This window comes from Anabrus simplex, chromosome 1 (genome assembly GCF_040414725.1).
Source record: "Anabrus simplex isolate iqAnaSimp1 chromosome 1, ASM4041472v1, whole genome shotgun sequence".
NCBI classification, from domain to species: Eukaryota; Metazoa; Arthropoda; class Insecta; order Orthoptera; family Tettigoniidae; genus Anabrus; species Anabrus simplex.
The window spans coordinates 121,801,712-121,873,800 of NC_090265.1; positions in this window are offsets into that span (position 1 = coordinate 121,801,712).

Below are 72,089 nucleotides of genomic sequence, written 5' to 3' on the forward strand. Positions count from 1 at the left end.
CCTTGTAAATTCTTGCTGTTTCTTAACACAGAATCTGCCATTAGGGTTGAGAACAATGTAACCCTAATTGGCCTCCGACCTTTGATTCTACCAACTCTCTCTACATCATCAATGTCTACCTCACTAAAGTTTACCTTCATAACATCACGTATAGCTTCCACCACCTTAAATATCAGCTCAATCTTGCTCTCTCTCGCCCCTTCCTCAATTCCATATAAAAATATGGCTTTTTTCAATCTCTCCTGCCTGTACCCCTCCGCTTCTTTCTTCATCTTCATCACCTCGTCTTTCAGATGCTTCACTTCCCCTCTCAATAACTCGATTTCTTTCTCGTTATTGACCACTCTCCTGCTCGATTCCTCTGTCTTCGTTTCAAGCCATTTCTTCATGTTCCCTATCTCCCTTCTCTGCTCCTCCATCATGTCCTTTATTTCCTGCACCTTATCCCATTGACACTTTTCCTGCATCACTTCACTTACAACCACCCTGAGTGCGGCCAAATCCTCTGCGCTAAATTTTCCACTGGTATTTGGGCCTGGGTTCACTTCCACCCCCCCAATAACCAGTAACACTGCTATCACTGTCACCACCAGCACCGCTTCACTCATTTTCAATCCGTCCGTCACCAATCCATTCCCGACCTCCTTCTTCTGCCTTGCCTGCCATTTCCCAATAGCGGCCCGGTACTGTTCAATGCCAACCATGTTTACAGCACGCACTTCGCTACGCAACCTCTCTCCTCGACTGCTCGAGCTAGACTGAACCATCTTGAGGGCTGCCGACAGTGGGGTTCGAATCCTTTATATCCCGAATACTCCATACTGGCAGCACTTAAGCGACTGCAGCTATCGAGCTCGGTGATGAAAGATTAGCGTTACGAAAATGTTATAAACTTTGTGCAGGGAAGACTTGGGAGAAAGGAGACGAGCTGCTCGACTAAGTGGGATGTTCAGAGCTGTCTTGGAGGGATGAGGTTGAATGACTCTCGTAGACGAACAAGTTTGTGCGGTGTTTTTAAAAGTAGGGAAGATAACAATAAGAGTGGAATTCAAAGGACGAATTTGGGCAAATATTTCTTTATAGAAAGATCAGTTAAGGACTGGAATAATTTACCAATGGAGATGTTCAATGAATTTCCAAATTCTTCGCAATTGTTTTGAGGAAAGACTAGGTAAACAGCAGATAGTACATCTGCCTCCTGGGCGACTGCCCTAAATGCAGATCAGTATTGACTGATTGATTAATGGTTTCATTCACGATGAGTCGTAATCTTAACTTGTTACACCTTGGAATTTGGCAACTTTTTAGCATTTTATGCACGGATACATTCATTGTGCCTTAGTTAATGTCCCTTCAGTATCGGACACACTTCGTTCTCTGGCCTGTTTGAATGGTCGACGATATATGCTGGTAAGGGCAATGACTGGTATATATCTGTGACTGCTCACGAGGAAGCTTCCCGATAGGAGAGAAATACCTTGATCATAGTCTGTAAGACGGGCTAGTTCTACATCGAACATAGTTACAAGACTGTCTTAAAGGGAAATGGGTGCTAATATAAGCTACGGGAAAATAACTACAATTGCAGGGGATCTTAATCTACCGTCAGTAAACTGGGCTGGGGCAACTACTGGGGGGTTGGGGGGACTATCGCAGGAAGCAGTTAACTTATTAGTGCAGAATAATGGCTTTTCCCAAGTCGTTACAAAGAACACGCGTAAACGAGCACTTTAAGGTGCTTTTCTAGTCAGACTGGACGACATAGTTTTATCTTGTGACGTAATTCAGGGGATTAGTGACTACAGAGCAGTGGTACTCGATCACTTTTGGGGAACTTGTAATACGAGGCATGTGGGAATTTCTCTAAGACTATTTGGTGTTCTGCGAGGGGAGACTCCGTAGTTTTTCAAAAATATTTGAGGTTGTGCTATACTAATTGGTTAAAGGAGGGCAAGAGAATAGACGAAATTTGGAAGAATGTCAACACAATTTTAAATACAGGACTGATTAAATTCGTTCCGAAAGAGGTGATCAGGGAAAATTCAGATCCACTGTACTACACCGCGACTATTAGGAAGCTTAAACGTAAGACTAGGATAGAGTTCAACAAAGGAAACAATAATGATGCTTGTAAAGCAGAGTATAGAAGTTTGGTGGAGCATTTACTAGCAGAAAAGAAAGTGGCGGAAGAGAAATATGTTGAAAATATCCTAAATGAAAATAGGAATTTCGTGAACCCTCTTCTGAATATATATGAAGATTGAAGGGAGAGAACAAATCAGTTCCTTCTCTTTATATAGGAGGGGATTTACTGGCGACAACAGATATAGATAAAGCGGATGCATTAAATAAACACTACGGAAAGTTTTAATCCGGCGGCAAAGTTATTCAGGGACAATTTTCTGAAAACTAATAATGATGTAAAAGAGCATTATTGTGTAAAGGTATTTCCGGACTCAAAAGAAAATGTCTTTTGGGCTGGATTCTATTTCCGGAGAGGCAGTTAAACTCGGGAGTGAAGCGGTCCTACCGTACTTAATAAGAATCATTAATATGTCACTGAACAATACAAGGTTTCAATTGGAACCAAGGTTCCGATTGGAAATCGGCCATTATAGTTCCTATTCGCAAAGGGGGTGACTAGAGCGACTTGAATAACCACAGACCGGGAAGTTTGACGACTATAATATGCAAACATACGGAACAGTTAATAGTACATTATTCGAGGTTAAAATGGGACTCTTGTGGAGTGATATTTACGGGGCAGCATTGTTTTAGACAAGGCTTCTCCTGCGAATATCAAGATACAGTATATCGGATAAGTTCGACAAAGGGTCAAGGATTGATGCAGTAATAATTGGTTTTGCTAAGATATTCGATCTTCTGCCACATGACATCCTCCTTAACAAAGAAGCATGTACAGACATTGACATCAGAGTGGTGAAATGGATACGAGAACACGTCAATGGATGATCTCAGATGATGCGCGTGGGAGAAATGCTATCTTCTCCAGTAAACGTTACGTATGCTGTAGCTCAGGGTAGCGTTGTTGGGCAAATTCTCTTCATACTTTCCATGAATCATATGCCTGATTCGATAAAATTAGAAGTGCGCCTCTTTGCAGATTATTGCGTCATATACTGGGAGGTAAAGACAGAGGACGAAGAACTATTGGTTCAGCAGGATTTAGATAGATCGAAAAAATGGGAGCATGAAAATCGAATGAAAAGCACAGCGGAAAAAAGAAAGAAATTGTGTTTAAGTAAAGGAAAAATGGCAGGAATAGGGATTACGAACTCGGGGGGGGGGGGGAAGTTTTGTTGAAGTTTATAGTTGTAAGTACTTAGGTGTTACTATTAGAGACGACTTAAACTGGTAAGAGCAACTGGAAAATGTAGTTAAGCAATCCTGGAGATTGTTACATTTTATTATGCGGAATCTCAAGAAAGATAATTCTGGTGCCAAAAGTAAAACTTATAAATGTTTGGTAAGACCGATTCTCGAATATGGGTCTGAGTGCTGGGGTCCGTACAGGATAGGTTTAATAAATTCCCTAGACAAATTTCAAAACGAGAGATGTTTTTCGTAACCGAGAATAGGATAAATAACATTAATGTGGAAAGTTTTGAATCTAGAAAATCTACAGCACATCTGTGTGGTCTTTATTAGTGATAGACGGGCAGGGGCTTCCTGGAGTAGTATTAGGAATAGGTTGGAACCTCCCTCGTACTTACCGAGAAATGATCACAAGCATAAAATTAGTACAAGAAACCAGCATACTGATGTATGCAGGACCATAAGGGATTGGAATAAATTGGTTTCTTTTTTTTCTTTTTTTGCTATTTGCTTTACGTCGCACCGACACAGATATGTCTTATGGCGACGATTTGATAGGAAAGGCCTAGAAATTGGAAGGAACCGGCCGTGGCCTTAATTAAGGTACAGCCCCAGCATTTGCCTGGTGTGAAAATGGGAAACCACGGAAAACCATCTTCAGGGCTGCCGACAATGGGGCTCGAACCCACTATCTCCCGATTACTGGATACTGGCCGCACTTAAGCGACTGCAGCTATCGAGCTCGGTTGGAATGAATTATCTGCAGCAGACTTTGATAGACTCTCTTCCGGTATCAAATCGTTTAAGAAGATGATTAGTGCTAGTGTAAAGTGAAAAGTAAGAGCTGTAAACGACGGACGCTGAATTTGTGATTTTTCTGCTAGATTTAGAATGTTAAACTAGTAGTATTTCTTGTAATATTTTATTTCCATGGAACTGCTTGTTGTACTCTTGTTGTTGTTTTTGTTGTTATTGTTGTTGGATAATTACGTTAGCATTTCATTATTATTACACTACTATAGGTGACCATTGCCACCGTGAAATTTCCCATTTGCGATGTAATTTTTAATAATAATAATAATAATAATAATAATAATAATAATAATAATAATAATAATAATAATAATAATACAGAACGTAATAACACAAAATGTAAGTGAGTTTACGCTATAATTTTTCTTCAGTGATTTCCCTTGATTGTTTTATTACGTCCTTGAAAATGTTAATTCTATAGATTTTGTATCCTGTGGACAAATGTACATATTACATTGAATATGTCAACTATCAGAAATTGAGGTCAAAATAACTCAGCTTGAAGTCACGCACACACAACTAAACCCTGAATGACAAATCAATTTTCAAAATCTAGGCAGCCATATTATCTACAGCAATACCACCGAAGTTATAACTATACATATAAGTGTAAACTGAAGTCTTTTACGCCAGGTAGTTTTGGAAATATGCAGTTCTTAAAACAAATATGTCAGAAACAGAAGATTGTTAATTTTGGAAACGTAAATAAAAGGAATCTGTGTTTATATAACGAGGCTCTTAATAATGTATCGATTTATTTAGGGAATTCCTGAATTATTTTTTGTAGTGGAAAAATAGTATCTCACTACTTTATTATTTTCTTCTGCCTTTAAAAATTTTTCTATTACATTCCTCAACTTTCCAACAATTATTAAATTAAACAATATGGAATGTACTTCCACTGTACAGGCCAAACGATGCGGAGGGGGGATATCCTAGCATATGAGCCAGGGGGATTGGATGGACAAATGGTGAAAGGAATAGTGATTTCGTTTCGGGTGCTTGATGTAAAAGAGAGAGAGTGTGGTAAACTAACGCCCATTTACCACCAGCCTCGTGTGTGCGGGATGGAAAGAAAGAGCTTTATGTGGTCAGCCAACGTGCAAGAGAAGGAGAGAGGGAAGCTCGATACCGCACATGTCCATTAACCACGAGAGAGAAAGAGACATGTTCTGTGGCTTATGAAGGAGCGACGAATTGAGAGGAACGAACGGTTCTGTCACTTTATCAAAATGTCCGACTCGTTGGCTGAATGGTCAGCGTACTGGCCTTCGGTTCAGAGGGTCCCGGGTTCGATTCCCGGCCGGGTCGGGGATTTTAACCTTCATTGGTTAATTCGAATGGCCCTGGGGCTGGGTGTTTGTGCTGTCCCCAACATCTCTGCAACTCACCACACATAACACTATCCTCCACTACAATAACACGCAGTTACCTACACATGGCAGATGCCGCCCACCCTCATCGGAGGGTTTTCCTTACAAGGGCTGCACTCGGCTAGTAATAGCCACACGAAATTATATACTTTATCAAAATGAGAAAGCACTGATATAAATAAAGACAAAGCAAGAAGAGTCTATTCCAGCTGTACTGTCAGCAGAAACTATTGCTTTATAATAATAACAAAAATAATATTGTAAATTTGGCACGACACTGACTACTCTAGGGGATTATGGATACACCAAGTTGCGGAAAAATCTCGAAGAAGTCTTTTATTACGTGCCGGTAAATTTAACGACACGAAGCCGACGTATTTCAGCCAATTCAAATACCACTAGACTGCCCTGGTATCGAGCCAATCTCCTCGAGCTCAGAATGCCATCGCTGTACAATCTGAACAATACAACCCGCCGATTATTGCTTTAAGGGAAAGTACAACAAGATAATCATCCACTGTTATCTCTAATCATAATAGAAGAATGAGAAGAGGTGTAGTGGCATCAGGGACTGAAGGAAATATCGTTGTTGCGCCTAAAAATATCCTTGTGTTAACATCGAGAGGATAAATACTTACCGACAGCACATATATCACTAGAATTGAAATGCGTTGACATAGGTTAGTTCATCCAATACTGAACCTTAAATGACAGAACCTTGTTCTAAGCTAAAATATTATCACAAAGCGGATTTGCTAGGAGCAACGACGACATTCTTGGCCACACAACACTTCTATTTTAGTTTCTTGTCAACTTCCTATGCAATTACCTTCAAAATTTCTTTTATTTCTAACGGATGATTTTATCACTATTAATTATTTATTTATTCCGTATGGTAAGAGTATACTCTGTTACAATAAATACGACAAAAATGTTGTTTAGAATTTCCCTGCTGCAGATTAGGGGTCAGCCAGTAGTGTCTTTTGAAACAAAACTAATTAGGGTTATGCTTATTCCATCTGGCAGAGTGGAAGAAGCTCTTTTCTTTGCTATCGGACACTAAAGAAAGGTCTTCTGTATCCACCCAACCTGTCACATCTTGGCCCTCTTTATTGGTTTTGTTATAGCCCCACTTAGTATTCTGACTGTTAAAATCACCACGCATTACAGCTGCTGGAAGTTTTGAATGGTATTGTTCGCGCTCCAAGGTTGAAAAGGTGGTTTATAAATTCGCATATTGGAGTATCCCATGATTGCTGGGATATTTATAAAGCAAAGCTTTCGGTCCAGCAGCCAATGCAGTTGCTAATTTGCACCACACTACAAGAGAACTTAAAACTTCTTAATTACTATTCTATATTACTTTTGGCGTAATGGTGTTCAGTGTCTCCTTTTGTTGCAAATTTCAGAAAAGGTCTCGTTTTGAAAGAGATATTTAGGGGAATGTACTGCAAAATGGAAATCATTTCTGCCCATTATCATTCCGTTAAATAGCTCACACACTCTTATCTCAAGTGAATCATCATTTATTGATGATACTGAAGCAACGCTATAGATTGGTTAGTGTCAGTGCAAATACAGCTTTTTCACTTTTAATTTAATATTTTCAATAAATGAACTATCGATTACCTCTTCAAGAGATTTGGATGACAAAAAATGCTGGGTTTTATATACTTACTGCAGTTATTTTGTAGATACTGTATACGGTCTTATGTAATAATTTTCAAATTACGACGAGGACCGTGATCCGTCACTTCGCCACATAAAAATGCATAAAATGAAATAAATGTTAGGGCAGTTTAAACTTCTGCCATCGTGATTTCCATCAGTTGCCAAAATCTACATGCAGCTTCTCAGTAGGAAGTGAAAAGTGCTAATAAATACGTACACGTGACGCAGAAATACAACCAAAATTATTTTTCTTGTGTAGACATACTATTTAGATATATTACATAGATTTTCCTGAGTTAAGTGAAGTCGGCAATGAGCATGGATTTACCAATGTTTTACAGCCGGATGCCCTTCCTGAAGCCAACCCTATATGGAGAGATACATTCACTAGAGTGCGTCCCTGTGGTGGATGGCCGTGTTCATGATAAGAAGCTATTTATATAGACATAAGTACACAATCCCAGTGTCAGAGAGCTTAAGCAGACACGTCTGAAATCCCCAATACGGCCAAGAACTAACCGCAGAATCCGTTGATCATTCAGTGAAGTAGTCATACTAACATTCATAGATATTAACGAATTTCAGAGTATTCTGCTCCATTATAAACCAAGCGACGTCGCCTCTTCTGCTTTTATGACCCTTGGCTTGAAAGAAATAAAGCTGAGTATTATCATACTTACCTAAATCTTCCTTTGTTGTTGTGGTATTCCATGACCGAGTTCTTCAGTTTTCTAATCAATCCTTCCATCCCCATTATTCTCAAAGACGTTACCGTATACGCATAGTTTCGTAACATACACTTTCAATACGTGCGCTATTTTTCTATCTGTTCATTCTATGGGCAATCATTCTCCTCATTTGGCCTTCCAATAGACAATAATATTCCGTGTGTAACACAGTTTCAATTGTTTTTATTTTAAGACATCAGATGACCGGAGAGCTGTAATTGATCTCATACCCTTATTTTAAAATACCGTTGATTGTAATTGAAGCAATATTTCATTACAACGTTTAATTTAACGCACAATGAGAATCGACCTATGAGGTTACGCAAATTGAGATCATTTTCTGGGTAACAGGAGTCTTACGAACAGGTCATGTAGGGTAAATGGGTCTCAAGATCTCCCTTTCTTGCCAATAACGAGAATACTCTTTTCTGCTCCATGAGCCAGTGAAATTCTACCGTAAGGTTGAAGCATTAAGTGAATATCTCAAGCGAGAAACAAAGAACAGGAAGGGTGGCTGGTATGTATATTAAGTCTAGCCTCCCGTGCAGACAAACGTGCCCCGAGATAACCCATGACGGCAGACTTAACCTCTCGTCTCAACTCGAGCCTGAACCAATCGAGACAGGTAGTTCTAGAGGAAGAAGAAAACGAGCGGCTAGGAGATGGGGGAATGGCTGGAAATTTGCTGTAAATGACGTAGTAAATTGGAAATCGATAAAAAGTCATCAAGTAACATTTAACGTCGAACTCTTCAAGTTCCAGGGCCGGCTTAATCTTTCTCTAAGGCCAGCGGGCAGTGAATCGCCTCTCTTTCCCAAAGAGCAATGGCCAGTGAACTCGATGCCTGTTCTCCCTTTTGCCCACAGTCCATCAGCAGCACGATTCTCTCTGCCAAACTGAAACATGCCATTGATACAAGGAACCTCAAACACAGTGTAACTGAATTACGACTTCTGAAGGCATTGCAATTCTAACAAATGTATTTATATTATTTATTTTATTTATTTTATTATTTATTTACTAGATGATGTAAGGTTTCCTTGCTACAGAATTCTACATTCTATACAGTAATTCTACGTGAAGCAGTAAATATGTTGCGAGTATGATTTTGTTACAGTACCTGTGTCTTAGCGTTACCTGAGAAACACGGTGAGGAGTTTGCCATAGGTCATTTGCCATGTGAAGTTCGAGTTGGGGAGTTTTGATTATAATGACAGGACCCCTTGACTAATCCCGATCATAATCGAGCTGGGGAGTTTTCGTTATAATAGAAGATCCCTTGCCTACTGCCAGTCACTCGCTGACTCCATTATATATCAGGACCAACCCTTTAGTCAGGATATTCACTTGTAAGGACCCCAGCCACTCGTTTTCCTATGACTTTATTTACATTTTATATCCCTGCACTGTCATATTAAGATACAGTAGCCTATACGTTAACCAATGGTTCCTGATACATGCTTGCCAAATTTGAGCATTGTCCGTCAAGGAGTTTTAACGTGGAAGAAAGCAAAACAAATGGACCCAGGATAAAGCGTGCGTCAAAACATTTTTTTCTCGAGAACATGCGGAGAAAATTCTTTTCTGGGAAAAAGAATTTACGTATACTTACTGCGCTCCATTGCTCAATAGAACTAACTGTGCAGATGCGTATTCAATTTTAAGGTGCCCAGGCGTGTATTTTCCTCCGACTTGCTTCATATTTTCTATATTTGGGATGAGCTAGAGCACCGGTTGCATGCTGGATCAATTCAACAACAAACCGACACCACCACCATGCTTCAGAAGGAGTGGGAAAAAATTCCACTTTCAATATATCATAACTTAGAGGAAAATCTTCACCGAAGATTGAACACCATAGTAGTAGTAAGTGGTGGGCATACACGCTGTTAACTGCATGGTTGGCGTCTTTGGAATGAACATCAAGGGTTATTCGGTGACGTGTGGCAACATAGTGTACATAGAGATGAAAATTGTACCAGATGTCTCGAAGCTCATTGTATGTTCCGAAGAGGTCTCTCTTAGTTAAACATTCTTATAAAATACCCGTCGCCAAAAGCCCTTCGAGTGTCAGAGCAGGCCAGCTCAAACGCCCAAAATCTCATGCTTGCAAATTGAGGTGCAGAATTCCTGTGCACAGTGCATCGGTCCCGTTCGGCTCGGCTCGGGCCAACGCTACGTCTCTGGGCTACTCAGCTAAGCTCGGCTCAACTCGGCCCAACTCGGCTCGGATTTGGAGCGCCACGGAGCAAGTAAGGAAGTGGAAGACAGGCGGAGCGAGCGAGACAGGCGTGGGGAAAGAGAGAGACAGCGTTATTGCTCCAAATCGAGGTCTGCACTCTGGTCAACCAAGCGAAGTCGTCGTTTGCGCCATGTTAGAGCAACGTTAAATCCGCTAGCAAAAAAAAAAAAAAAAGATAAAATATAGAAGAAAGGTGTTTGATCTTAAAGAGGGATCATCCGAGAGTACGCACCTATGAAGTGTAGCCACTTTCGGAGCCACTGACATATGTGAACGTGTATTTAGAATTTTTAAAATGAAATGGCGTATTGCTTTTAGTGCCGGGAGTGTCCGAGGATAGGTTCAGCTCGCCAGGTGCAGGTCTTTATATCTGATTCCCGTAGGTGACCAGCGCGTCATGATGAGAATGAAATGATGCTGAAGATGACATATACACCCATCCCCCGTGCCAGATATTTTTTTTTGCTAGGGGCTTTACGTCGCACCGACACAGATAGGTCTTATGGCGACAATGGGAAAGGAAAGGCCTAGGAGTTGGAAGGAAGCGGCCGTGGCCTTAATTAAGGTACAGCCCCAGCATTTGCCTGCTGTGAAAATGGGAAACCACGGAAAACCATTTTCAGGGCTGCCGATAGTGGGATTCGAACCTACTATCTCCCAGATGCAAGCTGACAGCCGCCAGATAAATTAACCAATGGTGGTTAAAATTCCCGATCCTGCCGGGAATCTAACCCGGGACCCCTGTGACCAGAGGCCAACGCGCTAGCAAATTTAGCCATGGAGGCGGACTATTTAGAATTGAGGCGACTAAATGAAAGGGAAAGACAATCGAAATCTGCAACATTACTAACCGAGTGACAGAAAGAATTTAGTGTATTTCAGCGCAGACCATGTGCTTTCTTTACTTGCACTCCCTACTGACTTCAGAGGTAAATGTCCTCATGTAGCGGAATAGGCACATGTGGCCTTTCAACTTGTTTGCTTGTTTATGTTTTGATGCGTGAGGCGGTATCGCGCTGATGACAGACAGTGACCTTTCCTCGCGTGCTACTGAACATCGTCCATTATTCACAGCACTCAGGGGGCCATGTTCACCCCTACTTATCGTCAACCTCCTCCCTTCATATACATAACGTGTACAACAAACACTCGGTCCTCCTGTCAGAGTGTTTTATTCATTTCCGAAACCGTTACCTATTGAGTAGATTCTGAATCACGGTGATTGTGATTTTCACTTTCACGCCCTTCGTGGCCCTAGCAAAGTTCCAATATTTTCGATATGAGTAAATATCGATAATTTTTATCACTATTTCATATCTCCGCTGCTGTGCCAAAACCACGAATGTGGCAATGCTCTTCCTATCCATTAATTACCTTAAGACTGCTCCCGCCTCCCAGCCACATATTGATTTGCAGTCCATCAACAATTTTCGTTGAGTTCATTTTCCTATGCGCGTGTGTAAAGGAAAATTAACCATACTGTACCGTATTGTGGGAATGTATGTTGGCATGACGAATTTACCCACTACTGCAGTATAATGTATTTAAGGTTAATTATCCTTTTTTCTTAGGACTTAAAAATTCGTAACCAGATCGTTGTTAATGCCTCTTACGTTTATTTTAATTTAAACCGTATGAAGCAGCTGAAGATGTCTCCTATGTAATACATATTTTTAAAATATAACAAATCACCATGATTGATTAAAATTGTATTGGTTGGATGAAAATCCTCAAATCTCTGTACATTCTGCCAAAATCTCGGAGATGAGCAAAGTAAGGGCCTAAAATCGCAAAACTGCACTTTAAAAGATCACGACCAATTTTACCGAGGTTCATATTTATACATATAACGTTTGAACGTTTAGACATATACTTTTGAACGTACTGTCTTTCTTTCCGGAAAGCGCAGTCTTTACGTTTGTAACCATGATATCACAATTTCATTGATTATTTTTATAAAAGGGTGATGGATGTCGTGGTAGTAATTTTAGGTCACGATATTTTGATTTTGTATTCCTTTAGTTTAATTTATCTCACTTATGTGTTTACTTGTACTTCGGGGCCATTTTTAGGGGAAACATGTTATGCTATTACTGTCTTACACCGCACCGACATGGATAGCTCTTATGGCAACGATGGGATAGGAGAGGATTAGAAAGGATGTGTCCGTCGCCTAATTAAGGTACTCGCCCAGCATTTGCCTGGTTTGAAAATGGAAACGGAGGATCATCATCTGGAATGCCGATAGAGGATTTCAAACCCACCGTCTTCCGAATGTAAGCTCACAACCACATTGTTAACTCATTTAGTAAACTTGTAATGCTAGTCCAGTGAAACTTAATCTGTACTTCAACATTGAAATAGTGAGTAAAGAATGGATCTTTCCATATATTTTGGGGGACAGTATCTCTTTAAAAATCACCTTAAGAAAATTTCCTCAAAATAATAATTATGATAGGTAAATAAGTGGGGGGTGTATTCTGCCGGAAGGCAGGTCCGAACCTCCGCAGAGGTGTTCCTGACCCGGAGTTTACGTACGGTAGGGTGGCCAGTTCCTTTCTGCTCCTCCATTCCCTTACCCTACCAATAGCGCGTGGCAACGCATCCAACACCTGACCACGTCCAATGTTGCTTAACTTCGGAGATCTCACGCGATCCAGTGTTTCAACACGGCTACGGCCGTTGGCTATACGTAAAGTGTAAATAAATATCTTTGAAAATTTGAAGCGTCTAATTCAAGACTGAGTGAAAATGAAAATCTACAGCCTTTTTTCCAGTCATTCGACCGGGTCGGGAATGGAATGAATGGACCCTACATCTAGCGGCGAGGAGAGGAATTGTGCCGGCTGCCGAAGCCTGTCGCACTTTTCTGGGGCAATTATTAATGACTGAGAGATGAAATGAAATGGTATTGAAGACTGTCGCTGGAATGAAAGATGACAGGAAAACCGGAATACCAGGAGAAAAACCTGGCCCACCTCCGCTTTGTCCAGCACAAACCTCACACGGAGTGACAGGATTTCTACCACGGAACTCAGCGGTTAGAGGCTGGCGCGCTGCCGCCTGAGTCACGCAGGCTTCAATCAAGAGTGAGTAACGTGTATCAAAAATGCAAAGATGTAGTGTGGGCGAGTACCTCACCTTAGATAGAAATGAAATTGGAATAACCGGAAAATCATTAACGTTATCAGATCCTCTACTGTCTCTCCTGTTTTAACATTTATGATTACTCATTAGGAGAATTATTCGTGGTAGCATCTATAACTTTTACTGTGAACTCGACCTGCAGCTATAGACCGAGGAAATCTCATCCGAAAAATACAACAAAGAGCCAGTTTTTTCCTCTATCACCACGACACATTTGCCAGGCCGCAATCAACACCCCCTCACTGTTTACTCTACTATCTGCCGCCAGCACCCTCTCACCGGCTTAAATGCCAATTCCACGATATCTTGTGTCGGACACTCGCAAACTGAATGACGTTCCTAATCTACACGATATCACCCCAAGTCCATTACCCCGTGTTGGGTGGCATTACCCCTCGGAGACAGCCTGCGATCAACATTATATACTAAAAGTTTCTTTCCACCCTCGGGGACTTTTACTCCTAAACCCCAAAAGTTATTATTAATACGCTGTTTACGGCTGAATGAGTCATTTATGATCCCCTACAGCACACTCAATTCCAACTAGGGATGATATTTCTTTCGTTTTTGCATTTTGATGGGCTCCGTTAATATCCTAACTCGGGTTTCGTCTCATATCGACTGTGCTATTTCAAAATACGTAGCAAATGTCCTAAAAGACAGTTATAAGTAATTACCGTCGAAGTTGGCCACGAGGTTAGGGTCGTGCAGCTGTGAGTTTGCATTCGGAAGGTAGTGTGTTCGAACCCAACTGTCGACAGCCCTGAAGATGGTTTTCCGTGATTTCCCATTTTCACACCTGGAAATGGCGAGGCTGTACCTTAGTTGATACCACGACCGATTTCTTCCCACTCCTAGCCTTTCCTCTCGCATCGTCTCCATAAAAACCTATCTGTGTCGGTGCCAGAGCGAATTGTAAAAGAAAAAAAGAGGTTATCCTCCTGTTTCCAGGAAATATCCCTCTTCAGTTCAGTGTAAGCGTATCAGCCTTCGTATCCAACGATCATAGGTTCAATCTCAGTAGTGAAAGGCGGCATTTGACAGGCAGAATTACAAGTCTTATGATGTCGCGTGTAAAAGAACTCTGGTGGCATATTTGCAATTTATCAGACTTAGTTCGTTAAACTTTGAAATTGACACTCACGCAACTTAAGTATTGTGAAATCAAAATGCTTGCTCACGACAGCTAAAGACGTATTATTGTTTGAAACAGCTCTCTGTTGAGAGTTCTTTTCTGTTTTTGTAAATAATCCTCACGGGTAAACACTAAGGTGTTACCGGCGATCTTTTACATGCCGATATTGGGTGCCGGACGACTTTCTGCTGCATTCCAAAAATCTTTGATATCCGGCGGCTGACCCTACTACTGACCCACAGAGAGCTATTTAGAAGTTTCTCTTTAATTGCGTATTGACTCCGAAGAGATCTAGCTTAGATCTTTGGAGTTGTCGCCCACGGATGATCTGTGAGGTACCCTACGGGCGAATTCTAATGTTGACGAGGGCACACACACACACAAACACACCGCCCCCGAGAGAAAGTAATTAATCAAACCGAACCATATCCCTTGGCGCAAGCCTTGGCCTATGAAGCTACCGCTGCTTAGCCTGAAGGCCTAGAGGTACCGAGCCTTCGACTTTCCCAGAGGTCATGGGCTCAATTCTCATCTAGGTTAGGTATTTTTGACTAGCTGCTTCTAGGTCAACTCAGCCTTCGTGATTATAAGCTTTCTGACGTTAAGGTGGTGTTCCCGGTGTAGAAACCGAAGAATAAGAACTGAGAGGATTCGTTACGCTGACCATGCGTCAACTTCGTAATCTGCTGATCATTAGGCTGAGGAATTAATCAATGAATGAAGAAATCCACATGTCATACATCTCAAATTCTCAATATTGCAGAGGTTGTTATAATGTCTTAGCGCGTGCACAAAAGCGCACGCATACACACGCACGGGCGCAGACACGCACGTGAGCCAAAATGTGGAGCTCCCTGATATGACGTACAAGATACTTGGTTACAAAAGTCAAGAAATTCATATGAGGACGTTATATCGCTGACGACATAGTACTCCAATAATTGCAAACTATCAATCTGTGCATCAGACGTCAAACCCTTTCAGACCTGAAAGAAAACTGGAGGTGTGAATTTTTGTTTGTATGTCAAAAACTTACTAAAATGCTCCTCAGTACACATATTGATAGTTTATTTTACAAAATAAAAACTAACATCCGAAAAGCAGGACCCACACAATTGTGCGTATCAAAATTCATACCTCGTTGTATCACATACGATGATGTATCTGCAAAATTTACGTTCGCTAACCAATGTACACACTTCATTGAATATATTCCGGTATTCAGTAAAGCTTCTAGATTAATATACATGCAATAAATAAATACTTAATTTTGGCACTACTGCTTCCCGTCATCTCGTCGATCAACTGTGCTTTTTAAACTCTTCTTCCTTCGCCCTGGCGTTCAAGCGCATATTAAAAGCAATTGAAATATACGCCACGAGTCCCGCACAATCACTGCAGTCCGGTCTAGCGCCGAAAAAACATCAAATACGGCCAGGGATAACTAAAATACGAACCCGCACAATTGTGCGTACTCGGTCTGAAAGGGTTAGTATGGCGAAGACCTTAACGGACTGCACGTGCCACTGACCTTTTCCTGTTTGTTTAAAAGAGTTACAGTCCAGGAAAGAAATGCAGTAGTAGGCTAAGCCACACTGGCACCTTTCATGAAGGAGGCTAATCAGCTTCTTTTCAACCTACGATAATATAAGCATTTCTACATCTCATTCACCATTAAACAATAAATGGGTATCCCCAAGGAAATTTTAGAAACGAAGTTTAAACGAGAGTAATTGTAAAGTTGCGCGATTTGCCCCAATTCGTCCCCTTTAACCCTAATTTTATCTCCATATTATGGTTATTCCAACTTTTAAAACCTCGAATAAAGCTTATTCATCTACTAAGGTCATTCCACACCATATCTCCCTTGACATATTGAAACATACCGCTTAGCCGAACAGTTCGTCTCTTTACTCCCAAGTCTTCCTTACCCGAACACTGCAACATTTTCGTGTCGGAAAACACCCAGGAGAAATCGTGCGTGACTTATATGCCCTCTGCATTATATCCTTATCACAACCTCTAAATCCTTTCGTAACCTTACAAAGTGATTTGTAATTTTCACATACAATCCCTTATATGTGTTTACCCAAATGGGGATATTTCCTTATATTAATCCCTAATTACTGTCACCCCATCAACACATACCTTGGTCTACCCCTTCTGTTTTTAGCGCCCTAACTTCCTTAAAAAACCAACTTAACAAATCCTAATAGAAAACAGAACTAGTGATATATTTCTACATTGCATACGTCATCAGCCAACTGCTCAGAGCTACTTTCAGTTATTAATTATGGCACTTTCTTTTTATGTCAAAATTCTTATTTTATATATTGGTCTGGATGGCCGACTTTGACACTGCATTATATTTTAGGTCCCATTATAAATAATACAGAAATATTAATCCCCTAATACTTTGACATACTCGTATATCATGTGTGTTGGTAAAATAGGTTTGTAGATCATGAAATTATGCTCATGGTGTCAAAACCTGACATTAACAGTAAATATTATGTTCATTTAAAATGCTATTCTTTTTTTCGGGTCAACATTCCATAAACTGGTTTGATGCAGCGTGCCATGCCACCATATCATGTGTGAAACTTTTCATTTATACATTTCTATTACACCCGATATCTACTCTAATTTGTTTTGTCATATTCATCCTTGGTGTATCCCTCCCGTGTTTACCACCTACACTCCCCTAAAAGAACTGAACAAGTCCTAATATAAAATAGAACTATTGATATATTTCTACATTGTACACATCGTCATCAGCCAACTGCTCCGAACCACACAGTTATCTTTCAGTTATTAAGTATACCACTACGTGTGTTTTTATAGCAACATTCTTATTATAATTAAATTTAAAATATTCTGATTGGTCAGTCACTCGTGTTTCACTGATGTTGGCTGTCTAATTCAAACAAAACTGTGGGCTTGTAAGTAAAACGTTTATTCCAAAATTGACATGTCGAACATAAATGCCGCATGTACTCCATGTATACTTCGAATTCAAGCGTTGAAAAGTCTGCTATTTTATTCTCTCAAAAGAAACATACTTTTTTTTTGTGAATGTGAGGTGCGTTACGTACGGGCAGGCGGCACGCAGTGATTACTGGAGCAGCAAGGAAGGAACTTGTTTGAGGAAGGCTCGTGTAATATTTACGTCGCCAGCTGGAGGCGTTCTCATTACGTATTTACTCATGTCTCGCTGTAATGAATTTAAAGTAAGTTATTGCAGTTCTCTCTCTGTGCCATGAATATCTTAGCTGCGATGAAATGAGCTGGCCCCATTCATTATGGACGATATGTTAGCGACCAGGCTCCCGGAGCAATCTAACTTCTACTCTGTGTCATTAGTGAAGGGTGCCCCGGCCTGCGAGTCTCAGTAACTTTCCTTATATTAACAGTACCGAACTTCTAATTAACTTTTATTTCGTCCTTGGTCCTTGTGTGAAGTGACCTGTTTACTTCCGTCATACTGGTCTAAGGGTAGTAATACAGCTTCCCACCTGTTTGGTCCAAGTTCGTATCCCGATACTCAGAAATTCAAGAATTATATAGAACCCGAATTTTTAGGCAGTACTACATTAGAATGTAACCTTACAGAAGTGGGTAAGAAGTATAGTCTGTTCTGTACGGCGGTTATGCTATGAGTATTGCATAAACATTAGGGGTACTGCCCATAAGAACCCGTAAAATTTATGTTATTCTTGCTATATAACGGAAGAACTTTCTAAAAACGAAATTAATTTGCATTCTAACCTGCGAGAACATCCGAGATGTAGGCTTTTGAGGGACTGAAATACAAAGTGATCAGCGTCAGAAACACAAAAATGTACAGCAGGTTAATGCATACCTCCTGGGTAATCAAGATGGCACTTAAAAGAAAACCAGCAACTACATTTTTGCCGCTTATAACGTGAATTTCAAACACACCCCGTAGTGTGGTCACTAAAACGTGTCTATTTTTTTAACAAGTTGATTTACGCTGTATCGGCACACAGATTTGTCTTTTAGTGACGATGGAATAAGAAAGAGCTAGCAGTGGGAAGGAAGTGGCCGTGGTCCTAACTAACGTACAGCCCCAGATTTTGCGTCTGTCCCTAAAGCGGAACTCTCAATGAATGGAAGAGATTATTTTATTTGTAACTTGTCGTACTACCAAATTAATAAATGATAGAGCCCATTGGATAGTCTACCAAATAAGGTACAATTCATCTGTGGATAAATGCTAGATAGAAATCTATTCTTCACTCTTTAAATGAACTGTGCCACCAACATCTGTTTTCATACGAACCGATCGAGTTAGCAACGCTGTTTGTACCACGTAGTTGTCCGGCTCGTTCGCTGAATGGTCAGCGTTGTGTCCTTCGGTTCAGAGGACCCCGGGTTCAATTTCCCGGCGGGATCGGAAATTTTAACCTTAAATCGCGAATTCTCTTCTCTCGGGAACTGGCTATTTGTACTGTCCCTAACATACCTGTAAATCACACACCACACACATCACATTGTAATAACAAGCAACTTCACGGCAGATGACGTCCACCGTCGTTGGAGGGAATGCCTTACAAGGGCTGCACTAGGCTAGAAATAGCCACACGATGTTAAAAAGTATAAAAATACATAGTTTACTGTTTACATTCCGGATGTGGTGGGTTTTATCCTCACCATCGGAAGCCCTGTAGATTGTTTTCCGAGGTAGTTCATTTTCACCCCAGGGAAATACTATTTAAGAAAGGCCACGCGTTCTACCTTCCCAGTTTTTTTGGCTAGTTGCTTTACGTTGCACCGACACAGGCAGGTCTTTTGGCGACGATGGGATAAGAAAGGCCTAGGAGTTGAAAGGAAGCGGCCGTTACCTTAATTAAGGTACAGCCCCAGAATTTGCCTTGTGTGAAAATGGGAAACCAACAGTGGGATTCGAACCCACTATCTCCCGGATGCAAGCTCACAGCCGCGTCCCCCTGACCGCACGGCCAACTCTCCCGGTCCTTCCCAGTCTTTGTCATTTCTCATCCTTGCGCCACCGAAGACTCTGCATGTGCTAGTGCCTCGTTAAACTAACAGCGAAAACCTAAAATCATACCTAAATTAGTGAATCATTCAAAAATACAAAGAAACATGGCAGTTAACTTCTGATGTTCTACCTTTTACAACAAGTTATATTCAATAAGGTGAGGCAATCTATTCATCCATGTGAAAGAATTCAAATTTTAAGAGCGAGAGATCGATTTTCGATTACGTTGTAAATTTCCAGCAATCAGGGAACCGTATGGGAATAAGTTGTGGTATGGAGTCCCTAGAGATTGGTTCGATCATTCAGCTCCACGCGCAGTTTCCCTTATTAAAATAGCACTTCTGCAGACTTAAGCCCTGCGAGCTAACATTGGTTGTAATAACAAGAGACTAGTGCACCACCCGAGCTTAATTTGCTCCCTCGTATTAGCCAGACGTGTGGCTCTCTGGAGGAACACAGCGGGGGAACTTTTATTTCCTTCCTTCCTGCTTGCCTTTTAGGGCAGGGCGGAGGCTATATTTACATCAGCTGTGGGAGTTGCTCTGTTCCGGATACCACTGGCCTTAACACAAGGTGTACTTGGCCTAGGAAATAGGTGCTCTATTATTAATAAAACTGGCCAGTGTTCCATGAACATGAGATGGAAATAGTAGGAAAGGAATGTCTTTGCTGAAAAAGAGAGGGAACGTGCTGGTAAACGAGGCTTCCAAACAAACTTTTGATAGCGCAGGAAACAACACATGAATTCATTTCGTGTCAATGGAAACAATACACGCACAGTGGTAAAACGCAGTAGTGGCGATTGGGAATTGGAAGTAGGGGGGCAAGGAATGTACAGACAAGAATGTAACTGGGTGTGTGGGATATAGTTGGGGGTGTATGTAAATAAGAACTGAAGGAAAACCTACAAAAAATCTGTGCTCTCTGAGCGAATTTCGGTGCAGAGATAAAGGTTGACAGTCTACCAACTTAAGTGCGGTAACAATAGTTTTGTGAGATTTTGCTAGTGGATTTACGTCGCACCGACAGAGGTAGGCGACGATGGGAAAGGAAAGGCCTAGGAGTGGGAAGGAAACGGCCGTGGCCTTAATTAAGGTACAGCCCCATCATTTGCCTGGTGTGAAAATAGGAAACCACGGAGAACCATCTTCAGGGCTGAAGGCAATTGGATTCGAGCCCACTATCTCCCGGATGCAAGCTCATAGCCGCGCGCCTCTAATCGCACGGCCGACTCGCCCGGTTGTGAGTTTATGATTCAATTCTATACAGTGTCCGGCTCCATGGCTGAATGGTTAACGTGATGGCCTTTGGTCACAGGGGTCCCGGGTTGTATGTGTCGTCTTCATTACCATTTCATCCTCATCACGACGCTCAGGTCGCCTATGGACGTCAAATCAAGAGACCTGCATCTGCGAAGCCTGAACTTTTTCTCGGACACTCCCCGTACTTAAAGCCGTACGCCATTTCATTTCAATACTATATAGTAAAACGTTCTCCAAAGGAACTATAACTGCACATGTATTACAATTAAATACAAGTACGGTGTGATTATACAGTTAAAAATGATTTAGTATTCAACTATACATTAAATCGTATCTCAGAGTCCATGCCTTTGGCAAAAATAATATACCCCTGCTACCCTTCCTCACAGCACATGCAAAGTCTCCCCTAATTGCTGTGGAGCTATACAAATCGGTTAGCCGCGACGAACGACATTTTATGCATATTCTCGCTAATACATTTTTTAATAATTAAAGAAAATAAGTCCCCCTCTGTGGTGTAGTGGTAAGTGTGATTAGCTGCCACCCCCACCCCGGAGGCCCGGGTTCGATTCCCGGCTCTGCCACTAAATTTGAAAAGTGGTACGAGGTCATCTGAGTAGAGGTGGGTGCGATTCCCACCTCAGCCATCCTAAAAGTGGTTTTCCGTGGTTTTCCACTTCTCCTCCAGGCAAATGCCGGGATGGTACCTAACTTAAGGCCACGGCCGCTTCCTTCCCTCTTCCTTGTCTATCCCTCCACATCTTCCCATCCCCCACAAGGCCCCTGTTCAGCATAGCAGATGAGGCCGCCTGGGCGAGGTACTGGTCACCCTCCCCAGTTGTATCCCCTGACCCAGACTCTGAAGCTCCAGGACACTGTCCTTGAGGCGGTAGAGGTGGGATCCCTCGCTGAGTCCGAGGGAAAAACCGACCCTGGATAAATAAAAACGGAAGAAAAAGAAAGAAAATAAAGGAAATAATTACCTGATGAGATAACAGGGCTTGTACAAGTAGCTTGTTTTTATAATTCCAATAATTTCTTGTTTCAGACAGCTAAAATTGAATACAAGTATAATGTTTTCTCCACAAAGTGGGGAGCGACTGCCCCCCCACCTCACCCCCATAATCGCCGCTAGTGGTAAAACGTACATCTTCCGAACGCGGAAATCATCACGGATTTAGACCGGTAAGGATGCGAGTTATCGTTTATAGATTAGGGTGCAGTCATTATGCTAAGCAGAGTTGGTAGAAAATGCAGCTGGTGTCTGGATACGTACTGTTAAACCTTGAATTGCGTAAGTCAAGTGTAAGGTATATGTAAGATATTAAGAAACTGGGTGTGGAGTATCATATTTGACGTCCAAACATCCCCCCCCCCACCAACAAAAAGAAAGCCATGGTGCAACAGCCCCAAACGACCATGGCCTACCAAGCGTCCGTTGTTAAGTCCGAAGGCCTGCATGCAGATCGTGAGGTGTCGTGTGGTCAGCAAGATGAATCCTTTTGGCCATTATTTTTGGCTTCCTAGACCGAGGCCGCCATCTCAGCGTCAGATAGCTCCTCAATTGTAATCACGTAGTCTGTGTGGACCTCGAACCAGCCCTCAGATCCAGGTAACAATCCCTGATCTGACCGGGAATCGAACTCGGGGCCTTACCACGATGGCTGACGTTCGATTCCCTTTCAATGCACATGCAACTGGGGGAAGGATATCGTTATGCCAAAAGGTTAAAGTTTTATTTAAAACTGGATATCGTCGGTAAAGAAACACTACATCCTATATCACAATACTCTTCCTACCGAGCCCGATAGCTGCAGTCGCTTAATTGCGGCCAGTATCCAATATTCGGGAGATAGTAGGTTCGAACACCACTGTCGGCAGCCCTGAAGATGGTTTCCGTGGTTCCCCATTTTCACACCAGGAAAATGCTGGGGCTGTACCTTAATTAAGGCCACGGCCACTTCCTTCCCACTCCTAGCCCTTCCTTGACTCATCGTCGCCATAAGACTTATCTGTGTTGATGCGACGTAAAGCAACTGGCAAAAAAAAAAAAAAAAAAACTCTTCCTACGCATTATTTACCTTAATATTTTTTACGCTTCCCAGTCACGCATGGATATGCAATCCATCAGAACAATTTTCGTTGTACCGGGCGAGTTGGCCGTGAGCGTAGAGGCACGCGGCTGTGAGCTTGCATCCGGGAGATAGTAAGTTCGAATCCACTATCGGCAGCGCTGAAGATGGTTTTCCGTGGTTTCCCATTTTCACACCAGGCAAATGCTGGGACTGTACCTTAATTAATTAAGGCCACGGCCGCTTCCTTCCAACTCCTAGGCCTTTCCTATCCCATCGTCGTGACCTATGTGTGTCGGTGCGACGTAAAGCCCATAGCAAAAAAAAATTCGTTGTGTTCATTTACCTGTGCTTGTGTGTAAAGGAAAATGAACCTTACCATTGCGTACATGTTTGTACGACGAATTACTCACTCCTACAGTATAGTGTATTTAATTATTTTCCTTTGTACTTCCGCATAGGAAAATGAACACAATGAGCATTGTTTTGAAGGACTGCATATCCATATGTCGCTGGGAGGCGTGACCAGTCTTATGGTACAGAATGGTTATGAAGATTATTGTGACATGTGAGGTTTGGTTTCTCCACCGACGATATATGATTTTACTTTTAAGTCAGTGCCATAATTTATTACATTTGAATTTATGTTTAATCATTTTATAGGAAAAGGCATTGCGAATTAGATCCACTGACTACTTTTAAATTCATTATAATTTTTTCAAAATCCTAGTCGGTGTGTTATTTTTTTTTGTAATTCATCATTTCATTTCATATTTTACCAGTAGAGGCCGATGATCTAGATGTTAGGCCACTTGTAAACAACAATCAATATCGACATTTCTGCGCAATTAACCCTTTGAAAATATCTGTAATTAATATGTAGGTATTTACTGAACTTGTGGGTGTTTTCTCCTGTCAATACCACAATGATGTGTAAGTCCCATAACAAATCTCAGCATGTTTAGCAACTTAAAGATTTCTACGAAATAAGGTCGTTTGTTGGTTGTATACTTTCTTACCCACTTTGCCACTTTTTTTCTTCATTGCTTTTTCATTTATTGATTTAAGTATGCATTGCACTACTCCATAGTAAATGTAGTTTTAATTGTGGAAATCTGTAATTCGGCATCTCACTGTTTTGGTTTCCCAAATTAATTAATTAATTAATTTTAATTTTATTAATTGATTTTGTTTGTAACTCTAATAATTCTCCAGTAAATTACACTCTTACGTGTTGGCTCCCCCTGTGGGTGGGGGCAGTAGAATAACACCCACGGTATCCCCTGCCTGTCGTAAGAGGCGACTAAAAGGGGCCCCAGGGGCTCTGAACTTTGGAGCGTGGGTTGGCGACCACGGGGTCGTTAGCTGAGTCCTGGCATTGCTTCCACTTACTTGTGCCAGGCTCCTCACTTTCATCTATCCTATCCGACCTAACTTGGTCAACTCTTGTTCTTTTCAGACCCCGACGCTATTAGGTTTGCGAGGGCTAGGGAGTCTTTCATTTTCATGCCCTTCGTGGCCCTTGTCTTCCTTTGGCCGATATCTTCATTTTTCGAAGTGTCGGACCCCTTCCATATTTTCACTCTGATTAGTGTTATATAGAGGATGGTTGCCTAGTTGTACTTCCTCTTAAAACAATAATCACCACCACCACTTACGTGTTGGCGCGTTCGAGAACCTGTAATGCTAACCAACAGTTCCTTGCTTGACTCTTGTTAGTTGAAGCTCTAGCGGAGTTTTAGTCCAATTTGTGATATAATTTTAACGAATAGATTCATAGTGACAACTCTTGATATTCTTTCTTATTTCTTCAGAAGGCTGTGACGGAGAAGTGCCAGATCTCTTGCACGCAGCAAGAGTAATAACAGGAAATGAAGCAGAAATGGCGCCGGTGTTTGTCTCATGATATTGCCCTCACACAGTATCAGTTTCGGGCGAGGAGCACGTCTGGAGCGAGGACACGTTGCAGGTTTGGAGACCTAGAATATTGATCGCGTGGCTGTGACGCGGACGATTGGAGAAAGCCGAGGTCGTTTAATGACAGGATATCAAAATTTTATGGAGAGTGTGATGTATCGCAGATACTTACTGCGGTAGAATGTTTATCCTTACAAGGGAGTGTGTGTTGGGACAGTATACCTTACAAACATACCAACTTCTTAAGAAAGTAATCGCATTCATGTGTACCACGCACATCAATAAGAATAATAAATGACGGTATTAGCATACGTCCCACTAACTACTTTTCTGACCTTCTGACGCACCGCTTTCCGGAATGTTTTCTCACGTGAGTTTTTATGTGCCAGTGAATCTGTAAATACGAAGCAGGCGTATTTGGGCAACTTTGACTTCCCCTAGATCGAGCTGGAATCGAACACCCTTAACTTGGGATCAGAAGACCAGCACTCTATTGTTTGAAATATTTGGTCGGACATTTAACAGGAAAAATTCATATTACTATTTTTTTTTATTTGCTTTACGTCGCACCGATACAGATAGCTCTTATGGCGACAATGGGATATCGAAAGGGGTAGGAGTGGAAAGTAAGTGACCGTGAACTAATGTTTTTTTTTTTTTGCTAGTTGCTTTACGTCGCACCGACACAGATAGGTCTTATGGCGACGATGGGACAGGAAAGGGCTAGGAGTGGGAAGGAAGCGGCCGTGGCCTTACTTAAGGTACAGCCCCAGCATTTGCCTGGTGCGAAAATGGGAAAGCACGGAAAACTATTTTCAGGGCTGCCGACAGTGGGGTTCGAACCTACTATCTCCCGAATACTGGATACTGGACGCACTTAAGCGACTGTAGCTATCGAGCTCGGTTTGACCTTAATTAAAGTACAGTCCCAACATTCGCCTGGTGTGAAAATGAGAAACCACGAAAAACCATCTTCAATGCTGCCAACAGTGAGGGTCGAACCCACTATCTCCCGAATGCAAACTGATAGCTACATCACCCAAACCACTAATTATATGTAATCCGGTAATTTTCCTTGCATATTATTCCATTTAGATATCACCTGAAATTCTAAAATTTTAAATTGTAAGTACAGTACTCGTATATGTGAATTGCGTTAAAATTTGAAATAAAATTGTGGAAAACATCGACAACTGAATTTTATTCCAGTGTTAAATATTACGGTCAAGTAATATGTCAGTACTCTTACAGGGAATTACTGAGTTCAGATATGAAGTGCCGAGTGTGTTGTCTCTGAGCAGTGGGCAGCGTACCTCTAAGCTTATTCAGAAAATCGACAGGACTGAATATGACTATCTGTGGTCTGTTATTTTCATATCAGGTTGGAGCAGTATCTTAATCGGGGCCACGGTGCCTTCTTTCCTGAATATCTGTTTGATATAACGTAACACTAAAACCACTAGCCAAAAAACGGCATACGAGTAGACTGAAATCATCACTGAAAGTTATTTTGAAGGGACTTGAGGTAGATGATATCCAATATTGCCAAAGATAGGCTCAGTAATTCCCATGCATAATGACTGATGATTACTGCGTAAACAATATCCAAAATAATAACATTCAATTTTAAATCGGTGTACATAGGCCATATGGAAATTTTTAAAATAAATTCAGCCAGTGGTCAATTTAAAAAACTGACAGGACATATTAAGTTGAAGTAAAGCACAAAGATGGTTTAGAATACAGATATGAAAGATATAATGGAATGTGAGAGATTAAATAAACAGCATAATAACCAGTTAGTCATTGAGCAGGACATATCGAAATTGTAAAGGCAAAATAAATAAAAATTCCCGCGTACGATTGTTGAAATTATACAATCTTAGTTAAAGCCTTAAACGTATTTTTATTCATTATTATTCCTGTTGTATTCTTTGTATGATTCTTTTCACTATTCTTATTCATACTGTCCTTGTCCTCTTATTCCTGTTGTTCTTTTGTTCGTTCTTCTTGTTCTTATTCTTGATCTTCTTCTTAATGTCCATATTCATATTGGCTTATTCTTAGTGTTATTTTCCTTTTTATTCTTGTTTTATTTTTCTTTGGTTCTTGTTTTTCTTATAATACTAATTTGTTGTCATTCCTGTCCTTCTTGTTGTATAGAACTGTAATAACTGCTGATCATCTGGCTGAGCACCAATCATCTTGGCAGGCGGAAGTCTTCTTCAGGCAGTGTAAGCACTGTGACATATGGTAGCTTATCCCTTGGCATTCACTTCGACTTGAAAGGGCATGGAATGCCATAGAAATATTGTAGGATAATAACAGGGATATACTGTAACATGGACATATTTAATAAATTGGTATGATATGTAGTGTTACTTCAGAAATGTGTGAGACATGTAATTGTTAGCTCAAGAGGTATCATATTAACACTAAACTACAAAAGGCAGTCGAAAGTACCACTGCAAAAGTTCCAAAATCACCAGCGGCAAGGGGGAGGGAGCCCACACCGTGTGACTTCGCGGTGGTATATCTCGATAATGCAACGTCCTAGGATAGTGATATGGATCTCAAATACTTTGTCTAGAAGAGATATAACCAAATACCAATGAGTAGAAATATTTCATGTTATCTATGCGTGTTCAGTAACTAAAAAAACTAAATTTAATAGTTGGAATGCCTAATTATCATCATCATCATCATCATCTGTTTACCCTCCAGGTTCGGTTTTTCCCTCGGACTCAGCGAGGGATCCCACCTCTACCGCCTCAAGGGCAGTGTCCTGGAGCTTCAGACTCTTGGTCGTGGGATACAACTGGGGAGGATGACCAGTACCTCGCCCAGGCGGCCTCACCTGCTATGGTGAACAGGGGCCTTGTAGGGGGATGGGAAGATTGGAAGGGATAGGCAAGGATGAGGGAAGGAAGCGGCCGTGGCCTTAAGTTAGGGACCATCCCGGCATTCGCCTGGAGGTGAAGTGGGAAACCACGGAAAACCACTTCCAGGATGGCTGAATGCCTAATTATACGAAGCATAATTGCAATTCACGGTATTATTAGTTATATACTAAACGAAAGAATCAGTAAGTAATCGAACAAGTCGATACTCCCCAATGGAGAACTATGTGTTTCCGAGGTATTCTGAATGATATTAATTTCATTTCTACTCACTTATAACGTGGCCTTTATAATGATACCCGGAATAAATCTTGCAGTTGTGTCCCCGACGTGGCCAATTCATTTGTTTTCTTATCTTCTTCTTTTCCCATTCAGGTTGTCTGAGACTTAACATATATCTCTCCAGTCATTCAGACCACCGACAGGGTTGGAAATTGAGTTAGTCAGTTGTATCAGGCTATTTGAAATTCGTGGGCGGAGTACGTTGCTTTACTGCATTTTGCGAGGTTCAAGACATCTCATGATATCTACTCGACGGAGTACCTCATCTATAGTAACGTAGTGTGCACATGGGATCTTCAACATTCCGCTATGTGTCCGTGTTTCAAAGCTCTGCAGTGTGTTCATCGACGGACATTGTGTGTTCACCCTTCGACACAGTAATTTCTTTTTGCTAGTTGTTTTACGCCGCACCGACACAGATAGGTCTTATGGCGACGATGGGACAGGGAAGGGCTTGGAGTGGGAAGGAAGCAGCCGTGGCCTTAATTAAGGTACAGCCCCAGCATTTGCCTGGTGTGAAAATGGGAAACCACGGAAAACCATTTTCAGGGCTGCCGACAGTGGGGTTCGAACCTACTATCTCCCGAATACTGGATACTGGCCGCACTTAAGCTACTGCAGCTATCGAGCTCGGTTCGACACAGTAAAGGAACCCCTGTTAACACATAATATTTTACTACACGCCAAACCGAACTAGTGGCTTTCGGCTTGCATTCGGGAGATATCGTGTTCGAACAACATTGTCGGCAGCCGTGAAAATGGATTTCAGCCCTTTCCCACTTTCAGACCAGGAAAATGCTGGGGCTTAATTAAGATCACTGTCACTTCCTTCCCTATCCTAGAGTTTGCGTAACCCATTCAGATTTCTATATCCGCATCCAATTAACCAGCCTTCTCCTTGATTTAAAAGTGATACCATTTCAGTCGTACTTTTGTCCGGGGTAAAAACATCATTAGTGATTTTCTGTTTTGTTGATTAGTTTCCTCATTGCTTATTTTAGGGTCAACATCTTTGATTACTTCGTTTATGCAGTTAGAAACAAATTTAATGGCCTTTAAACCATCAGCGATTATCACGGCCTAATATGAATGTATAACGATTATATTAATTGCAAATTATAGTCATAGAAACACCTGCTTATAACTAGAATATCAACTGTTCACGCAATTGCGTTAAAATAAATACATAACTTACAGTAAAACTCCCTACTTGCCTTAGAATTTGGGTGGGTGAAGAATGGATGAAAAAAAACAAAAAACTGAATCTTCAAGTAGAAGCTACGTTTTGTCGTCATTCTGTAAACATTTCACTGATAAGCTAATCAATTTACCATCTATATGTGTTACTACCATATTTGATAAGAACAAAAATATTCTCTTATACCTCTACCTTTCCATATTCCTGTACTTTAAACAGAATTGAAAGTATGTTAACATTGTCTCCAGTTTACGTGTATACAATACATTTGTTGTCTTATAATGTGAGTTCTGTTTGCATGCTACTTTAGCTGGGAATACGAAGAGGAAAGAACCTTTGACTGGTAACTGTTCTCTCAAATAGACCCTCTAATGCACATCCTGATACGTGATGTTTGTTCTTTGTCTCTTACGTCAGAATAATTTCATCGAATATCAGGAGAGTTTCATTACCATAACTTTGTGCATCCGCCAGCATAAACTGTTGTTTAGCACAGTATTATATTCCCGCCTGATTATTTGCGCTTCGTGGAAGTCCTCAGTCTCAGGAAAAAAAAATAGGAAACGCAGCAGAGGAAAGGAACAGTTAAGAATCCCAATCCTCAGCCATCCGGACAATCAACATCATTATAAACATTACTATGATGGCCATTATTATGGTGGCCATGATCGTTTAAGTGTCAAATATAATTTTTCTGACACTATGGTTAGCCGGTTCGAGTCCCGTTGTTGAAACGGAACCCTCCGCAATGCTGACCGTCGGGGTAAGAGAGATGGTATTATACAACTTCTAAATCACTGAGTTGCGTGCTGAAAGCTTGTATCCAGTTCGAAACCTTTCTGCGTGTTCATTTGGAGTGAGGGCATATGATGGAGTTGATGGTGATTCGTCTGTCGGGTTGGGACGAAATGCCTTGAGTAGGTCGCTTGGTGTTATTCGACAGAAGTTTAACATGGTAGTTAAGAAAGGTTACAGATCTCTTCAAACGGTTTTGTGAGTATTAAGGTGTTGTAGTAAGGATGTAAAAGTGAGGGCAAGACCGCAGTTAGAGTATGTCCGCAGTGTATGGGATCCTTACCACGATACGAGAACTTGAAAACAATTAAAGGAAGGCAGCACAATTTGTTTCTGGGTGATTTCCGACAAAGGAGTAGTGTTACTAAAATGTTGCAAACTTTGGGTTGGGAAGACTTGGGAGTAAGGAGATGAGTTGCTCGACAGCGTTGTATGTTTCGATCTGTCAGTGATGAGTTGGTGTGGAATGACGAAAGTAGAAGAAGAATATTATATGGAGATTTCATTATTAGGAAAGATCATAATATGAAGATAAGGTTAAAAATCAAGAGGACAGATGGGGCAAATATTCAGTTATGGGACGATGAATAAGGGATTGGGATAAATCACCAAGGGAATTGTTCGAAAAATTTCCAATTTCTTTGAAAATATTTCAGAAAAAGCTAGGTAAACAATTGTAAATATGAGGTGAACAATTGATGGGTAATCTGTCACCTGGGCCACCTCCCTAAATGCAGATAATTTGATTTTATTGATTTGAGTAGTATATATGCAGACACCGGATTTCACCCTCTCCATACCTCATTATTTTCGTCACCTTACATCCCTACGCGCAGGTCGCCCATGCGCGTCAAGGAAAATCAAACATGTCCTCGCTAACTCCCGGCACTAGAAGCCAAACTCTACATAAATCATGAACATCACCACCAACGTAACCATGATGAAAATCCACAGTCTGTTTCCAGTCAGTCAACCGGGTAAGGAATGGAATGAATGAAGCCCCCATCCAGCGGCGATGATAGGAAATGTGCCGGATGCCTAAGCCTGTCGCACTCTTCTGGTGCAATGATTAATAGCAGCCAGATGAAATGAAATGATATTGGTGAGTGTGGCTGGAATAAAAGATGACAGGGAAAACCGGAGTACCAGAAGAAAATCCTGTCCCGCCCCCGCCTTGTCGACCATGAATCTCACATTGAATGACCGGGATTTGAACCAGGAACCCAGTGGTGAGAGGCCAACACCGGACCGCCTGAACCACAGAGGCTTTAACATAACAATAATAATTTTTAAAGTATTGAGTTATGGTTACCCTAGCATGAATCCTAAGTATGTCTCTTTCTAAATAGTTTAAACAGCCAAGTTACACATCCAAGCTTAAAATTTTGTAAGCAGATTTGTGCAAAGTATCATTGTAAATTCTGTACTGTGTTCATAGAGCAGGTAGAGGAATTTATGTAACTGTTTTCATGAATAATGTTCTTCAGCTAATACCATCTATTTCTGGTGTCGCTGAATCACTTAGGCTCAGTTTTACTTTTGTGTTGGGAATTTAAGCCCGGGTGGCTTTTTTGACGCCACGTGAAATTTTTAGATGAAAATATCAACCCTGGTTGGACCGGGAGTTGAGTCTAATAAACTACTTCACACAGCCAGATTTTCTGCATATCAATCATTAAGTAGGTAAATGTTGAAAACTGTTGATCTCAAACATGCTGCAAGTCCATAATATGTCAGATTTCAAACTTTACTAAGTCTATTTATTTTTCAAACTTTACTTATTTGATTGTGTATATTATTGTTCAAATGAAATGCGTTTAATATGTTAAACGTCACATTTAGTCCAACATAAAACTTAAAACTTACGAGATAGGTCTGAAAGTTATCCCTCAGAACGTAACCCTCTAACGAGCTGTTGCCTGACTTTTTTTTTTTTTTTTTTTGAAAAATGACCCTCACTCTCCTTTTGTGTTTCCTAACACACTAGTCTCTATCCTATTTCCCTGCCAGCACTCATTATACTCCTATGGTGGATCCATCTCCTAATTTTTTGTATTTTTCGGTGCGCAACAAAACTCCTTTAAGAATTGATCTATCATAATATTTGACTTGTCTTTTACACGCTGCTCATCCGAGACTTCGTATTACTTCTCGACGGCCTAATGCACTCTGTATGCGGGTTACTTATAGATGTAGGCGGCAGTCTGGAGGTCGATAAATGCAGAGTGGGTTGTTGTCCCATATGCTCTGTACTCTGACCGGCGAACCGAGCAGAGGAAAGTCGGCTACGGTTCTACTGTGGCTCTACGCCTTTGCATTCGGGAGACGGGTCTGGGGCACAGTGCCGGATTTCACACCTGGTCCCACCCGTCGGCTGTCCTGAGAATGGTTTTCCGTGGTTTTCCATTTTCCTGCACTAAGGCGAATGCCGGGACAGTTCGTAGTATAGGCCACGCCACCTACCCCCTCACCTTCTCCTCACATCTCCTTCACCGTAACAAATCTCCCGGCCTGACAGACGGCGTAACCGTCTAAGAGGCCCGCCTAACCCTTCCAGGGGAGGAATGAAAACATTTAGTAGTTAGCAGTAGGCAGTCTGGAGCACCACATCACTCCGTATCTCAGAAGAGTACAGTTTAAATTTACATGAAAAGGGTTTAAAGACATTCCGTTCATTCTTTTCAACCCATGCAAATTTCGTCCTCTTTATTATTTCGTCCTTAAATATTTTCCCACTCTATTAAAACAAGCAAAATCCACTCAATCATAGCTGGCTTGGTCTTTATGTGACAAGTTCCTTCACGTTACCGTTACGCAGAACAGTCAAGAATATCATGCAGTAGTAATTCCATTTACAAAAGAAAAACAAATCGTGGTCTTGTGTTATTACTAGGGCCCGGATTTTAAAAAAATGCATATGCGCATATGCAATTGCATATTTTGAGGGTTAGTGCATGTTCTAGACGTAACAGCATATTCCGGTATATAATGTCTGAATTTAAGGACAATTACAAGAACTACTAAAATAAATCTGTTTTGTACATCCCATGCTAGTTGCCTATTTTATGTGCATCCCTCGCTAGTTGGTATTTTCGACTGTCTGTGTAACGGAACTTTACTTTCACAACTGACAATGGCAACAGATAGCTTAGGTGTGGGTAGGCAGGCTGGACTTCCCTGAATTCCTTTCTCTACCACAGCAGATAATAATCTCAGGGGGCTGGGCACTTGGTCAGGACAGAAGTATCTTCAGTTCACTAGTTACGTTCCATTTTAATGCCCTGCATCTCATTTCTAAAAGTGTTAGTTTTTAAAAAATGCCTAAGGAAAAGAGCAGCAGAAGAGATTTACTAAATCAGTGGATGTCGGGTAATAGGGACTATTCAACAGATGGTGTCATCGTGTACTGTCAAGTTTGCTCAAAGGAAGTGAAATGTGAAAAGAAATTTCAGCTTGAACAGCATTCAAAAACAACTGCACATATTAAAGCAAATGAGGAGAAGAACAGCACACCACAACAACTACTTCTTACACAGGTAAAGCCCAAGTCCTGTAGTCTAATACATTTTCAAATAATCTTTGCAGGGCTTTCGTATGCAGCAACATTCCATGGAATAAATTAAACAATCCAGTTCTGCGATCATTTCTCGAGAAATATTGTGTATATCAAAAAATACCAGATGAATCAACTCTTAGGAAAAATTACCTACCTCCGCTATATGAATCTACCCTGGAATTGATCCGTTCTGATATTGGAAGGAACTGTGTCTGGATATCGGTGGATGAGACAACGGATTCGTGTGGCCGTTACATAGCAAATTTCGTGGTTGGTAAATTACATCCAGACGAACCCGGTAAGCCACATCTTCTTGCTTGTAAAGTACTAGAGAAAACCAACCATAGCACAATAGCAAGATTTGTAAATGATTCTCTGCGACTATTGTGGCCATCTGAAATTGAGAATAATTGTTGTAAAGTGCTTGTACTGCTCACAGATGCAGCTTCGTATACGTTGAAAGCAGCAAAGGCCCTCCAAGTATTTTATCCAAAACTCATACACGTAACCTGTTTAGCGCACGGATTACACCGCATTGCAGAAGAAATACGCGCACAGTTTCCATCTGTTAACAATTTAATTGGATGTGGGGAGAAACTGTTTCTGAAAGCACCAGCTCGTGTCCAGCTCTACAAAGATTGTCTACCTGAAGTTCCTTTGCCACCTGAACCTGTCCTGACTAGGTGGGGGGCATGGTTATCTGCAGTATCATTTTATCAGGAACATTTTAATGAAGTGAAAGAAGTGGTTACAAAACTTGAAGATGAACATATTGCGTGTGTCCGTGATGCAAAAGTTGAGTTTGAAACCGCTACTGTTTATCAAGATTTTAATTTCATTCATGCACATTTTTCTAGACTTCCAAAAGCCATTGAGAGCTTAGAATCTTCTGGTACTCCCCTCCATGAATCACTTGATCTCGTTGGAAAAGCTGCATCTTCGTTGAATTACGCTCCAGGCGAAATTGGAGAGAAGATTAAATGCAAGTTAGAAAAGGTGTTGAATTCGAACCCAGGACTGAAGAAGATTAAGTTAATTAGTCAATACTTGAGTGGAACTAGGGTATCCTTGCTAGATGTATGCTCCGAAACGTTGGTGCCCATGTATAAGTACTGTCCAATTACGTCAGTTGATGTAGAACGATCATTTTCAGCCTATAAACTCATTTTGACGGACAACAGACATAGTTTATCTCCAGAAAACATTGAAAGACTACTAGTTACCTATTGTGATGCTTCTTTTTGCAATAAATGATACCTGTAAATAGGTAAGTGAATAAAATTGCATGTTTTTAAGAGCATATTTCCTTATTTTCTGTGCATATATTCTAACTTTTTAGTGCATATTTGCATGCATATTTTCAGGTTTTTTTAGTGCATAAAAATCCGGGCCCTAGTCATTACACATACAGTTCTCATTAGTTTAACAAGGTCCGATCTCGAAGGTTCTCGCGACGTATTGAATTATCAATGTATCATGAATGATGGACTACAGGATACAATCTAGAAATCAATTCACCCGGCGAGTTGGCGTGTGGTTACCGGTGCGCAGCATTGAGCTTGCATCCGGGAGATAGTGGGTTCGATCCCCACTGTCGGCTGCCCTGAATATGGTTTTCGGTGGTTTCTCATTTTTACACCAGGGAACTGCTGGGGCTCTACCTTAATTAAGGCTTCGGTAGATTCCTCCCCATCCCTATCCCTTTCCTATCCCATCGCCGCCATAAGACCTATCTGTGTTCGGTGCGACGTGAAGCAAGTTGCACAGAAAATTAAGAAATCATCTCTCTGGTTCTCTGGCATAGAAAATACGGCAAGTTCGTCAATTTGAATCACGCAACCGGAAGTACCGAACTGACTTAATTTTCACCCCCTCCCCCGAAAAAGAAAATTCTTCGCCAATCCGATTGCAACATAGTCATTATCATAATGTAAAGATCATTCATGATAGTTTTTGTCGGTATATTTCTGATACACCCTGTATACCATTAGAAGTCTGGGAGGCCAAATGTGATTAGTTCTATCTCGCGTCTTGATACTTTCTGACGATTATCCCGCGTGTCAGTTAGAGTGATTTCCTCGAATTGATTGTACATTCTTGCCATTTGCTTATAGATACAAATCTATAAATAAATTCACGGTGGCTCAAGTGGTTGAAATAATTTACGGTAACCTTAGTATGGAGCTTGAGTTTCTACTCGTAACACATTTGTATTTTTCGGGAGATACTACCGAACGCCCCAATAGTGAATTTAGTCATAGTTGTATTTTGAGACTGATTGTACTTCCAGTATTTTCGCAATCATTTCAGGTAAATTCATGCTCAGTTCTTAAAATGGAATTTTGGGAAGTTGCTATTTTTTTTACCTCGCATCTACACATGCGGGTGTTTTGCGATGATGGGATAATGAAGGGCTGGTATTGGGAATGAAGCAACCATGGCCTTAATAATAGTGTGAAAAATGTGAAAACATGGAAAAGCATATTTAGGGCTGCCGAAAGTGGGGCTCTAATACAGCACATCCCGAATGAAAGCTCACAACTGCGACATTCAAACCGCTTGGCTAACTTGCTAGGTGAATCTTAGGGAGTAATAACAGATAAGAAATTACTTTTACGCTGTGTATAGTTTCACTTCACGTATTTTCTCTTTCAGTTTCAATATATTCTAGATCGACACTTTATGCCAGAAACTTTGGAGCCGATTTTCTTCTTTCTTAGCATTGTGAGGGGCCCTCTATTGTCCACAGGGCTCTGTCGTAAACATCTTCGGGCATCAGAAATTCATCCTGCATGTAATCACCGATGTTACCTATTCACCACTTCGTTCGTCTACCACGAAGTCGACACACATGCATGCATGCATGCATAAATGAAATGTCGTATGGCTTTTTTTAGTGCCGGAGTATCACAGGACAGGTTCGGCTCGCCAGGTGCAGGTCATTCTATTTAACTCCCGTAGGCGACCTGCGCGTCGTGATGAGGATGAAATGATGATGAAGACCACACATACACCCATCCCCGTTCCGTAGGAATTAACCATTTAAGGTTAAAATCCCCGACCCGGCCGGGAATCGAACCCAGGATCCTCTGAACTGAAGGCCAGTACGCTGACCGTTTAGCCAACGAGTCGGACATACATACATACATACATACATACATACGATTACACATATATTTTTCCACTTCCACTATAATAAGTAGTCTACACTGTTATTACTGTGGTTTTACGGACGGGTGGTAAATAAGTAAATACAGAAATAAGAAGTAAGGCGTAAATAAGAAAGACGGTTTAACAAGCAGATTCACATGTTGAATAGCAAAAATCAAGAGGGTATTGAAACTCGACATTTCAATTATTTTTACAATTAACATGTTAGGTATTCTGTGTCCTTTGGAAAACACGTATTGGTGTTCTTGAGTAATCAGTCCATTGACTGGTTTTATGCAGCCCTCCATGCCACCCTATCCTGTGCTAACCTTTTCATTTCTGGTTCGTAACTGCTGCATCCTACATCCACTCTGATCCGCTTGATCTACCCCTACCGTTCTTACCACCTACACTTCCCTGAAAAACCAACTGAGGAAATTCTGGATGTCTTAAGATGTTCCTATCATTATATCTATTCATCAGAATTAATAAGTAAAATATAACTGGACATATCTTGAGATATTTTCCAGCCAGTCTGTTGGGAGGGAAAATCACGGGAAAGAAAGACCGAGGACAACCGACGAAAGTATATCTTGAAGAATTGGCACAGAATCATTATGATACCTGCTATGAAATGAAACAAGGACTTGAGGACAGACAACGATGGTAGTATAGACAAGGCATTGCCTTTAGATATTGATGATGATTATAGAAAATTTGAATTTAATTCAATCAGTATCTTAGATACATACATACATACATACATACATACATACATAGACACCCATACGTGCACCGACCATGTATACCACATACGCATTGTTCTGAAAATTTACTCCGTATGCAACAGGAATTCACTCTCTCCGACAAGTCTGTGTCTATTCCAAAATCTTTCCCCACTTCCATTCTTACATGATGTCTACCTGTGGCTCTCTTCTTCCCTGGAAATCCTTCCGTTACTGCCCCCGTTGCTATCCTCCTTACCTCATTAAATGTCAACTGAATCATTCTGATCCTAATAAAAATGGGATGATTTATCTTGTGATATCTCTAAATTCATCGTCACTTGACCTTTACGTCACAAACCCCTTTCCTCACAACAGTCCCTTTATCTCACAAACATTTTCTCAATGGTATTGGGTGCTTTGGTACCGCTAGTTTTTATATGGTCGTATTCTAGAGCCATAGTAAACAATAAATTAAGTATGAATATTGTACCGCTTCATCGTAGTCTTCCTGGATAAATATTTTGTTTATAAAATGATCAGGAGCGAAAAATAGCAAAACAGTCCTGCCTGGGCTCTCTCCAGTTCTTCAATATCTGACCCTCATCACTCAGACAAGTTCTGAGGCACTCAAGTGCATTATATAAATTAAAATAAATCAAATTATATTCAATGGAAAGTAGATTTGTTTAAAATATCCTCGAAAGAGGAGGCGAAGCGTTCGTTCCACAGCATGGCAATCGAAAAATGTTTTGCACTAACCTTACCCGTTAGATGCAACGGTTGAATTTTTCCGAATTTTTCCAATTCAGAAATCTAGCCAACATAAATTCTAGCAGAAAAGACACGAATCCATCAACAGTTGACTCATGATCTTTAAGCGAAGACAATAATGAGGATTTTGTAAGTTTTTTATTCAGGTCCGAATACATTTATCCCATGGCTAAATGGTTAGCGTGCTGGCTTGGGCCCAGGGTTCCTGGGTTCAATTCTTTGCAGGGTTGGTAATTTCAACATTAATTGGTTCATTGCAATGGCTTGAGGGCTTAAGCATTAAAATCATCAAAGAGAGCGCGCTATCCTCACAGATGTGCAGATCGCCTATGGGTGTCATCTCGAAAGGCCTACACCAGACTTCCCCGGAGACCACAGGATATTATTATTTCATCGTCACCATAAGTCCTGTCTGTTTCGGTGCACGACGTAAAGCACATTTAAGGATTCATCGAACGTAAAATATATGTTATCGACATATTATCTCTTCTGGGTAACTGCCTTGTTTATATTTTAGTTATGTAGGTATACTGATGACATATTTAGAAAATTACTGTTTGGTTGACGAACTCGCGTGATTCAACCCCTCCTTAATTTTATCTTAGTGGATAATAAAAACAGAATTATTTCTAAAATTATTTCAATCAATACAGATTTTCAGCCTGGATAGGTTATTGGATATTGTCCCGCAGTAGTTACCAATCATCCTGTAAGCCTACTACATGAAGTTAACACCTTCAAATACCAAACTAATCGAAACAACTGAAATGGAAACAGAAGGAGGACGACTGAGTTAACTGATAATCAAAATGCTATCAAAGATGTTATAGAATTTTTTTTTGGGTTTCGCTTACCCATGACGATAACAAAATCAGAATCCTTCACCCATGTAGATCCTTTAAGAAATGAAGACGAAAAACACAACTTTAAACGTACTAGTGAATTTACATTTATAAATCGCTTTTATTTTTTGTTTTATGTAAGTTTAACTTCACCAAATTCTACTGAATTTCCCGAAAAGCGTCATTGTCTTGAAACAACGAGAGAAAAAAGAGCAATATTCTAGAAGGAGCGAGGCAGACATAGAGTGTACTTCAGAAGAGTATAGACTTCATAATTCAGGCGGAATACCTTTTTTGTTATTCGCTTTACGTCGCACCGACACAGATAGGTCTTATGGTGACGATGGGACAGGAAAGGGATAGGATTGGGAAGGTACAGCCCCAGTATTTACCTGGTATGAAAATGGGAAACCACGGAAAGCCATTTTCAGGGATTTCGACAGTGGAGTTCGAAGGAGAAATACTTTAAAGAACAGTATTTCTGTAATGAAAGTAAACATATATCGAAATCGTTTTACAAGAAAATTAAAATGTACCGCTACGATTAAGTAAATTACGGAATATGTTTAGTGTATCTTCGTGTAGTTGGTTTATTTAAGGTAGGAAACTATTGTGGACTTCATCTCTATAGAAAAATTCCTACTTCAATAACTTTTTGAAGTATTGCTAGCACCAATATAAACCAGGAGTGAGATTGCTGTTATCTTGGTCCAGATTTACTTCTCGGTTTGCTCAAAGAAGACCAGTTCCTGCGTTGATTGCAAAGGGTGAATTCATTCTCGTGAAAATAAAGCGGGGAATTTTAAATCTGGTTTCTAGAATTGGCTTCCTATTGTATCCCATTTCAACGTGAATGGAATGTCGAAATAACACCTGACATGCAAGTCACCTCTTTCCCAGTATTATCCCCAAATATAATACAACAATTTTGAATACTTAATCCGTATAGGCCGTGAAACAATCTCCACTTACACACTAAGCATATGCCACTGTTGACATAGATATCTACGGTTTCCAACCTGAAGATCAATGACAACACCAGAAACATCAGCGGTGTGGAATTTTTATCTCTTGAGTGTGGGATAGTCATTAGTGCAGTTGCTCATCTACCGGATAGAGGCTACTTCTGATGCGAAATTTACATGAGTGAAATCACGACGTGTAATGAAGAAACTTTGGCCTTATCCGACAGAAAAAACTGAAACTCACTGAGTGAGTTGTCTTCATCTTTTCAATCGCGAATCTGTAAGCTTATATTCGGGAGTTCATGGGTTCGAACCCCCATGGCTGTGAGAGTCAAAAATGGTTCTCATGTTTCCCGATTTGCACACCGGAAAAATGTTGGGGCTATGCCTAAAATAAGGCCACGGTCACTACGTTCCTTGTCGCAGCCCCTTCTCATCCCATCGTCACTGACAACCTAACTGTGATGTTAAACTACGTAATAGGAAAGAGAATCAAAAGATGAGCTACGGATGTTCCAGGAACCCCAGAAGTAACTAGAGTATGACAAGATGAACACCCTTTACGTATACTTTTGAGTGCCTAATAGTAATTAGTTGAGTCGAAAGCTTATAAGAATAAGAACAAGAACAAGAACAAGAACAAGAACAAGAACAAGAACAAGAACAAGAACAAGAACAAGAACAAGAACAAGAACAAGAACAAGAACAAAATAATAGTGGCCTCAGATACCATGATCAGAAATGTTTATATGCCGTCATTTAGGCTATCTCAGTTACATTTATTTATTTATTTATTTATTTATTTATTTATTTATTTATTTATTTATTTATTTATTTATGCTCTGCCTTTTGCATATGGCGCAGTTAGGTCTCACGGTTCATTCTTACACAGCCAGTGACATAATTTGAAAATTATTGCGAACTACTGTATACTTTATCTACACAATACCTAAAGTTTGTTCGCGATTAATATAATTCATCTAAATTTTAACCTAACGATAGCTCTACACCAGACTTGCCCTCATTTGCTGTAACAACATACAACTTGTTTACGTATTTAAGAGGGAATCTTGACAAGACCGACTGAATGAGGTTATAGAAGTACTATTTAGTGCACTGACAAGGAGAGAATTCCATATTCTTGCCCAGACACCTGGAAGACAGGTTGTATTCTGATGAGTGATAAAAGGGTAACGCCGGGGTGGAAGTTGATCTGAATTTAGGCCCATGGATAGAGGAAAGAAAGTAAGAAAATTGATGATTCGGGTATGGATACGTTCAGAAGTCGAAATATTATGTCGCAGTGTGTAGGTTTCTTAGTTGATCGATTTTCAGGCAGAATATCTTCAGATAATAAGGGGAGATCTGTGTCCCAAAGTTAGGTGCAAATACAAATATTATTCACGGGTTTATTGCCTTCTGGAAGTTCATTGTTTATTCTCCAGTTCAGTCGATTAGTACAGCATCACAGTAATGAAATATTGAAAATATGAATTTTTCAATAAGTGTTATTGTCATACTACGTGGAAGAATGGATTGTTTATTTTTTACGGGATGACGGCATGCATATATTTTTCTGCAAACGCTTGCTACGTGTTCATTCCAGTTCAATGTGTCATTCAAGACGACCCCTACTGTAGGATTTTAGAGAATTTTGGAAAAGAATAGCATGATCACAGAGCATTAGTGTAGGCAGATGTGTGATGTTTTGGGCATTTAAGAACCTAGGTTGTCCTATTATGATTGCTTGCGTTCTCTTCATTGTAATTAATAGTCAGTTCTCTTTGCATAGGAGTTAATTGAATTTCACATTGAGTATATGTGGTCGATTGCATTGTCTATGACAGAGATTTTAAGGAGTTGCTAAATATGAAGTTCGTCGGCATAAATGTATTAGTTTTAGTCATTCAGCTGAGAGGAAATATCATCAGTATAGATCAAGAATAAAGTAGACCAAACAACAGATCCTTGAGGGATGCCTGGTTGCTTAGTCCTTCATTCTCTGGTCGTCATGTTCAATACAACTTCGCTGTCGTCTATTTCGAGGTATGCACCCAAGAGCTGAACAGCAGACGAAGCCGTAAGAAGTTTTTGTGACTTACCTAACATTATGTCTATATTAACAATGTCAAACGCACTGCTGAAAACTAGAGGGGTAAGTATAGTTAGTTTTTATTCTTCCATTGTCCATTAATGTTATCTGTAATCTTAATTAGCTTTATTGCAGTAATGTGTTCTTTCATGAAAAGCCAGACTACAAGTAAAGTTTATTTTTCCTAGTTTCTAACAAGTTGTTCAGGTATTTGCTTTCCTAGAGCCTTAGAAAGTGCTATGAGAATGCAGAGAATTATTACGTAGTGACTGACGCCAAAACTGTCTTGGGAGAACTCTTTCTTCCAATATTTGAATGCACATTTCTCAATATACTGTATTAACCCTTAAATGCATATCATTGCATATGTGCAAAGGAGAATATACTTCCTTGTTAAAGCTGCTGTATGATTTTACAGGTGTCCATTTACTTCTGCCTTGCAGACGAACTCTCTAGGGGTCACTGTGTATTAAAAAAGAACAACAATATTTTATTTTATGACGTTTTCTTGCTGATGAGCTGAAGTGGTGTAAACTTTAAACAGATAAGATAAAAGACATAAAATGCTGTTTACCATAGAGAATTCGTGAGCCAGTACATTCCTAAGACAAGTCTGGCAGTAGCTACACTAATCGTACAGCTTTTCATATACCTGTGCATAACACACACAAAACTCTTAACATTTTGACTGACCCAAAAAAATATAAATATATTAATTCTGCCAAATACCTTTTTAAATATTTTTCTGGTAACAATCTATTACTTTTTGAATGAAAAACCGTCGTTTTTAAAAGAAATAATAAATTGCGCATTTAAGGATTAATTCTCAATGGGAATCAAATATTTTGGTCCTAAGATTTCTTTGTATTCACATTGACTTGTACATGGACGAAGAACATTATTATTATTATTATTATTATTATTATTATTATTATTATTATTATTATTATTATTATAGAATAAAGCCTACACTGTAAAGGACCCCCCCACAGTAGGTTCGTAGAACTGCGTGCACGCTTCCAGTTTGTTGAAGGAAGCAAGCTGTTTCGTGAAGTGCGTCCATCGCTTGACCAGCCAAGAGCACTCTCCACTAATTGCTCAGGGAGTGCGATCACCGCAGTGGAGATCGATGAAGGTACACACAGGCGGCTACGAAATTCCTCTTAGGTCCTACTGACTATTATATTTGTACTTCTAGTAATGGCGTTGATGAAAACCTACAAAATTAATCCAACCATTTGTACCGGAGGCAAGATAAAACACTATATTTACTAATCCCATGTGATATGGGATGGATACAGAGCTGTTATGAAGAGTTGATCATTTCATTTCCAATAATAATAATAATAATAATAATAATAATAATAATAATAATAATAATAATAATAATAACACAACGACAATCCAGTTGCTCTAAGGAAGACTGCAGTGTTGGAATTTTTCTGCACTAGTTGTAACGTATCGGAGCCAACGATAGACTACGTAATTGTCGCGCTTGAAAGCTTCAAATGTCACCGTCGTCAGCTAGGGTCGGACCCATTGTCTTAGAAACAAAGCTCCAACGACTATAGTCGAGCCGCCGGTTGTCCGGTCCTGACAGATTGTGATGTAAAGGAAAAGATAGGAGAGAACAGTAACGCCGACCTTTGGCAATTTGAAAATATAGACATAATCTTGAAAACACCATTATGAATGACATTGTGCCCTATGATTTCAATACTAAATCACTAAAACAAACACCCTTTTTCAATCTAATGTTATTGCTTTAATTAAGTTATTTTACCACCAAAAATACTAAGAGTTCTGATAGTGATGGAATAATTGACACGGTCTGCAATGCCTTGAGTCACTGACTCACCAGATTTAACTGCAAGCACCAATCACCGTTCATGTCGCCACATGGGTCCCGTCTACAGATGGTGCGGTGATGCCACTTGTTTGAAAAGAAACACGTGGCCTCAGTTCCTCTCTAGCCTGCATGAGGTGCATGTCGATGGCTTACTTCTAGAACCTCGTATGTCCCAATGTGCTTCCTACCCATTATATTCCTTAAGATTGATCACGCCTTCCAGCCAAATATTTATAAGCAGTCCAACAGAATAATTTTCCTTGTGCTCATTTTCCTGCGGTAATGTGTAAAGGAGAATAGATCTTACATACCGTACTGTAGGGAAGTTGTTCGCAAGCGAATTTACGTACTCCTACGGTATAAGGTATTTAAGATTCTTTTTCATTTACACATCCATACGAAAATGAACACAACGGAAATTGTTCTGATGGGCTGCATATCCATATGTGGCTGAGAGGCATGACCAGTCGTAAGGAATATAATGGATAGGAAGAGCATTGAGACATACGAGCTTTTAGAAGTAAGCCATAGATATTTTCACGGTGTGTGTAAGCCATTTTGTTTGTTATAGTTATATGGCCACTGGATCATTGGAAATGATTTAAAAATGAGTTATTATAAGATCAAAAGCCGAGAATTTATTTACCGGCTACATGAATATATTGGGGAAGGGCGTGATAACGGTGGGCCACTTCTTCCTTTTACAAAGATGGTGGATCAAGTTTGTGACGCTTTAAAGTTATATAAGACGACTGTGAAAAGTATAACAATAGAAACGTGTTCAGTGGACCTTTTGAAGTGCTGCGTAGTCGTGAAAAACGTAGACAAAGATATCACTAGAAGTATTTCAGAAGAATGCCGTTAGGCAACCTATTATGATTATTATATGGGGAATAAAATTCCCACGATGGGAAATTACCTTCCTCTTTGGAAGACACCGATGTTCATGATGATTTTGGCGTATTTCCTTTGGATTAGTTATTGTGAGTATACAATATGTTTCATTTTATTACAATATTTTGTTATATCGGCGCTACTATTCTCAGGGTTTTATTCTTTATTATGACATTTTAATTACTGTGATACTTTACAGAGTTCGGATTTTAATGTTATTATTTTATTATTGCGTATATAGTCTACTATTAATGAGTTATTTCGGTTATTCTATTATCTTAGTGTGCTTAATTTTGACTCGAATATTTTTTAATTGTATTTACACTATTCTTGGTTTTCAAAATATAAGAGGTAATTTTCGTGTATTTCCATACGCATTTCCGTCGTGTGAACGCAGAATCTGATCTACGTATGTGAGAAATATTTTAGGAGTTCACGTTTGTTTATATTGCACGGCTAAAAATCGGCAACACTGTCAGAATCATCAGGGCCGGACAGCGGTTGACCCAACTGTAACCTTTGTACTACTGGGAATGGTAAACATTTAATGGAACTGAAAAATTATTCAATTCAATATTGTGTTTATCTCTACAATTTACATATAAATGGTAAACAGAAACAATTTATCGTCTCTGCCGGGACAAAACCTCCTACGTGAAAATATTTTTGAAGATATATTGACCCGCAGCACATACGTTATGAAGAGCGAGAATTCATTGACAACATTCACACAATATTGCACCTTAGATGACAGAACCTTACCAGCCAAAGTTCTAAGCTAAAATATTTCACATAGGAGGTTTTCTCCCGGCAGCGACGATATGTAATGGAATATATCATCGGCTAGGAAACAATACCGCCTGTCTGAAAAAGCTCTTCCTATCCAGTATTTTCCTTAAGACTGACCACGCGTTCCAGCCACATATGAATAGGCAGTCCATCATTTTCGTATACTAACGTGTAAAGGAAAATGAACCTTAAGTACGAGTACATTATTCTGTAGGAGTGCGGAAATATCATGCAAGCATACATTTCTAGAGAGCAGTACGGTAAGGTTAACTTTCCTTTACACGTAAGCATAGGAAAATGAACACGAAGAATATAGTTCTTATTGAATAAATAGCCATATGTGGCTGGGAGGGGTGACCAGTTTTAAGAGAAATAATGGATGGGAAGAGTATAGGGAGCTATGACATTTTGCCCGAACAGCGACGAATTATCGCAGTGTTCATTTTTCTACGCGTATGTGTAAAGGAAAGCTAATCTTGCCGTACTGCAGAGTAGAAATATACGTTTGCATGACGTGTGTATGCACTCCTGCAGTATAACACATATTAAACACATAAATCACACTTAAGGTATGAAACTATGAGCACTTCAGGAATGAAGACACCTTGTATATTATTGTGGATAACGCGGAAAATTGTCACTGCCGGGACAAAACCTCCTATGTGAAATATTTTAGCTTAGAACTTTGTCCGATAAGGTTCTGTTATCTAAGGTGCAATATTGTGTGAATATCATCAAGGCATTCTCGCTCTTCGTAATGTATGTGCTGCGGGTCAGTATATCTCCAAAAAAATTATCACATAGGAGGTTTTGTCCCGGCAACGGCGAATTATAAATCGTTTGGAAAATAATTGTCGAAAAATGAAAATTGGTCTTCAATGACGGAAATATCCCACATTATTTCGTCTGACTTCTTTACTGTTAAACCTGATAAAAAGAATATTTAATTCTGAATAATTTACATCAGTATGGTTTGCGAGCTGCAATTTGCTCATGCATTATGGTACAAAGTTATGCACTATATGTACATAACTGTTATCGATGTCAGGGTCTTCACGGTGTGATGCACGGTGAGAAGCTATAACTGTGCGGAAATCTTCATGAAATCTTCGTAATTATTGGAAATCACTTTGTTGGACTATACAGGGTTATTCTAAATAATTGTCGGGGTTACAAAAATTCATAACTCACAGTGCAATTGACGTAGGAATATGAATCTTGTTTTATTGTGTATTGTAACTCATAAAGTTATTTTGACATACATTACAAATGCTCGATATGTGCACCTTGTGTCACTCTAAACACATCTACTCGATAGTCCATCACGCGTGAACATGGCAGTGGTGATGCTTTCGAAGGCGTCTTGGACGCGCTGCTTCACTTTCTAAATATCCACCGGTAGAGGAGAAACAAATACCTGATCTTTAGCATATCCCCACAGGGAGAAATCGCATGGTGTAAGATCTGGTGAACGTGGTGTAAAGGGTAAGAGCATCAGATCACCTTCCGTTCCGTGTCTCATCCATCGTTGTGGAAGTTCTTGGTTTAAAAATGCTCTAACCTCCCTGTGGAAATGAGGTGGTGCACCATCCTGTTGCAGCACGTAATCATCCGTGTCGTCACTCAACTGGGGTAACAGACATTCTGTGAGCATGTCTAGGTACGTCAGCCCTGTTACTGTCTGTTCATTGAAGAAGAACGGACCATAGACCGTGTTTGAAACGGCACAGAACACATTCACCTTAGGAGAGTCTCACACATGTTCCACGTAACAATGGAGGTTCGTTGCACCCCAAATGCGGACGTTTTGTTTGTATACCTTTCCACATACATGAAAAGTAGCTTCGTCACTGAAAGCTACTCTGTCAAAACCATCATCTTCTCCAATCCTTTCCTGCAATGCCATGCAAAAGCTGAAACGTAGGGCTTAGTCATTAGCTGTTAAAACTTGACGCAATTGTAGGCGATATGGCTTTACCTTTAGGCGCCTTCGTAACACACGCCATACTGTGGTGTGAGGAACTTGCAGTTCCCTGATACATTTCGTAGTTGATTTCTTAGGGCTACGGAAATAAACGCCCCTAATCCGATTCACATCCGCTTCTGACACAACCGGACGTCCACTGCTTTTCCCTTTGCACAAACAACCTCTATCCACAAAATGTGCGTACCATCTGCGAATAGAGTTGTCGGAAGGAGGCTCCTTTCCGCATTTTGTCCGAAAATGGCGCTGGACTCTGGTAACGGATCGGTGTTGATGAAATTCAAGAGTACAAAAAGCTTTCTCCTTATCGCTAACCGCCATTTTGTTAAACAATGCTAATACTGCCATCTGGTGGTAACTTATGTACTACAGTTGATGCAAAACAAAACTTTGAGAGTTTGTCTAACCGTTACTGCAACAATAAAAATGGTACATTTTCCATGTTTTCAAAAAAAAATCACGAAATGAACTTAATGGATAGGAAAAGCATTATCACATAAGCGATATTTTTTCTGAAGCGATGATACGTTCATTTGTTAAGCCCAATTTTGATAGAGACAATATTCGACCATAGGAGGATATAGGTTCCATGAAGTGTCATTATGGCTGTGACATAGAAGATCCTGATGTAACGACAATGAGAGCACAGATCGTTCTGCAATACCACTTTTAAGTCTAGTAAGTGAAGTACGCCATAGTGCCTTATTCCTCCATTCCTCATCTTGCCTAGTATACCTCATTATGGCGTCACTATCGAATATTGTGCTTTCTTTGCAACTGCGTAATTTTCGTTGGTGCTATTTGAGGATATAATCAGCCTCTGGGCTCATGACTTGAGAGAAAAAGGAACATTCATGGCTTTAATTTAGTTCTTGCAGCCTACAAAAGTACAGTGATAATGCCTTAGTATTTTGCCTCATGAAATATACTAACTGCAAGATAACTTGATGTGATTCATTTGAAGCAAGCCACACTCTTCTAATAATGTCAAATATTTTTAAATTAGATTTAAATGAAATGGAATTCAGCATTGCTTCTGACTTCAGTGGAGGTTTACGTGAAAGGTTGATTTCTTTTACCTATTTCATACGACATAAATCCAAAAGATTTCTGTCTTTCACACCGCTATTCTCGCTGAGTTGTGGGGATGAATTGTGTTGACATGCACACTTGGCCTTGTTTCACCACCGGATGCCCTTCCTCTAACCAACCCTACGTGGAGGGATTTATTACATTTTGTTTGTTTCTGTGGTGGTTGCCAGAGTGGTGCGATATGTGAAGATGAAGAGGAGTTTGCTTTAATAAGGACTAACAGCACTCCTTGTGTATCAGTTCCAATACGAACAGGAATCGAACCTAGAACACTCAGAAGCAAATGTCTTGACGATGGCCTTTCAGCCAAGGAGCCACACCAAAATTCAAAATACTATAATATAAAAAACGTGCATCTAAATATAATTTAACGTACAAAAGAAGGACAAAACATACTCGTAGTAATCTACGTGTTTTTCATTACTTTTATTTCCTAGGCTCCTAAAGAAAAATATACACCTGCATGACGTTACACATCGTGAAATAATGCACATGATAGTAACTCTTCCCCTCTAAAACGAATGCTGACGTTTTGTTGAAAGACTACTGCACAGCTGAGTGTGGGAACACAATGTGAATGGATTCCGATACCATCTCTCATTTTTAAATTTAATCAATTTTACCGTTAAATAGAAATGCAAGACATTGTCAGGATATTATCTATGAGAAACAAGAGATGTACGAAATGAAAGCTTAATCAGTTCTGCAGTCAACCACGGACACATAGTTGTTTGAGTTTTAAATCGGTTAGTAAAGAATCTCTCAGCACCGGTAATTAGTATAGTGAGTATTAGTATTATTATCACTGTATTGTCGTTGTTTTTAGTACTCCCACCGAGCTCGATAGCTGCAGTCGCTTAAGTACAGCCAGTATCCGGTATTCGGGAGATAGTGTTTGAACCCCACTGTCGGCAGTCCTGAAGATGGTTTTCCGTGGTTTCCCATTTTCACACCAGGCAAATGCTGGAGTTGTACATAAATTAAGTCAAAGGCCTCTTCCTTCCCACTTCCAGGCCTTTCCTGTCGCATCGTCGACGTAAGACCTAACTGTATCGGTGCGACGTAAAACAACCTGTAAATGTAAATGTTAGTACTCCATAATGGAATTAATTGTTAAATTGAATGTAATGGCTCAGGCATCAATAGAGATAATGTTTCTTTCTCTGCGGCTGGTGTTCCATATCTGTAGCATGAGAACATTCATTCACTCAATCACTCATTATCCAAACCATTTATTCAGTCATCCATTAATCCATTCAACAATTCGAGCTCTCTTAGCAGTTACTGTTTATCCGTTACTGGGAGTGAAGTGTTTCCTTTACTTTTCATGACGCATGAATTCTATTCATTCATTAATTCATTAATCCTGAATGGTATAGTCTCTCCGCAGCTGCTGGTTTTCGTAGATATAAGCCGAGTTAATTTAATTCATCCATTCATGCATTCTTAAATTCACCCATGCGTTCATTCATCAACTCACTCCTCAGTTTGTGGTTATCCTTAAAAGGGGAGAGAGGAATTTTTATTCATCATTCATGTAGGTATACGTGAATACAGTTCAGTCATGCATTTAATTAATTACCGAGCTCGATAGCTGCAGTCACTTAAGTGCGGCCAGTATCCAGTATTCGGGAGATAGTAGGTTCGAACACCACTGTCGGCAGCCCTGAAATGGTTTTCCGTGGTTTCCCATCTTCACACCAGGCAAATGCTGGGGCTGTACCTTAATTAAGGCCACGGCCGCTTCCTTCCCACTCCTAGCCCTTTTCTGCCCCATCGTCGCCGTATGACCTATCTGTGTCGGTGCGACGTAAAATAACTAGCAAAAAATAGCATTTAATTAATTAATTAATTAATTAATTAATTCATTCATTTATTCATTTCATGCATAGTGTCTGTTGAATGTGGAGGAGAACTCTGTATGACTTATGAAAAATAAAAGTGAATTAGTTCTGCGTTATCAGATTTACGATTATTGACCGTCTCACTATCCGAAAATGTTTATCCTTTTTGTGTGAATTATTCTAAGTCAAAAAAGTATCAAATTGTGAATCCTGGATTGAATGGCTCAAAGTTCTACGAAATTATGTGTACGTTTTATAAAATATCTAGCTGTTGTACCCGTAACTCCATGGGACAATCAGTTAATATGTGCATAAGTACATTTTCGCCCATCTCTCATTTTTCCTCGAGATTATGAGACACATAAGTGGGCATGCCTCTCCCCACCAGCAATTTGTCGTGATGTAATCTCTTCCTGCCTCTCTATGACCCTTCCTAGTTTCATCATATTTACATTAGGGTCAGTTACTGCTCTTGTTTTGTTGTCTTCAATCTGGTTTGAAAAAGTAAATCAGGTTAATATTTAAATAAAATGCGGGCAGTTGTACAAGGAAAGTATGAAATCATTACAACACAGGGACATTTCCTCGACACAGTGGGAAGGTAACCTTCATCTACTCTAGTAATAAACCAGATATAAATACATTTTAAACACACCGACGTATTACCAAGCACTGAACAATGACCACGATGAGTACTCCTAAACTGTTTTCCCGTTAAAGTCCGACTCGTTGGATTAACGGTCAGCGTACTGGCCTTCGGTTCAGTGGGTCCCGGGTTCGATTCCCGGCCGCGTCGGGTATTTTAAATTGGTTAATTCCAATGGCACGGGGCTGGGTGAATGTGTTTTCATCATCATTTCATCCTCATCAAGACGCGCAGGTCGCCTATGGGAGTCAAATAGAAAGACCTGCACTTGGCGAGCCGAACCGGTCCTAGGATCTCCCGGAACTAAAAGCTATACGACATTTCGTTTTTTCCAGTTAATAATGATTTACAAGGGGTGGATATCACACATGAAGTTTACTGTTTCCGGTGCAGTTTTCATGGTGATTTTAAATCTGAAAACCGTTTTGCTTTCTCGCGTCTGATTTTGAAGATGCTGACAAACTTTCATTTTTCATGGAACAGTGTTTATCGAGAATTCTTTTCATAGTTCTTCGTTATTTTCCATGAAATGCCGACCATTTTAAATTGATTCTTCTTTATTTTAAGTTGCAGTCGACATTATAGGGTCCAGAGGTTGTATAAATTCACCAGATCTATTTTGCTACGTATGGGCTATGTAACAAACAAGTCTACTATGTGCCATTTACACTAATCTTAGCTAAAGCAATGTTTATTAGCACTCCATTTTCATTATGTTTACATTATCTCTGCTCATGGTTTGTTCTCTTCTTTCCGGTTGAGAATAAAGTATCAGGTTATTACTTTTTTTAATACCGGCAGACTCAAGTGAAATTTCTGTTTGCGACTTGGTTTCCTTGATACTATATTAAACATATGTAAATTGTTGATGTCGAATATATAAAGAACGGTGCATGACAGACAAATGGTTTGCATATTTTGAATCAAAATGTTTCATTTGTCTTAAAAAGCTTGTTGGCTACCAAGATATCCATCGAAATTCATTTTTTGTTGATCAGTGTAACTTTTCCGTAGAAAATTTATAAAGTTGTGGCATTTGCACACTTATACAGAGAGCGACAATAAGTGACAGAACGTGTGTGACCCATTGTTAGTACTATCACATTTTTACATTTATAGCTTCTGTCCAATAGACTCCAAATAAAGAAACTAAAGCACCAAGGCATACTCAAAATACCAGAGTTTCAAATTATAAATATCATGATATCCGATATCATTAACGCATGAAAAACATCTGGATCACTAATAAAGTAACGATAACACTATCGAACACATACAAAAAATAACAAACAAACGGTAAAATTGCGAATTCCAGCAGTAATAAAACTTCAACCAGACTCGCGACCGACATAAAACAAAGAAAATATAAACATGGCCCCACGCGCCGAGTATACATGGCCATGGATGGCAACCATTTCATCATTTATCAATATAATTATGCAATAATAATAACAGACGTAATGAAGGCAGTGTCCATTACATAAAGATTAATAATTAATTGGCATGACAATAAAAATCGGTCACTGAAGAGTGCAGTCAAAGTTCCCCTGGGACATAAACAATATCGTGGTAACTTTCGTATTATCTGTGGCCTAGTGTGAGTGGCATGTTTTGTTTGGTTAATGGAAATCAGTGGAGTTGTGGTTAATTTTTCAGGTAATAAATCCCTAGGTTGTATCGTGAATTTTAAGTTCCATGCTATTCGTTTGTCCAGTCTGTTCCTTAAGATCTTCGGTATAAAAGACGGCCTGAACCTTGTATCCGCATATGAGATGAAAATGAAAACATGCTACCTGTTTTCCAGTCATTGACCGGGTCAGGGATGAAATGAATGAATCATATATAGGCTATTAGTACGATGGGGTAGCCACTTCCAAGGTGATTTTTATTAATGACTGATAGATGCTATGAAATGAGAATGGAGAGTGTTGCTGGAATGAAAGCTGACAGGAAAAACCGGAGTACCCTGAGAAAAACCTGTCCCGCCTCCGCTTTGTCCAGCACAAATCCAAGATGGAGTGACCGGGATTTGAACTACGGTATCTAGCGGTGAGAGGCCAATGCGCTGCCGTCTGAGCCACGGAGGCTACCCCGCATATGAGATATGATGACAAATTAGGCTATATTTTATTAAATCTTATAACTGTTTCTTCGACCGGTCCTAGTGCCTCATGAGCCTTGGTACAAATTTTGGTAACGATCAGTAGCGACTTGTAGATCAGTATAACGAATGGACAAACTTTCTTTCATCTGTATATAATAATCATATAACCTCAGCTAGTATCGTATGCAGGCATTTTAATTGGAATTCATCTGACAGCCTGCTCGTTATCTTCGACGTTCAGTTTTGGTCTAGGCCTACTAAATAGCAGAATAAACAGAAAGTCTCATGGGCGTCTATGGCTGCGTTTTGATTAATTTTGTTGAGTAAACGTCAAATGTGTCATCAAATGTATTTTACATGCCGACATATTAAGACATGGAACGTCGAATGGACTTTTTCTTACCTTACAAAATATGACTAACCTTGCCGATTTTGGGGCACGGGGGCCAACTCTATATCACTAATCAACACAGAGACCTATTACTCACGTTATGATCTGTCTGCGTGTCAACTTTGACCTTCTGTTTCATTCTTCACGATGGCGGAGGAACTATGGACGATCAATCGCCATATTTTAATTAACATTGTCTGCAGTGATCCCTCACATATTGACATCGCTCGACATGGAGTGACTAATTGACAATTTCTTAAGATAATAATAATAATAATAATAATAATAATAATAATAATAATAATAATAATAATAATAGTAATAGTAATAATAATAATTTCGTGTGGCTATTTCTACCCGTGTGCAGCCCTTGTAAGACGAACCCCCCGATGAGAGTGCGTGGGATCAGCCATGTGTAGGTAACTCTGTGTTATTGCTGTGGAGGATAGTGTTATGTGTGGTGTGTTAGTTCCAGGAATGTTGGGGACAGGACAAACACCCAGCCCCCACTGGAATTAAACAATGAAGGTTAAAATTCCCGACCCAGTCGGGAATCGAACCCCGGACTATCTGAAACGAAAGCCAGTACGTAGACCATTTAGCCAACGAGTCGAACTTCTTAAGATATGGATGATGGATTTAACAATACAAATTTTATTCATGTGAGGGGAAGTAACCAGTGAATGTATTTCTCCATTTAAATTTGATCAATACATATTCTCCCAGTCTCTTGGTGGCCACAGCTGGTATATCGCGATCATTGATGCCACTAATTTCCCCAATTGGGAACATGCATCATTTTCAAAAATATTTTTTTTGAAAAGTACACCAATGAAATAGTACGTAAACGTATTACATTGTGGTATGTTGCCTTGTTTTCTACCATTAAAAAAATATTTAATAGTGCCTTTCCGCAAGGCGAGTGAAACGGCCTCTGACGTAAGCGGCGCGCTGTGACGTCACGATCCAGTACCGCATGGAGCTCTACCAGCCGTTGTGCATCAGCCGTTGCTAAAAGCCGATCGTTTATTATTCATGATCGCGAATAACTTCGAAATGACAGAAGAAAGGTTCAAAATAGCACAGTCAGACAATCTACCATGTGTAGATGTCATCATTCTTGAAAAATGTGACTTTTGTGGTCGCAGAAATTAGCGGATAACAAGCAAGTTTGTAAGTGGCGTCTTTTATATATGTGCAATGTACTGTAACCCATAGTATTAGGATAACAACGAACCTGGATAGATATCATATCACTTTCAATATTTCCTTCTGGACTGATTCCCCTATTAAAGAATAACATTACATTTTCGGGCTTTCAGCATTAGTAAAGTAAGAAATCGGATTTCAGCACTAACATGAACATATAGGTAGCCTTATAGTACTAGTCCGCTTCTGTGGTGTAGTGGTTAATGTGTGCCACTTCCGGAGGCCCGGTTTCGATTCCCGGCTCTGTCATGAAAGTTGAAAAATAGTACGAGGGCTGGAACGGGGTCTACTCAGCCTCGGGAGGTCAACTGAGTAGAAGGGTTTCGAATCCCACCTCAGCCATCCTCGAAGTGGTTTTTCGTATTTTCCTACTTCTCCTCCAGGCACCTAAGGCCACGGCCGTTTCCTTCCCTCTTCCTTGTCTATCCCTTCCGATCCTCCCATCCTCCAACAAGGCCCCTGTTGAGCATAACAGGTGAGGCCGCCTGGGCGAGGTAATGGCCCTCCTCACCAGTTTCATCACCATACTCAAAGTCTCACGTTCCAGGACACTGCCCTTGAAGTGGTAGAGGTGAAATCCCTCGCTGAGTCCGAGAGAAAACCAACCCTGAAGGATAAACTGATTAAGAAAGAAAGAAAGATCATAGTACTGTAGGTCTATAACCTATCATTTCTAAAAAAAATATATATTTATGGTTGGGGCAACTGGCCTACCCACTTCCGGGGCCCATGAAAGAATTAAATATCTTGGTGGAGGGAAAAAGTTAAACATGATAAAGATAAATATGACTTCATCTAGTTTTCACAAGTTGGGCTGAGTGGTTCAGACGGTTGAGGTGCTGGCCTTCTGACCCCAACTTGGCGGGTTCGATCCTGGTTCAGTCCGGTGGTAGTTGAAGGTGCTCAAATACGTCAGCCTCGTGTCGGTAGATTTACTGGCACGTAAAAGAACTCCTGCATGACTAAATTCCTGCACATCGGCGTCTCCGAAAATCGTAGAAGTAGTTAGCGGGGCGTGAAGCCAATAACATTAATTACATTTGGCTTTTAACAAGCTGAGCATATCAGGAAAGAAAAGTGTCATGGTGACATTTTAGTCGCTCAATACAGGAATGTCTTTGGGTGCTGTGACTTACTTTTTTTTGTTTTTGCTGTTTGCTTTACGTCACACCGTCACATATAGGTCTTATGGCGACGATGGGACAGGAAAGGCCTAGGAATGGGAACAAAGCGGCCGTGGCTTTAGGTACAGCCTCAGCATTTGCCTGGTGTGAAAATGGGAAACCACGGAAAACCATCTTCAGGGCTGCCAGCAGTGGGGTTCAAAACCTTCTATCTCCCGGATGCGAGCTCACAGCTGCGCGCTCCTAACCGCACGGCCAACTCGCGCGGTATTTTTACCCTTCGGTTTATTGACTTGGCTTGTATAACCTAAAACTTAGGCTAAGTTGGATAATATTTTAAACACCTACATCACTATTTTCACCTGTGTGCAATTATGTTATTTATTTCATTAATATTATGATAATTATTATAATTGAGCATTGTTAACTTATAAGACCCCAACAAACAAGCATTGGTTTTGTGTAGAGTTATACATTTGTTAAATTCACGTTGTTTCCTTTCATGATGTACACGCCTATTCTTTGTTACATTATAGACTATTTAGATATAGCCTAAATTTCTTTACCAATTAAGCTCTTCAATAAAGACATATATAACTGTCCCATGCCAAGATATATTGGTAGAATTAGAGCTGTCAAAATGGTTCATAACCCCTTTGATTTATTATCTTGACATGGATCACCCAAAACATAGGTTAGGTTTGGAGAATACTTTAATAATCAGCATTATTTAATGCACTGTTTATTACTTTCATATTCCAAGATGTAATTGAAGCATTTAAATAAAGCATCATACATTAAAATTTAAGTTTTACCACTAGAACAGCTGACATGGAAAAATGATTTGAAAATTCAAACAAATTCATCTTACGTTAAAATCTTCAAAAAAATAAACTGTAGACTTTTCCGATATATCACCAGCATTTTTCCGGCTCGCCAAAATCCATTTCTCCCTAGTTTTAGCGTCTTTGGAACATGTATAAACAATTTGTTTGGTATGGTATGCGATGTGCTATTGCACATCGGAACTCTACACCATTTATAAGTTTTCTGTCTCACTGTCTGCGCAGGATTCATTTTAAGTCTTAAATATACCACTCAGATTATTATCCGATGTATAGACCTCGAATTTAATCATACTAGACACTAACGTAAAGTAGAAATACGCGAAGTGTATCCTGCTTCTCACAGCGCACTATGTGTTATTTCGTCTGCTAATTCAGTCAACCTGTACGATGACGTCAGACCAATGAGATCGCGTACTTGCGTGACGTGACATTTTCGTAGATTTTTATCATGTTTGGAGTTATTATTTGTACATTCTGATCACATTTTTGAATTCTGCACGAAATTTTGAATCAGATTAGCATATTTTTAATTAAAACCCCGGATCATGCATGTTCCCTATTGTCCAATATTGCTAACCCTATAAAATAAAGATGAATGTATTTTCACTGTACTTTAAGCTTAATTGTTCAAACAGCTGCATATTTAATCTGCTGTACCCATTGTGCGCTTTGAGAACTATGCCAGCAGTCTCACATGCATTAGTTCCCACCTCCGCGTAGAGCTCGTGCCATCAGTGTCGAATAATCTATATAAATAAAATTATAACTTTTCCGTTCAGTTCATATTGTTGCCTTCGATTTGTTCTGAGATTAGGTTTAAAGAAGTCGAAAGTGGATTCAGATAACTTTTTATCTGTCTCCATATCTGTCTCTCTCTATGTTTATTTGTGGAGACTTGTCGCAGAAGTCGACAGCCAGCGTTTGGAGTACCAGTTCGTATTTATAAAGGTAGGAGGTACATTTAAAGCAGCAAGTAATGTAATAAAAAGTACTGAGGACACACTGGGGCACATAGGAAATAAGTATCATGTAGTGTTTATTCACTACAGCAAAGTCTTCGACTTAGTAAATAGAGAAACGGTAATCAAGAAACTTGACTGCATGAGCAGACAACCAAACCCACGAAAGGCAAAAATAACGGACCTACTCTGTTACAACAACATACAAATATGCAATGAAGTCACACTGTCCAAGAAAATTGTGCAAATGAACGGGAGTTTGCAGTTCTGTATTATTCAACATTATCACGGCAGACATCGTAAAGATAATCAGAAGCCACTTGGCAACACCGATCACGTTTGCAGATGACATGGCAATAGAATCATCTGATATGGAAGAAATTTGACAGATTGAAGACGAAGTTGAGAACCGAACAACCTAAAAGCAAACAAGGTAAACAAAATAATTTCAGAATGGGAGGTAAACAAGCAGCAAAATACATCCTGACCCTATCGGACAAAGCATTAGCAATTCTACCAAAATTCAAGTACATTGGTATTACTCTACGGTAAACGCTCAGGTCATTCAGTATTCACCTACATGAGTGGTCAGCAGCAGAAGCGGTAGGAGTAACAGCTATTTATTCCATCAAAAACATCCAACAACTAGCAACAAAAGCAGTAATGGTCATATTTATTTCAGTAATATTTCCAATATCAACCTATGGAATCGACGTAATGTGGGATGAACTGACAGTCAGAGACTTGAGCAAGATTGAGAGGGTAAAGGCACGTTTCTTGAAACGTGTATTAGGAGTAGGGATAACATCACAATCGAGGCCAATTTAAGGAGATGATGAGGGAATGTTTCTTCATCGAGGGTAATACGCACTCTCACAGTCAAACTCTTCAAATATAAAGCAAAAACAAAAGCGCTATCTGGGGTGAATTTTATTCATCAGGCGCAATGACGACAAATGAATAGCAGCAGACAAATTATAAATTATGACATTTAGTGAACGCATTTCACATAATAAGTATTTCACCATAAGTATGTTAACAAACGTTTCCACCATCCAAGTTAATGAGATAAGCTCTGTGAATGAAACGACGTTGATATTGATAGAGATCAATATCGCTAACTAAATAATTCTTCTCGGAGTGATCAGAATATTAAACTTAAAAATTAACGATTTATGTAATGTCACATAAAATTGTACACCTTCTCGGCCATTTGGCTGCATTCAATAAATATAATTTGTAGCGACATAACAAGAAAATGTTGAAACTGTACTTCTTGATACTCGCTAGTTAAGTTTAGAAATAACCACCAGGCGAGTTGGCCGTGCGGTTAGGGGCGCGCAGCTGTGAGCTCGCATTGGGGAGATAGTGGGTTCGAACCTCACTGTCGGCAACCCTGAAGATGCTTTTCAGTGGTTTCCGATTTTCACACCAGGCAAATGATGGGGCTGTAACTGAATTAAGGCCACGGCAATTTCCTTCCCATTCCTAGGCCTTTCCTGTCCCTTCGTCGCCATAAGATATATGTGTGTTGTTGCGACGCAAAACAAATAGCAAAAGAAAAAGCTAGGATTTGCACTATGCTGTATCGTCACTGTAGTGCCAAAACCGCAAATGTGTCAGTGCTCTTCCTATCCATTATTTCCCTTACTGTACCATGCTGTAGGATGTATGTTTGCATGGCATATATTCACTCCTAAAGTACGATGTATTTAAGGTTCAATTTCCTTCACACACGCGCATAGGAAAATGAACACTACGAAAATATCTCTGATGGATTGCATATCGATATGTGGCTGGCAGGCGTGAGCAGTCTTAAGGGAAATAATGGATAGGAAGGACATTGTCACATTTGCGCCTTCTGGCCCAGCAGCGACGATATATTGCTTTCAATACATACTTGCATAGCAACGATAACAGGACCCTAATAGAAAATTTCAAATTTCTGCCTTAATATTAGCTGTACCTCTTAAAAGTAGTGTCAAATTTCCCTTGGGGAAATAATCATAGATCATTCTTATGTCTCTCGGTTATGGCCACCCATTAACGATTAGTAGGTAATATCGCATCACACATGTTGTATCGGTAACTTCGGATGACTGCCAGCAATCAGACATAGCCAGTACGGTTGCAAGGTAACATTGTGTTATACATTTTATATAGCAATAAGACTAAGACTTTAAATAGGGTGCGTGACTTTTTCTTTTTCCGAAACGTATCTTTGCAAGAGTGGATGTGTACTTAACAAGCACGTGCTACACTACAGTAAGTTACATCTGGAGCCATACTTGCTTGAGAGTTTCACATGGAGTACCACACATCTGACAATTTTGTCATGTCTGCAGGCACATATATCCCATTGAAATTTTGATGATCGGCAGTTTGTGAATCCCAGAAATTGGATTATAAATTATTCTTTCTTAGTTATTATTTTGATACTGATGGTAACATCTAGTATTTCGTGAAACTTTTGTATAAATAGGGAATTCGGTGTTACTATGTTATCATTGCATAATACTTGATACAGACTCAAACTTTTAAATTTGTTATGATGTACTACGGAAATTGCACTTTTTTGACGATTTATGTTATTATTTAAAATAAGTGTCTTTAATTGATTAAACATGTGATATTTTAAATGTACTCATACTATTTAAACCTACTATGACAACTGAGCTTCATTGCGAATTGATGGTGGCATGAGTTCTTGGTTCAGGTTACTTACAGGGGTTAGACAAGCCTGTATTTAATTACCTTTGCTGTTCGTAGTTTACATGGATCATCTTCTAAAGAGTTTAAAGTGGCAGGGGGGATTCAGTTAGGTGGACATGTAGTAAGCAGTCTGGCCTCTGCTGACGACTTAGTCTTAATGGCAGATTGTGCCGAAAGCTTGCAGTCTAATATCTTGGAACTTGAAAATAGATGCAATGTGTATGGTACGAAAATTAGCCTTTCGAAGACTAAATTGATATCAGTAGGTAATAAATTGGACAGAATTGAATGTCAAATTGGTGATACAAAGCTAGAACAGGTCGATAATTTCAAGTATTTAGGTTGTGTGTTCTCCCAGGATGGTAATATAGTTAGTGAGTTTGAATCAAGGTGTAGTAAAGCTAATGCATTAAGCTCGCAGTTGCGATCAACAGTATTCTGTAAGAAAGAAGTCAGCTCCCAGACAAAACTATCTTTACAGCGATTTCTTTACAGGCCAAATTTGCTTTACGGGAGTGAAAGCTGGGTGGACTCAGGATATCTTATTCTTAAGTTAGAAGTAACAGACAAGAAAGTAACGATGATGATTGCAGGTACAAACAGGTGGGAACAATGGCAGGAGGGTACTCGAAATGAGGAGATAAAGGCTACGTTAGGAATGAACTTGATGGATTAAGCTTTACGCATAAACCGGCTTCGGAAGTGGGGTCATGTGAGGCGAATGGAGGAGGATAGGTAACCAAGGATAAAAATGGACTCTGTTATGGAGTGTAGGAGAAGTAGAGGGAGACCAAGACGGCGATGGGTAGACTCATTTTCTAACGATTTAAAGATAACAGGTATAGAACTACATGAGGCCACAGCACTAGTTGCAAATAGAGGATTGTGGTGACGTTTAGTAAATTCAGAGAGGCTTGCAGACTGAAAGCTGAAAGGCACAAAGGTCTATAATTACAATGTACTAGTGGACCGTGCGCTGCTCAACAGCATTCCTTATAAATAGGTCAAATAACTCATCTTGATATGCCTGTCGCAGTCATATTGTTTTTCTTGCCCAGTTCAATAATTTTATGTACATTTAATACCGATAGTGTAGTTTATGGAAATTTCAAAAATAAAAATATGTTTACTTTTAAAGATGATTCCAAATACCAATTTTAACCTATGTAACATCTTCAGTTGTACGACCCCGCCCGTATGTGTGTCTTACCCTACAGTTTTCTTTCCCAAACAGTAAGTCAAAATATGTTTACCATGCCGATTGGGAACAAACTTTGACTTAAACGGCATTCAGAGTGTCACAGTTCATCTCAGCTACCCTAAAGACTATGAATTTGTCACTAATATCGTCATTTTCATATTTTTAACTTTCAACCCCTTCCTTTAGGAGTTCTAGGGATTTCTTGTCCCGACAGTAATTTTTCCAGATAAAAGCAGAAATATGTTTTAAGGAACACATCATAATCTTCACATACTGTTGGGTAGGCAACCCGCTGATCGGACTTGTCTTCGGGTTTGCTTATCTTCCCTTACTTTATTTTTCACCCCTTAGTGCCGAACTACCAATCAGATTTCGTTCAAACCACTTCATAATCCCTCTCAGATGTAATAAGAACAAACTGTGAGAATTTCAGCGAAATCGGTCCAGTAGGTTTTGAGTCTATTGGCTTCAAATATACCAACATCCAATTGTATATATATAGATGTATGTACTATCTGCGCACTTTTTAGTGATAGATTTACACCCTAGTGCTGAAGTGGTCGACTTCGGTTATCTTCGAGATTCGTATAGGCAACCTTTGAAACACAAACTAAGAATCGCTTATCATCGCTGTGCGCCATCTGGCGTACACTTTAAGTACTCGTACTGTTGTTTACACAGCAAAGCCAAACTATAGAATTCATGCTAGGAACACGTTTCGCAACGGGAAATATTATATAGTATTATATATTGTGTGTGTGACAGTTGTTTGCTTAAAATAATAAAGGTTTATAAAATTCATATCGATCGATCATATTATCGATTCAATTCAGATTTCATTTCCATTCAGTTGGCAGTATTAACGGAACCCTTCTTACTTCTCCAACGAGTACAAAAATCTATCACTAAAAAGTGCGCATACTATACTGTGTGTATTTATATATACATTTTCTTCATTGGAGTAATCACGTAAATATGATTGTAAATAAAGGGTACAGATCTCTGCACATGTTTATGAGAGTATTTTGGGCTTGTAGTAAGGATAAAGGAGAGGGTATATAGGTCTCTGGTAAGACCCCAACTACTGTAGATTGTGGTTCCAGTTTATGGGACCCTCACCAGGAACACTTGTTTCAAGAACTGGCAAAAATCCAACGAATAACAGCTCGATTTGTTCTGGGTGATTTCCGACAAAGAAGTAGCATTACAAAAATGTTGCAAAGTTTGGGCTGCGAAAATTTGGGAGAAAGAAGATGAGCTCGTCAGCCAAGTGGTATGTTCAGAGCTGTCAGTGGAGAGATGGCGTGGAATGACATCAGTAGACGAATAAGTTTGAGTGGTGTCTTCAAAAGTAGGAAAGATCACAATATGAAGATATAGTTGGAATTCAAGAGGACAAATTGGAGCAAATATTCGTTTATAGGAAGGGAAGTTAGGGATTAGAATAACTAACCACAAGAGATGTTCAATAAATTTCCAATTTCTTTGCAATCATTTAAGAAAAGACAAGGAAAACAACAGATAAGGAATCTGTCACGTGGGCAACTGTCCTAAATGCAGATTAGTAGTTATTGATTGAGTGATTAATTGATACAATGTCACGGAAATTTTAGAACCTCTGTTTGAGGTTATACCTAATGTGACAGTAAGGTAAGGCCATTGAATTGAATACGGATGCGCTGATACATCGCTAGAGTAATGCATTAATCAATGCTAAGGGAGTATCTTTTGAATATTTAATGTAACGAAAAGTCTCACATGTTATGCTGTTCCTGTTTATTTCCCTAATTACTGTATTATGTACAGTTGTAGTAAATGTGCTCTAAAATGGAAATAAAGCGTTTCCGGTCCATGTCCATATAAGGTATTTTCTTATTGCATGTGTGAGGAATATGTCCTGAAGTTCGGCCATACCTTACTGATACCTCTTTATAATAATGTGCAAATTATAATTTCCGAATTTCGTGTTTTATATACCCTTTTAACTTACTAGAAATAGTAACAGATATATTTCCGATTATTATACTTTTCACAAACTTTTATATTTCTCCGAAAATATTAGTTCTATTTAAAAACTGCACGTACAGCTCCAATAGTATTTGAAAACTGAATTTTCGATTGTTTATATCTCGTAAATTTTTACCATACGGAATAAGATCCCAGAGATATTCAAGAATTTAGAGATTTGGATCTGGATCCACCAGCCGAACACCGCTGACAATAAAATATTGTTCAATAATCTAGGTAAACTCTTAAGTGTCGATCATGGTCATCGTTGACGGATTAGTTTTATAAGGTAAAAAATGCGAGGTCATCAGCTCTTATCGATGAAGAAAATAATGAGAAAAGACATGGAAATTGAAAGCAAAACCATGAAGATTAGGAATATGAAGAAGGGTATTCATCAAAGGAGGAGGCAATGAGACTCTCCCGTATTCAGATGCCCTATTCCATCTAACTAGAAGGAAACTAAATGTGATGGCCTATAACGTCTTATGTCCCTAAAACGTACCTAAAATAACATAAAATTGACTGAATATTTTTGCTAATTGAGGTGTCTTCTATTCTGTCACTCATCTCCACTAAATGGCATTACTGCTGAAGTTCAAAGAACGAACTCGTCAGTAACAGGTGCACAAGAACTGGCTTTGACTTACTTTTACTTGATGAACAATTACTTCTTATTTCTGGTCATTCTCTCAATTAAATGCAGCGAGGTCCAATGTGGATCAAGCCCGCATTGAAGGGCGAATAGAATCCCGGCCCAGCCGGGAATCAAACACAGTGCCCTATGAACATAAGACTACTACTCTAGCCATTCAAATAAGGATCCGGACTGATAAATAATTATTAATTCAGAAAAAATGTTCCATTCTTCAAGTATTGTGTACAAGTTCGATCAAAATAATTAAGCCCCGAATAAAGTGTCGTCGTCGTCATCATCATTATCATCACACATTGTTATTATTATTATTATTATTATTAGTTGTAGTACTAGAAGAAGTAGTAGTACAAGTAGTAGTACATGTAGTAGTAGCATTAGTAGTCAACTGACAAGTTTATTGATTAAAGTGAATCCCAAAAGACTGGACGTTCCATAAAGCGGTTCGTAATTACTCACTAATGTTCCGTGCTCGTAACCTCTAGTGGATCATCCAATGCACTAGTCATCTTTCTAAGAACTTGCTGCATTTCGTAACGAAGGATTTCTGACATACACGACATTAACTTCGGTTGAACTCATGAGTCATAAAAGCGCTGAATAAGCTCCTTGTCTAATCTCTAGACAACCATAAAGAAGATACTTATTTTGGAATAGTTATTGTAGGAAATCAATTCATAGTAATTAGTATTGTATAATTGTTGCCCATTTACCTGTTTTAAGTGCCAAGTGAATTTATTTCAGTGTCATTCCTCTACTCGAATATACTTAAATAGTGCCCACTTAATTTGGTATGAATTGTCGGCATTATTTCTGAAAGGAGCCTACTAAGTGTTGTGTAACATCTACACTGGATGGTTGTTCTCAGTGCTCAAATGTCCAGCTTCATGGCCAATTGTTAGCATCCTGGTCTCTGATCAAATGAGCTCCGGATTTGGTTCCGGGGTGGTTCTATGGCTTTAACGTTTATTGGTTAAATCCTCTGGCTCGAGGAATGGGTGTTTTTACTGACTAAAACATTAGAATTCCTCTCAGGTAGGGCTCCATCCTTACAGAGGCGAATATTGTCCGTACGGCGTTAACTAGAAAGACTTGCACTAGGCCTTTCCGGCGGGCATACGCGATTGAAAGTATGCACGTGCTTCAAATTTCTTACAAATAATATGGAATAATAATAATAATAATAATAATAATAATAATAATAATAATAATATTCGCATGGCCTCAGCTACCCTGTGCAGACATTTCAGTTTGATGCCATTTGGCGCTGCTCGTCAATTTCGACGTTCCGATTTACTCTAAGCCTACTAGATGGCAATCCGATTAAACAGAAACTCTCTTGGGCGTCTATGGCTAAGATTTAATTAATTTTGTCGGGTAAACACCAAATGTGTCACCAGAGATATTTTACATGCCGACATCGTACGATATGGAGTGTCGAGTGGAATTATTTCCGCCCTTCAAAAATCCCACTACCTCTGCCGGGTTTGAATCCGCTATCTTGAGATCCGGAGGCCGACACTCTACCACTGATCCACAGAGGCAGCTAATAATATGAAAAATGGCAGATTATTATTCGCCTATTCCTGAGCAATGAAAGCATTCAGGATGGATGTTATACCGTCGAAACCGGTTATTGCGACATTGCTTGTATTTTTTTTTTTTGCTAATTGTTTTACGTCGCACCGACACAGATAGGTCTTATGGCGACGATGGGCAGGAAATGGCTAGGAGTGGGAAGGAAGCGGCCGTGGCCTTAATTAAGGTACAGTCCCAGCATTTGCTTGGTGTGAAAATGGGGAAACCACGGAAAACCATTTTCAGGGCTGCCGATAGTGGGGTTCGAACCTACTATCTCCCGAATACTGGATACTGGCCGCAATTAAGCGACTGCAGCTATCGAGCTCGGTGACATTGCTTTTAACGACGTATAGGATTTAATAGCGAAATCTAACAGTCCTGTCTAAATCCTATGTAAACATTGTATTTAAAAACCGCATAGTGCGACATCGCTTATTGCAGCAGGTCCCGTAAAACGGCGTATTTTTATCACATTTTCAGAGAAATGTATCGACTATAACTTTCAACGTTAATTTTCGTTTGTTATGCGTTTGAAGATTACCGACAACAATGTAAAACCTATTTTGAAACTCTTGTTTTCAGGAGGTTGAGGATTTTCAATGTCTTTCTCTTAAATAGTTAAGGCAAGCATCGCTGTGAAGATGTTGCAAAACAAAGGGAAACTGGTTAATATTGAAGGAAAGTCACACATAACATATGCGATTAGAAAATTTGGAAACAAACGTCAGGGTCGCAAAGGAATTTGGTGTACCACAATCACCGATTTCTATTTGGAAGGGCAAAGAAAACATTTCATTTATTAGCCAAGACCGTTTGCTATCTTGTTGATCAGTTTATACTGTTAATTAACCATGTGAGTATGTAGCCTATAGCTTACAGTTATGAAATGTTTAGTAACAAATTAAAAACCGGTTTGTGCGACTATGGCCTATTGCGACTGTTCACTGGCGGTCCTTTCGGAGTCGTTATAACTGGTTTGTGCAACTATCGCCTATTGCGACTGCACATTGACGGTCCTTTCGGAGTCGTTATAACCGGTTTGTGCGACTATTGCCCATTGCGACTGCTCATTGATGGTCCTTTCGGAGTCCTTATAACCGGTTTTGAATTTATAATGTTTAGGAGCGTACTTTCAGAGAAAATCTTAGGTCGCTAGCGTACCACTCACATCAAGTGATGTAGAGGATATTTAAGTATATTAGAATATTTTAGAGTAAATGTTACTGCACAATGTTCGGCTCGTTGGCTGAACGGTCAGCGTACTGACCTTCGGTACAGAGGGTCCCGGGTTCGATTCCCGGCTGGGTCGGGGATTTTAACCTTAATTGGTTAATTCCAACGGCACGGGGGCTGGGTGTATGTGTTGTCTTCATCATCATTTCATTCTCATCAAGACGCGCAGGTCGCCTACGGGAGTTAAATAGAAAGACCTGCACCTGGCGAGCCGAACCCGTCCTGGGATATCCCGGCACTAAAAGTTATACGACATTTCATTTTACTGCACAATTATGACGACACATAGTCTTTTCATTTTCTTATGTTTTCCTGCCGCGTTTTCCAACACCTGTGGGGTCGCGGGTGCGAACTGCGTCGTACATGTGGATATGTCCCTGTTTTACGACCGGATTCCCTTCCTGACGCCAACCCTATATGGAGGTATGTAATCATTATTGCATGTTACTTTGGTGGTTGTTAGTATGGTTTTTGTCTGAATATGAAGAGGAGAGTGCTGGGACATACGCAAACACCCAGTCACCGAGCCAGAAGAATTAATCAGAGGCGATTAAAATCCGCGACCCGGCCGCGAGTGGAACCCGGGACACTAAAACAGAAGGGCAGTACTCTGAATATTCAGCCAACGAGTCGGACATGGCTATACCTATTATTTATGGAATTAAGAACTTAAGAACATCACTAATTGAAAACAAGCGTTAAATTACCAGCGTGCATACATCTATCTATATAGCTCATCCTGCCCAGCGCACAGCATACCAATTGGTCGGAGAATGTACAGTTGATTTCGGTGTACAAGTGACCACGTTTGGTCCGTGAACAGAAAGCTCTGCATTCCACCCAAACGACCGAGCAGGTGAGATCTCTATGCTTCTGTATTCGGGAAACGAGGAGGGACTGTTTCCCACCTTCGGCTGTCCCGAGAATGTTATTCCGTGGTTTTACATTTTCCTTAACTAAGGCAAGTGCCGGGACAGTTCCTAGTATAGATCACGGCTACCAATCCGCCTCACATCCGAGCATTTTCTTCTGGCCTGAGACACGGCGTTACTTTTTAGGAGACCCGCCGTCCATTTCATGGACGGAATGAAAACTTGTGTAGTTAGTTAGATAGATAGCATGCCTTCTACTATCATGTCATTGTTTATCCCTGGCGAAGTTTATTGGGAGATTCATGATCGATCAGAATTACCATCATACGAGCCCATCTCACATGATACGTTCACAAATGTTCAGCTAATAATTTAAAGGTTGTATTCAATATTTAGCCGGGAACGCGGTGTAGAGGTAGCGTGCCTGCCTCTTACCCGTAGGGCCGGGCTTCGATTTCAGGTCAGGTCAGGGATTTTTACCTGCATCTGAGGGCTAGTTCGAGGTCCACTCAGCCTACGTGAATAAAATTGAGGAGCTATTTGACGGTGAGATAGCGACCCCGGTCTAGAGAGCCAAGAATAACGGCCGAGAGGATCTGTCGTGCTGACCACACGACACCTCGTAATCTGTAGGCCTTCGAGCTGAGCAGCGGTCGCTTGGTAGGCTGTTTCGGAGCTGTTGCGCCATGTGGTTTGGTTGGTATTCAATATTGTGAAAGATAGTTTCACAGACTGAAATAATGGACACGTTGTTTTAGGTTAATGCAGCGTGGAAGGAAGCAAGAAGCGTCCTGCTTCTTGGTTGAATGTTTGACTTATCACTCTTCGATTAAGAGGATCTCGCTTTGGATTCCAGGCTGGGACGAGGATTTTAATTGCGGATGGTTAATTCCTCTCTTTTAAGGACCTAGTGTTCGTGTTCGTTTTCACACAGTTCTTTTCATATATGTAGACAATACATTATTAAATACCAGAGAAGCAGGTAATAATTTCCTACTGATAGGGATAGCATATGTAAAAATATCTAGCGTTAAAACTGGGTCAAATCATGTCAAGTGTATCAAACCCATAATGGTATAGTAGCAGACACAGGATTAATTGATTTATGTTATTGAAGGTATGCGCCAGTTGTTGTTCTTATCGGTTTTGGAGACAGTTTCCCCGCAGAAAGCTTGTCCCATTGATGTTGGTTATTCGAGCACTCTCAGATACCACCGAACTGTGATGGAATTAACTCACGAACTTGGGCTCAGAAGAACAATGCTTGTACCGTCTGAGCCACACAGACCGGTAGTAACTACAAGAACATCACCATGCATTATCATCATTGTTATTGATATGAAACATACCATTAAAAAGATACGTTTGCTATACTGATTTGTCAGCTTGTGGACCGCAGAATTCCTGAGTTCAAGTGGGCAAGTAACCCAGTATGAATCTGCTGGCGATACCTAGAATTTACAGTGCACTATGATCTGTTTCAGCCTTATCCTTGATTTTGCCAATATTAAAGTGACTGAGGTGAGAACGATATAATTCCATATACAGCCAGTCACTGCTGTGAATGGTGTCAAAATGTTGCTCATAGGGTTACTCGGTGCATGCAGTTACAGCGGGCTTGGCAGACATATGTAATAACAACTTTAGGATCAGTGATGAAAGCAATGGGAAATTATCTAACTCCTCATTAACCTAGTATGCGTCTTCAGTATGTCTAGGTCATCCATGACAGACAACGATGGAGCTGTTGAGGATCCAACCAGTCTTCAGGCTCACAACTGAACATAAGTTGCATAGAAATAACCCAGTCTTGGCTCAGTAAAATCTCCCTCTGTGGGAAATTCCCGCAACTCGGCGTCTCGACGTCTGCACCATTATTTACCGTAACAACATACGTCTATATTAAGTAAGAATTAAAGTGATAAAATAATTGACTTTATAATCATTTTAATTTTTGTCGTGTGAAAGAAGTGAACTAGCCGGCCCCGTGGTGTAGGGGTAGCGTGCCTGCCTCTTACCCGGAGGCCCCGGATTCGATTCCCGGCCAGGTCAATGATTTTTACCTAGATCTGAGGGCTGGTTCGAGGTCCACTCAGCCTACGTGATTAGAATTGAGGAGATATCTGACGGTGAGATGGCGGCCCCGGTCTAAAAAGGCAAGAATAACGGCCGAGAGGATTCGTCGTGCTGACCACACGACAGCTCGTAATATGCAGGCCTTCGTGCTGAGCAGCGGTTGCTTGGTAGGCCAAGGCCCTTCAAGGGCTGTAGTGCCATGGGGTTTGGTTTGGTTTGGAGAGAAGTGAACTGGAAATTATTTACGTTTCACGAAGACTTTGGCCTGCGCCTTAAGAAAGGAAATTCGTCGGAATTTACTTCTTTCACAGAGAAAAAATCCAAAATATTATAATGTCTATTACTTCGGGCTGTGAAGGCATTGATCTAAATTAGTTCATTGCTTTGTAAATAGTTAATATTCATTTACGGCGAATTCCGGATATAGTCTGTATAATTGAACATCTTATTTTAAGACTAAAGGTAATAAATCTCTTATAATGGGGATTAATTCTTTGGTATTATTTGCGATTTGTTTCTATTATTAGATGGATGTGTAATTAAAATGCATCCCATTCTAAAACGTTATTACCAATAACTCGGAAGTTGGGCTTAGAATTCACTCCGTAATTAAAACTTGGAGGAGACGTTCGTGACCTGAGTGGCGATTAGTGACGTGCAACTTTGCCATATATCACTGCAACTTTCCTTCAAGCCTTCAATGTTTAATGTATGCATTGTGCGCAGCAGTAATGTATACGTCTTTGTTCTTAATGACGGTGATAACTGAATAAACATTGCCAATTACTAGTACGGAGTTGAAAACTAGTACTTTTCGAGCTTTACAACGGTTGTCATGTAACCAGCTGTCTCATGAAAATATTTCGTGTATCAGTCTACTCTATAGCGATATGTTTGATGAATTTGGTGAGATTCAGCTCCATGCTGTAGGGGGGGCCTATATGCCTCTTATCCGGATGTTCGAATAATCGAAGGATTTTAATTCTGGGCTGAGGGCTGGAACGAGATTCACTCAGTATCATGTGGTTTACTGAGCAGCTGCTGATAAATGGGGCAGTTGAATAAGCATATGGCTGAGAACAACGTCACGATTAATACATGACACTACAATAGCTGCAAGCCATTCGACAGGGCATCAGTCGCCTTGGAAAAAAAGACACGCTGTATTTACCACGGATTATTGTCAGTTCCGTAGAGGACGAATTCCAAATTGAGAAGGGAGTAAAGTTAATTTTCCATGCGCTTCCGCCCTTTGTAGACGACTCGTGTCAGAATATGTATTCGCAGGTTAAGGAAGTTGATTTCAATGGCAAGCCATCTACTGTCCTGTATGACCTTAAACGGATAATGCATAGAATTCTTTTTCTACTTCTTCTCCTTCTTCTTACTAACCTTATGGTACTCAGACTATAATATGCTATTAGTTTCTAGGGAGGTCAAGTCGTATGACATGGCAACTAATTTTTTCTCGCGAACAGGAGACAACACGGAAAATCTACGATACGCATTTGGAAACGTACGGTATGCACTTGCGTATGATGCCACTAGATGGTGTATGTAAACAACAGTGTGGGTATATGCATGCCTCCAAGTTCAGTGTGTGAGTGAGAGCATCACAAAATGGAAGTCAACAAGCTGGAGCAATGATCGTATATTAAAATAGCAGTTCTCCGCGGGAGAAATGCTCGCCAATGCCATGCAGAGCTGCGGGAAGCATTAGGTGTGTGACTATAATCTAATCCTCAAAGTCAAGAAGCCATTACATGGACAGCGGTTTGCTAACAAAGAGGACATCGTAACAGAGGTGGCACACGTTAGCGTTACACATGCAGCGAATGATATTCAGCTCCTGCCCCACCACTGGCAACGCACAGTGGAAAGCTTGGGTGATTATTTCGAAGGTCTGTAACCAGTGGAGGCCTGTCCTTTATACGTAGTCTTGTGTATTTGCGGTCCATACCATAATAAAACAATTTTTACCAATGGCCTGTGTTCTGTCACTTTCGTACGAGAATCTTCTG